Source organism: Rana temporaria, chromosome 8 (genome assembly GCF_905171775.1).
Source record: "Rana temporaria chromosome 8, aRanTem1.1, whole genome shotgun sequence".
NCBI lineage: Eukaryota > Metazoa > Chordata > Amphibia > Anura > Ranidae > Rana > Rana temporaria.
This window is the reverse complement of record NC_053496.1, coordinates 135,774,585-135,846,673: the sequence shown is the minus strand read 5'-3', so window position 1 is coordinate 135,846,673 and position 72,089 is coordinate 135,774,585. Positions and strand designations below refer to the sequence as shown.

At 43.4% G+C, this 72,089-nt stretch overlaps 1 protein-coding gene across 1 annotated transcript; it reads right to left on the bottom strand.

Annotated features, from left to right (window-relative positions):
* Window positions 1-25,413: 25,413 nt before the first annotated feature.
* On the bottom strand, window positions 25,414-71,194 carry C8H10orf53 (chromosome 8 C10orf53 homolog). Its single transcript, XM_040322453.1, has 3 exons — window positions 71,047-71,194; window positions 30,790-30,909; window positions 25,414-25,559 (listed from the first exon to the last, which is right to left on the bottom strand). The coding sequence occupies exons 1-3, from the start codon at window positions 71,141-71,143 to the stop codon at window positions 25,495-25,497; spliced, it is 282 nt and encodes a 93-aa protein (XP_040178387.1). The 5' UTR covers window positions 71,144-71,194; the 3' UTR covers window positions 25,414-25,494.
* Between the last annotated feature and the right edge of the window lie 895 nt (window positions 71,195-72,089).

Sequence of the window (72,089 nt, the reverse complement as noted above, 5' to 3'; positions counted from 1 at the left end):
ATGAGCAGATCGGGTGGATGGCAGTTAACTCTGCTCTTTAGAGCCGCTCTACTCTCAGCACACCAAACTCGTAGGTAATAACAGTCTATGGCTCTGTGCAGGTAAACCACAGGTGCACTTCTCTGCACCTGTGAATCAGTTTGAAAGCAGCCCAGTAACCACTGCAGAACAGATATGCCCATATATGCACTGTAATTTTAGTAATAAACCTACCTTACCAGGGCAGGAGGTAGCGGGCCAAAGAGTTCTCCGCGGGCCACTGGTTGGGCACCCCCTGGTCTAATGTAATTATGCACACATGCTGTGAATCAGCTGAACACACAAACTGTATCCTTGCAGTATTTACTATGTGCCTACAAAGTTCACAGGCTCCAGCGGATGCCTTAAATAAAAAATAAAATAAAAAATGTGATGTTCTGTAATGTGTATGGATGTATTGGACTTCTAATTTATGAAAAGGGGTATCACAGTGCGCATGCTCACTAGGGTTATTATGATTCCTTCTTAACAACAAGATGAACCCCTCAGTCTGTATTCATTCTATGAGTACCCAGCAGTGGAAAATTCTCAATTAGCAATGGCGGATTACAATGCTTGAGAGGATGGACATATGGGGCAAATAGCAAGCATTCCCCTGCAGTCTCCGATGAGACTCCAAGTACCTCTCAGATTGATAGTCGTTCCCCTGTTACATTGCAAAGTCTTAGGCCCCGTACACACGACCGAGTTTCTCGGCAGAATTCAGCCAGAAACTCGATGGGAGCCGTATTCTGCAGAGGAAACCAGTTGTGTGTACACTTTTGGCCGAGGAAACCGTCGAGCCAAATAGAGAACATGGTCTCTATTTCCTCGTTACTCAATGGGGAAACTTGGCTCACCGAGATCCTCGGCAGCTTCACAAGGAACTCGACGAGCAAAACTATGTGTTTTGCTCGTCGAGTTTCTCGGACGTGTGTACGGGGCCTGACACTGACACCACTCCATCCTCCTGACACAGACTCCCTCAGACACACAACATACAGCTTGTCTGACTAAACCAAAATTCTCTGCCACCATATGCAATCTATTCCAAAGGCTTTTGCCACTTATAAAAATGGTAGGTGCAAACAGCCAAACATGTTCCCCTGTTTGAATGCATTAGAACCTGAATTTCCTGGCTCACTTATATTTGCAGGAGACAAGGGGGACACTGGCATTTTAAAGGAGGCTGCTGAAGATTTTCCACCAACTAGCTTTTGTGAAGTTGATTTTTCAGCTTCTTGTCACATGCTGGCTACTGTGGACTCATTGTTTGATTCAGTGCAAACTAATCTCTGGCTAGATGGAATTTATATGTAAGCCTATTCCATTAGGCACAAGAAAAAGGCAATATCTTGAAAGCCTTTCCCTATTCTTTTTTTTTTTTAAAGGTTAACTTTTTTTTTTTTATTGTTTATAAAAACATAACAAACACTATGCAGGTGTATTATCCTAGCGAACATCGCTTCAGTCAAAGTGCAATACAATACTCAGGTATACAGGTAAACATTGTGAAACAGCATACAGAAAATATCATCACAAAGCAAAATCTACCCTAGTCAGGGTCTAGGCACTGGCAGTTCTGGAAGCATAGTATCCCTATTAAGAGCTGTACCCTAGGGGGCAGGTGGTATGGTACTCTCTGAGTTAACCCAGGAGTCCCATATTTTGGAGAACTTTTTGGGACATCCTCTCGCTTCGTATTTTAACTTATATAGTGGTATCGATTGGTTGACAATGGTAAGCCAAAGCTTTATATTTGGTGTGGACTGGGATTTCCAGTGCATGGTAATCGTTTATTTCCCTATTCTTGATCAAGCCAAATGGGCTTTTATATGATGACCAATAACCTTCTCTAATGCCGCGTACACACCATCACTATGTGATGAAAAAAAACGACATTTTCTGTGAAGTAAAAAACAACGTTTTTGAAACTTCAATTTTCAAAGACGAAGTTGCCTACACACCATTTTTTCACAATGCTCTAGCAAAGCGAGGTTCCGTTCACCACGTTTTTCCATTGAAGCTCGCTTTATAACTAGCTTCTGGGCATGCGCGGGTGTAAAAACGTTGTTTTAAACATAGTTTTTTGCTACACACGGTCAATTTCTGTGAAGTAAAAAACAACATTTTGAAAAACGACACATAAAATTGAAGCATGCTTCAATTTTTTTTTGTCGTTTTTCACAAGACATAAAACAACGTTTTCCCCCACACACGGTCCTTTAAAGTGACGTTTTTAAAAACAACGTTTTTTTTCATCACATAAAGTGATTGTGTGTACGCGGCATAAGAGGTTATTAACACCTCCTGGCATGTTTGCTGCCTTGTAGAAAAAACAATTGTAAGGACCCTGGAAGTGTTGTGGAAATTCACCTATATCCTATTAAATGAGGGGAGGTGCTTCCAAAATATACATGTAAAAAAAACAGGAACTGGGGAGATCAGAGTGGGGTGGATTGTGTTGGGTGGGGGGACAGAGGGGAGGGGTGTATGCGGGTAAGGGGTTCCCCATCTTTGCCCTTGGTTGCTTTTTACATGCATGTCCAATAAATACAATTTTGTATTGAAATCGATAGCCTTTGTAGGTGCGTTTTTCCTTTGGTGTTTTTTTTTGTTGGCATGTTTGCTGCCTTGTACCCTATGGAAGAGGAATTCCAAAGCAGATGGGCTACTCCTACTGTGTTCCGACCCATTCTTGCACTAAATAATCAACTCTGTCTTTCAGAGAGGCACACAAATAGTCTATTGCTGTCCTCTGTTGTTTTCTACTACTTGTTCCTACTTGCTGCTTCACAAAAAGCAGATATCTTCCCTACACCTCCTCGCAGCTTTTACAGTTACAAGGGAGGATCATCACCGTAGAAAGAACTGCAAGGCCATTCCAAATCCAATACATGTCCATCATGGTTCTAAAAACATTTGTCCTAATTGCTGCAATAACCAGCCCCCTGGCTGATCTCCTGTAGACCTTGCCACTAAAGGATTGATATACTAAAACTGGAGAGTGCAAAATCGGGTGCAGCTCTGCATAGAAACCAATCAGCTTCTTACTTTAGCTTGTTCAATTAAGCTTTGACAAAAAAAAAAAAAAATTCTAGCTGTTTGATTTCTTTGCAGAGCTGATTTTGCACTCTCCAGTTTTACTAAGAATTAACCCCTATGCCTCTAATATGATTTTTTTTTTCTAGCATTAAAGGGGTTGTAAAGGTAAAAGTTGCATCCTATGCATTAAGGTAAAAAAAAAATCTGATAGCACCGCCCCCCCCCCCCCCCCCCCCCCGAGCCCCCGTTTTACTTACCTCACCGTTCGAAAGTCCCGGGCGCGTGCTTGTCATCTTGTTCGGTTCCCAGCATGGCCGTTGATTGGCTAGGCTGGGCGGATTGATAGCAGCGCAGCCATTGGCTGGCGCTGCTGTCAATCACAGCGTATGACGCGGCGCGCCGGGGGGCGGGGCCGAGTGATACAGTCGGTGGCTATGGCCGCCGCTGTATCACGGGAGCGCGCTCGCAAAAGCTTTCCACCATGCGAGGGAGCTTGCATGGTGGAAAGCTTTTGCGAGGAGGAGCCGAGACAGCCGCCGAGGGACCCCAGAAGACTGGATTCGGGGCCACTCTGTGCACAGTGGAGGTAAGTATAACATGTTTGTTATTTAAAAAAAAAAATTCTGCCTTTAGTGTTCTTTTAATAGCAAATGCATTGTGATTCGTTATACTCTCTATTTACACATCAATGTGGTCACCACACTCTTATTTAATGTTTAGGGTGTAATATAGGTTCTAATAAGTCTCCTGAGCCTAATTGTTTGAATAATTTTCTAAAATGTTGAAGCTCACACTTCTCCCTTTTGGTTTATCCCTTTTAGAACGCCTCTCTTGACTTTGTACCATATGGTCTAATCCTGACATTATTTTTCACGTTCTGCCTTCCATCACAACATTTTTGTCTATGTCTGGTCCCATGTTTAGGAACATGCTCTCATTAGAACTGGTCCGTTCTAATGAGAAATGATCTCAGGTTCTGCTGGTGGCCACTTTCAAGGCAGCCTGTGCCTCTCTCACACTACTAGACGTTTTTAAATAATAATTGCCATAACACATACAGTATCTCACAAAAGTGAATACACCCCTCCCATTTTTGTAAATATTTTAACCACTTAAGCCCCGGACCATTTGGCTGGCCAAAGACCAGAGCACTTTTTTGCGATTTAGCACTGCGTCGCTTTAACTGACAATTGCACGGTCGAGCAACGTGGCTCCCAAACAAAATTGATGTCCTTTTTTTCCCCACAAATAGAGCTTTCTTTTGGTGGTATTTGATCACCGCTGTGGTTTTTATTTTTTGTGCTATAAACAAAAATAGAGCGACAATTTTGAAAAAAAAAAAGCAATATTTTGTACTTTTTGCTAAAATAAATACCCCCAATAAAAAAAAAAAATGCAATTTTTTTCCTTAGTTTAGGCAGATATTTATTCTTCTACATATTTTTGGTATAAAAAAAAAATCGCAATAAGTAATATTGATTTGGTTTGCACAAAAGTTATAGCGTGTATAAAATAGGGGATAGTTTTATGGCATTTTTATTATTAGTTTTTTACTAGTAATGGCGGCGATCTGCATTTTTTTTGTGACTGCGACTTTTTTGGCGAACACATTGGACACTTTTGACACATTTTTGTGACCATTGTAATTTTTACAGCGATCAGTGCTATAAAAATAAACTGATTACTGTGAAAATGACACTGGCAGTCATGAGGTTAACCACTAGGTGGTGCTGAAGGTGTTAAGTGTGTCCTAGGGAGTGATTCTACCTGTTAGGGGGAGGAGCTACCAGTGACACGTCACTGATCACTGTTTCCGATCACAAGGAACAGTAGATCACTGACGTGTCATTAGGCAGAACAGGGGAAGCCTTGTTTGCAGTCGGCAAAGGCAAAACAGGGGGATGCCTTTGTAATCGCAGGCCGCCCGGGAACATCGAGTTAAAAAATCGAGGCAAATTTAAAGGGATGTACAGGTACGCCTATTTGCCTGCCCATGCCATTGTGTCGACGTATATCATCATGCGCTGGTCGGCAAGCAGTTAATATATATGTTCATGTGACAACACTGAAGAAATGACACTTTGCTACAGTGTAAAGTAGGGAGTGTACAGCTTGTATAACAGTGTAAATTTGCTGTCCCCTCAAAATAACTCAACACACAGCCATTAATGTCTAAACCACTGGCTATTGCCGGCAATAGGCTCAGTTTTTACATCAAATTTATTATCAATGACTAAACCTAACAATCAAAGTAATGTTTTTTTTTTTTTGCATTTAAAAGTGTAATAAATGTTAAGGATTAAAATATCAGTTTATTAAACATGGTCAAGAAAACGTTCCCGATAGTAACAGATTTACCCAATTAGGCAATTTATCAATTGTTTCAGTGATCATGTTTCTTATGGGTTCGCTTGCCCTTGTGGACTACTATATATTGGCTGTAAACAGTTCCTGTAGCGCTCACACACAAATCCTTGGTGCAAAAATAAACATAAAAGGAATAAGTTACATGTATAACTATTCTAACACATGAATATGCTTTGGTCATTCCATTGTAGCTCAGGCTGTATGTTTAGGGTCGTTGTCCTGCTTGGAAGGTGAACTCTCGGCCCAGTCTCAAGTTTTTTGCAGACAGATTTTCTTCTAAGATTGCCCGGTTTTTGGCCCCATCCATCTTCCCACCAACTCTGACCAGCTTCCCTGTCCCTGCTGAAGAAAAGCATCCCCATAACATAATGCTGCCTCCACAATGTTTTACAGTGGGGATGGTGTGTTCGGGGTAACGTGCAGTGTTAAGCCTCGTACACACAATTGGATTTTGCGAAAGGGATTTTGTGATGACAGGCTGTTGGTGGAAAATCCGACCGTTTGTACGCTCCATCGAACAATTGTCTGCTTTTCCGGCGACAAATGTTGGGTGGCAGGCTTTAAAATTTTCCGTGGACAATGGTCTGTTTTCGGATTTCCCGAGTGTGTGTACACAAGTCCGTCGGACAAAAGTCCAAAGTAAAAACACGTATGCTCAAAATCAATGCTCACCAAACACGACATTAGCAGAAGGTGCCCAAAGGGTGGTGCTAAAGAGCTTAAAAATCACGTAGTAAAGAGCTTAAAAAACTACGTTTGTGTTTGTTGGCCGACAATTGTGTGCCATTTGTATGCAAGACAAGTTCATGGCCAATACCATTCGGACAAAAGTCTGAGGCTTTGTCCATGAAAAATCCGATTGTGTGTACGAGGTTTTAGTTTTCCGCCACACATGGCATTTACTTTTAGGCCAAAAAGTTACATTTTAGTCTCATCTGACCAGAGCACCTTCTTCCACATGTTTGCTGTGATTCCCACATGGCTTCTCGCAAGCTGCAAATGGGACTTCTTATGGCTTTCCTCTTGTCACTCTTCCATTAAGGCCAGATTTGTGGAGTGCACAACTAATAGTTGTCCTGTGGACAGATTCTCCTACCTGAGCTGTGGATATCTGCAGCTCCTCCAGAGTTACCATGGGCCTCTTGGCTGCTTCTCTGATTAATGCTCTCCTTGTCCGGCCTGTCAGTTTAGGTAGACAGCCATGTCTTGGTAGGTTTGCAGTTGTGTCATACTCTTCCCATTTTCGGATGATGGATTGAGCAGTGCCCTGTGAGATGTTCAAAGCTTGGCATAGTTTTTTTTAACCCTAACCCTGCTTTAAACTTCTCCACAACTTTTCCCCTGACCTGTCTGGTGTGTTCCTTGGCCCTCATGATGCTCTTTGTTTACTAAGGTTCTCTAACAAACCTTTGAGGGCTTCACAGAACAGCTGAGATTAAATTACACTCAGGTGGACTCTATTTACTAATTAGGTGACTTCTGAAGGCAATTGGTTCCACTAAATTTTAGTTAGGAGTATCAGAGTAAAGGGTGCTGACTACCAATGCATGCCACACTTTTCATATTTTTTTTTGTAAAAACATTTGAAAACAGTTTTGTGTTGGTCCATCACATAATATCCCAATAAAATACATTTAAGTTTTTGACTATAACATGACAAATTGTGGAACATTTCAAGGGGTATGAATACTTTTTCAAGGCACTGTAGTAGGAGGAATCGGGCCCATTCTTGTTGTCAGTGGAAGAAATCATGCTCCACTGTTGGTGGAAGTAATGGGGCCTCATCGTTGGTGTCATTGAGATGAATAGTGCCTCATATCGGTGAGATCAATAGTGCCACAAGGGCTTGGATAAAGGCAAGCAAAGGGTTGGAGTTTGGAGAACACTACTCAAGAGGCATAAAACCACAAAGATTTCCAGTGATACTGGATACTAGCAAATAATGAAACTCCTTTACCATAGAAGACAAACAAAGGGGGTTGTTTGAAGGGGGTAATTCTTTTCTATAGAAAACTGAAAATAGTCGAAGCTCACAAAGCTGGAGAAGGCTATAAGAAGATAGCAAAGCTGGAGAAGGCTATAAGAAGATAGCAAAGCTGGAGAAGGCTATAAGAAGATAGCAAAGCGTTTTCAGATGTCAATATCCTCTGTTCGGAATGTAATTAAGAAATGGCAGTCATCAGGAACAGTGGAAGTTAAAGCAAGGTCTGAAAGACCAAGAAAAATATCAGACAGAACAGCTCGCAGGATTGTGAGAAAAGCAATTCAAAACCCACGTTTGACTGCACGATCCCTCCAGAAAGATCTGGCAGACACTGGAGTTGTGGTACACTATTCCACTATAAAGAGATACTTGTACAAGTACAAATATGGTCTACATGGAAGAGTCATCAGAAGAAAACCTCTTCTACATCCTCACCACAAAAATCAGCGTTTGGACTTTGCAAATGAACATATAGACAAGCCTGATGCATTTTGGAAACAAGTTCAGTGGACCGATGAGGTTAAAATAAAATCTAACTTTTTTTGACATATAAGAATGTCTAATCTGTAATTTGATGCCTTTTGGAGATTTTTCCATCTTTCCTTGGCTTCGTTATGCACATTAATACAAATTTTTACCTGGGGTGCCCAAACTTTCGATCCCCACTGTATGTGATCACGTCCGATGTCGCACAACTTGAACAGAATAGTAAAAGCTAAACATTTTCTTCACTTCCCAGCATATGATGAGGATAGATCAGCTCTCTCCTTTTTTTACAAACTTATGCATCGTGTGGCAAAAAGTGACTCTCTTTGCACAAAGTTTAAGGGGTCATTTAGATGTGCAAAGAAATATGGGCGCCTATTAATGAACCTAATGCTTTAGAACGCATTAATGGTGCAATTTTGATGCGTTTGTGTCGCATCAAAAATGCTTGCCATATGCCCCTCCTGTGTTCTTTTTTTATTCTATGGATTTTTGTATTCTCATCTCATAGTAACACTTTCTAAACGCATCTCAAATTCGCTGTAAATGCATTTGCGATGCCTTTGCTGTGCATTGCAGCGTGTTTACTTTGACATAATAGAAGCATTTGAGGAGTGGCAAAATCAGGTAAATTTTGATGCAAGACATTGCTGATGAAACCATGTCAACAACACTAGGGCGCTGCAATGCACACAAGTGTAACCACTTCAGCCCCGGACCATTTGGCTGCCCAAAGCAATAACACATACAGTATCTCCCAAAAGTGGATTTTTGTAAATATTTTAACCACTTAAGCCCTGGACCATTTGGCTGGCCAAAGACCAGAGCACTTTTTGCGATTTGGCACTGTGTCGCTTTAACTGACAATTGCGCGGCCGTACAACGTGGCTCCCAAACAAAATTTACGCTCATTTTTTCCCCACAATTGGAGCTTTCTTTTGGTGGTGTTCAATCACCTGTGCGGTTTTAATTTTTTGCACTATAAACAAAAAAAGCGACTATTTTGAAAAAAAGCTATATTTTTTACTTTTTGCTATAATAAATATCCCCCAAAAATAAATAAAAAAACAATTTTTGTTTTCCTCAGTTTAGGCCGACACATATTTTACATATACGTAAACAACACAATAAGCGTTTGTTGATTGGTTTGAACAAAAGTTATAGCGTCTACAAAATAGGGGATTGTTTTATGGCATTTTTATAATTTTTTTTACTAGTAATGGCGGCGATCAGCGATTTCTATTGTGACTGCGACATTATGGCGGAGACATCAGATACTTTTGACGCCATTTTGGGACCATTGTCATTTATACAGGTATCGGTGCTATAAAAATGCACTGATTGCTGTTAAAATGACACTGGCAGTGAAGGGGCTAACAAGTAGGGGGCGCTGAAGGGGTTAAGTGTGTCCTAGGTATGTGTTCTAACTGTAGGGGGAATCGGGGTCACGTGTGACACGACACTGATCACCGCTCCCGATTACAGGGAGCTGTGATCAGTGTCCTGTCACTAGGCAGACCGGGGAAATGGTTGTTTACATTAGCATTTCCCCGTTCTTCCTCTCCGTGTTTACTCTCACGGAGCTTGCGGCCGGCACGTGCCCACAATGCTGCGTCTTAAAGGGCAACGTGTATATATATTCACGTTGATCTGCCCAGCCGTGTCATTTTGCTGACATATATCGGCGCAAGGCGATCGGAAAGTAGTTAGGAGGTGTTTATAGAGCTTCAAAAACTCATGAAATGTCTGCTTTTAAAGCTACTGTAAACCTAGTCTAAGACAAATGTTCCTCAGACGGTTCATATACAATTTGAGAACAGAAGTGTACGTTTTTAGTGGATGAATAAATGGATGCTGATTATTTTGTCCACTTTAGCCATTTTCTGACCACATGAAATTCTTAGGGACTATTTGATAATAAATGCATGCTGTCTATTACAGTGCACTGCTTGTTTATTCATATAGAGGAGTAAGCATAGCCACATTCAGACATGTAGTTGTACTATATTATTGATTTTTGGATGCCAAAAAAGTAGGTCTAGCAGATAGCGACCAGAATATTTTGAAGTACAGTATGTACTTCAGTATGTATGTATGTCCTTAGTAGTAATAATAAGGGAAGATTTACTGTCCAAACTGCAATTTACATTTAACATATACAGAAAATAAGAGCAAGTAAACTTGTTTTGTGTGTTGGAAATACGTCTGCCTAGTTCTTAAATTGATACTAAACAATATCCTTTTGCCGCGTACACACGATTAGTTTTCATGTCGGAAAAACCTTGGATGGTTTTTCCAACGGAATTCCGCTCAAGCTTGTCTTGCATACACACGGTCACACCAAATTCCTCCCGTCAAGAACGCAGTGACGTACGAAGAGCCGAGATCAATGAAGTTCAATAGGCAGTTTGGCTCTTCTGCTTGATTCTGAGCATGCATGTTTTTTTTGCGTGTGGGAATTTTATACAGACGAACGTTTTTTTTCCGCTAGGAATTTTTTCCGTCTGGAAAATAGAGAACATGCTTTCAAACTTTTGCTGGCAGAAATTTTCGACCGAAAAAGTCAGATCATACATACGGTCGGAATTCCCATCCAAAAGCTCACAACTGACTTTTTCCAACGGGAAAACCGATCGTGTGTACGCGGCATTATTCTCCAAACATCATCCTTACACATTGACTACTTGATGGCCCTGTTATCTGTTTTTCATGTCTTTTCTTTACTGTGATTTTACACCTCCTTGAGGGTGGGTATGTTCCTAAATGCAGTGGTTGTACACACCATCAGACCAAAATCCCTGCATGCCCGAGGACAAATGTAGCCACCCTAAGGCCCCGTACACACGACCAGGTCTGTCCGCTGGGATTTATCCGCGGATCAGTTCCAGCAGACAAATCCGGTCGTGTGTACGGCCTAGCGGACATTTTTCGGCGGACATTTGTCCAGCCGACCGTTTTTCCAGCGGATAAAAATTTCTTAGCATGCTAAGAAATCTATCCGCTGGAAACCTGTCCGTCAGACTTATCCGGTCGTCTGTACAGACTCACCGGATAAGTCTGACCGATCCCCATCCCTCACATGCGTTGAAGTGATTCGACGCATGCGTGGAAGTAGTTACCTTCCAGGGTCGCACACGTCGCCACGTCATCTTCGCGGCGACGGCCACGTCGCGACACATCACCGCGGATGTTTTCTGCAGGGATTTTGGTCTGATGGTGTGAACAACCATCAGACCAAAATCCGCCAGCGGACATATCCGATGGAAACGGTCCGGCGGACCGTTTCCATCGGATAATCCGGTCGTGTGTACGGGGCCTTAGAGTAACTTGAAATAAAAAAAAATAGGATTTGGAGATGATTGACAGCACTTTTTAAACTAAGAATGTATACTTTAACCTGCAAAGCTCCACCTGTTCTATGTATATTTTATTACTCCAGCAAAACAGAAGAAACAGTGATGATCAGCACCTCTACATAATATAAAATGTCCATCTTTATTTATAATCCACTAAAATGAGTGTCAGCCAGAAAGGATTAAACATCAATCTGAAAATAACAAGGGTATGGCACACAGGTAATTCATTCAGTTCTCAGTTTGAATACACATCAGAAATGTAGTAAACCTTGGTAGCAAAATAATCCTGGAATCCAAATTATGCACATAAGATAATATGATGGTATAGCAATGCTAAACATAAACACAGTATATAATAGAAGAATGGATGTATATCTGCAATGTTGGATATACCACTGTCGACAAAAAGCAAAACCTGTGCTACGGCTTAACAGCAACAATATTTGCCAACATGCTCAGTGTCTTTATTTCAAGATTGATGCAAATTAATCAAAATTGCTTTTACTGGGAGAGAGTTGAAGACAAAGTCCAGGAACAAGAAGAACTTGGTGGTTACTATAAACTGCAAGTAAACAGTAAAAATTTACACAACAAAGTCCTTAATGCACAGTTTGACAATTGTTTACCTTTCTCGACCCAATACTGCACTTAAAATAGCTATTCATTATGTTAAAGTAGTTCTAAAGGCAGCCGATTTTTCATCTTAATGCATTCTATGCATTAGGATTTAAAAGACTGTGGGCATCAGCACTCCCCCCCTTTAGCCCCCCAATACTTGCCTGAGCCCCATCTCAGTCCAGCAATATTGCACAACAGCCTTGGCTGTCCAGGACTCTCCCTCTTCATTGGCTGTGACAATTAACTGTCAATTAAAGTCAGTGAGCCAATGAGGAGAGATAGAGGGTGGGGCCGAGCCTATGGCTAAATGGACACAGAGCAGCGGCTCGGGTGTCTCATAGCAAGCTGTTTGCTGCGGGAGCACTTGGCATAAGGGAGGGGCCAGGAGCTCTGGTGAGAGACCCCAGAAGAGGAGGATCTGTGCAAAACCAGTACACAGAGCAGGTGTTGTGGGTATTGCAGCCAAATACTTACATTAACACAGATGGGCTGCATGTGCATAAACACAGATGATTGCATCTGCACAGGCTTTCCAGCCTGAAAGAGGGGAGAGCTGGCTGTCTCTGGAAATGTGGCCCTCATCCAGACACAGTTCCAGAGGTTGGTCTGTTGATCCTGCCACATCTCCAGAGGTCGGTGTGCTGATCCTGCCACGGTTCCAGGAGTCAGACAGCAACAGACATCCAGCCTGAGAGGGATCCCGACTATATCTCCAGCTGTTCCTGAGGGAGTGGGCCAATATGGTTACAAGGTTGCCAGTCAAGCCTTTCGGGGAACTGGTCGCTTTATCCTCTGGTCGCAAGATGGGAGAGCGGGCGTTTGCTCCTTTTTTAAAGACATGCTGCAGATAAGGACACTTTCTCTGTGTAAAAGCAGTGGTCTCTCAGCAGAGGTCTGACACACTCAATGCAAGTTAGAGAAATAGCTCTTCAATCATCAGAAAGTAACCTGTAATCTTTGCACATTTTTTGTTTTGGTGGACCGGTAATGTATTTAGACTATTTAAACTGACAGCTCAATTGGTTTTTAACCACCTCCTGCTCGACCCATAGTAAAAAAACGGCTAAGTGGGAGCAGTGTTATTCGCGGAGGATGTCAGGAGGAGGAGGATGACGTCCTCCCATTCACGAGCCTTGTGCATGCCTTAGGGGGTGCACAGTGGTGTGATCTGTGACCCGCTGTGTCCACCAGACACAGTGGAACGTGGATCGTTGTACCAGTCCTGCTACCCATGTGTTTGCAGCAATCACATGTCAGTTGTCAACAATGGCCTTCATTCTTTGCCATTGTGTGTACTATTGTGATTTCTGTAATTGGTAACAGTGATCACATGGCACAGGGGCCAATCACAGCGGACCTGTGCCATGCTACGCATTGACGTCACCACGCTCTCACGTGACCCCGAATGCACGGGCATTCGTAACTTTTTAAGCTTATGCCGGCTTTTTTAACTTTTTTCATGTTTTGTCTGTAATGCCATGTGAGCCTTTACGAATAAACCACCAATTTTAAGAGGTAAAGCACATTGTTGCCTTTTTTTTTACTAAATTTATGGTCCACGGATCTATACGCATTGGAGGAGGAGATCATATCCCCACTGCCGACTTCAGAGGAGGAGATCCTGAGGGATTTGGACGAGACAGTTTACCTTATAATTATTGCAGAGGTTTGTTTCTGCAGAAGCACTTTTGACCTTGACATCCGAGGTCCTACCCATCTGGTAAGGGTCCCCCCTTATTGTTTTGCGTGACACCGGAGAAAGTCTCAGTGTGGTGGTGGTGTACAGCAGCCTTGTTCTCTGTCCTTTCACTTATACCTGCCATTCGTGTGGAATTTGGACTATTCTTCCTCGATTCAGGAGTGTTTTGGTCTACTTACCTGTGTATACAACAACTTTTGTTTTTTCGTTTACTTCCTTATATCTCCTACATATAATATAATTTTTTCTTTTTGGACACTTCACGGTTTGTCCAATTTGGACACTAATTATATTTATATTTATTACATTTGGTCACTCACTTGTATTTTATCAAGCACTTTTTTTAATGTATTCATTTACTTCTTATTCATATGTATGCTGATATATATGGTGTTTTTATTGTGACAGAGAGATCTATCATTGGGGCTATATCCCTAAGCTTTTTTTCCTTTCAGAGGTATTCTATTATGATCATTCATATATGGTTATATATTGGTGTTTGATTCAACAGTACCTGTCATATGATTACCATCACTTCAGTTCACTTAGCGCAACTATAAATATTTTTTTTCCATTGTTATAACATGATTATTACATGTTTTTTGTGTTGCAGCTTGTTTTCACTATTTTTGAATTTATCAATTAGTTTTACTGTTAGCGCAGGATTACCCCTTTACTCCATGTGATAGCTGTGACCAATTGCACCATCACAGTAGTCAGCAAGGAAACCTGTGAACAATGTTAGAGATTGCTTATTACAGTGTTTACCCTCCCCCAGCTCAATTGGTTTTTAACCACCTCCTGCTCGACCCATATTAAAAAAAAAAAAACGGCTGAGTGGGAGCAGTGTTACTCCAGGAGAATCTCAGGAGGAGGAGGATGATGTCTTCCCATTCACGAACCTCTTGCATGCCTTAGGGGGTGCACAGTGGTGTGATCTGTGACCCGTTGTGTCCACTAAACACAGTGGAACATGGATCGTTGTACTAGTCCTGCTACCCATGTGTTCGCAGCAATCACATGTCAGTTGTCAACAATGGCCTTCATTCTTTGCCATTGTGTGTACTATTGTGATTTCTGTAATTGGTAACAGTGATCACATGGCACAGGGGCCAATCACAGCGGACCTGTGCCATGTGATTACTGTGTGATGCTGCGATTGGTCACAGCTGTCAGCAAGGAACACCTGTGAACAACGTTAGAGATCGTTATTACAGTGTTCACCCCCCCCCCCCCAAAAAGTGTCCAAAACTTGAAAGGGGTGGGAGTAGGCAGAGAATCAAAACTTCCTTTTATAGGGTGTGAAGTTCCACTTTAAATGCTGTATTATGATGATGAAAGTCAATGAGAGAAAACCAAAGGGTTTTAAGGAAATTATTTTACATACAACTTAAATATGAAATTTAATACAGCAAAAGGTGTCCATTTTAAATATATTAAAGTTCAAATTTGCAGAATTGTGTTGGTAAAAGTTCTACTCAAACTTCTACAGATTGCACAGCAATGCAAATCTATCAACAGACTTGGAAAGAGAACCTCTGTCACATCAACAACTTTTTTATAGGGTAATTACTTTTTGGAGGCTTTAAATAATTACCAGCAAGAAAAATTGCATGGGCTACAGTTACATTTTCCTTCTGGAAAAAGAAACTTGAAAAATATGTTTAATAATACTTTTTGTTGCTTGCTGACAAGTTGTAAATTACACTGAAGAAAATGTGCTTCATATTGTGTTGTGCTGTCGAGACAATGTTAATTATGCTTTTATACTGAAATTGGGACAATCTATGTTTGTGATACAAAACACGTAGACATCTTGCTTTGTTGAGATACATTTGCTACCACTGGCACATTATTAAAATCAATTGCTAGCTACAATGTTTTACTTATGTCTGCGTATGTTGTAATGAAATCCTATATCCTTTCTTTGTGTGTGAGTAATGTTATGGTAAAGAAGCTGCCAGGAGGAGTGAACTTTACTCTGTTACTAAAATGTTGAAAACACTGTTTGGACCAAAGTAGGAAAGCTTTAATGCAGGCAAATATATACAGTACATATACACAAATACATGGACATCACATGGCACAAGTTGATTAACCCGACTTCAAACACGAGAAATTTGAAAATCTATTAGGTGGATTCAGGTACGGCGGCGTATTAGTGAGTCGGCGTAGCGTATCGTATTTACGCTACGCCGCCGTAAGTCAGAGAGGCAAGTACTGTATTCACAAATCGCTTACCTCCTAAGTTACGGCGGTGTAGCATAAATGGGCCGGCCTAAGCGCGCCTAATTCAAATGTGGAACAGGGGGGCGTGTTTTATGTTAATAACTGGTGACCCGGGCCCGGACGGGCTAACAACTGAGTATTATAGGAAATTTAGCGATATCCTAGTTCCTAGGATGTGTGCTTATATGAACGGTATTGGCACAAATTGGGACATTCGTCGTGAGGCACTTGAAGCTGCAATTACGATTATCCCTAAAGAGGGTAAAGACCCTTCACAGTGTTCCAGTTATAGACCTATTTCCCTATTAAATGCGGATGTAAAGTTGTTCGCCAAAATCTTAGCTGGTAGAATGAGGAATATCATGAATAAATTGGTATATAATGATCAAGTGGGCTTTATCCCAGGTAGGGAAAGTAGGGATAACAGTATCAAGACACTGTTACTGATTCAGAGAATAAAAGAAGGTAAGTCCCCAGGTCTACTACTGTCGATAGACGCTGAAAAAGCTTTCGACAGAGTAGACTGGGGATACCTTCAGACTACTTTAGAGTTTTTTGGGGTAGGCCCCAAGATGTTGGGGTGGATAAAAGCTCTATATAACCACCCAACGGGAAGGGTTAAGGTAAATGGAACGGTATCCGGGCTTTTTGAGATGTTTAATGGGACCCGTCAAGGCTGTCCCTTGTCACCCTTATTGTTTACTTTGTCCTTAGAACCTTTACTTTCTACGATTAGAAATAATCCTGACATCGAGGGGATACAGACAGATGACAGAGAACATAAAATTGCGGCTTACGCCGATGATATCCTGTTATATATAGTGAACCCGATTACATCTCTCCCTAATCTTTTAAAAACTCTCAAAGTCTATGGTGAAGTTTCTAATTTCAAAATTAATCCCTTAAAGTCCGAAATCTTGAATATTACTGTGAAAGCACAGGATGTAACCAGATTTAAAAAAGACTTCCCATTTATTTGGAGAGACACGGTATTAAAATACCTAGGTGTCAATATAACAACATCTCCTGAGTCAATTTATCAGTATAATTTTATTCCATTACTGAACGATATTAAAATGGACTTAAATAAAATTGCTTCCAGACAGAGGTCCATATTAGGAAGAATAAATAGTTTTAAAATGTTAACTTTGCCCAAGATTCTATATAAATTACAAATGTTGCCGATTGCAATACCAGAAGTATATTTTAAAACATTAAAAAAATTATTACTTAGATTCATATGGCGGAAAAAGAAAGCGCGCATAGCCATGTCTATACTCACCAGAGACAAGGCGCAGGGCGGGTTGGGGTTACCTGACATCAAGGCATATTATATGGCCATTCACATGACACGGGTGGTTGAATGGGTTAGAGAAAATAAAGAAAAATTATGGGTTAAATTGGAAAGTAGTTTAAATAAAACTAGGTTAGGAAAGGAGATTTGGATTCCGGCACAATTTAGACAGCTTAAAGAGCACTTGTACACGATTACACGGACATCTATGTTAATATGGGATAGGGTTCACAAAAATGAAAAATGGGGGTACAATTCCTTATTAATACCACTATACGACACAAATTATTTTGCACCAGGGAAAGTAAGCTTGTCTGGGAGTTGGATAAAGAAAACTGACGTAAAATTAAGGGATATACTGAAAGATGGCAAAATCTATAATTATCAGGAACTAGGGAAACACAAAGAAATGTTTGAGTTGAATTGGCTGAGATACCAACAGCTGAAACATTTTGTGGACTCCCTTCCTCGTCCGATCAGGCTAGAGGGAGATTTGCTCCCACTAGAGCGTATGTGCCTGGCCTCGAGCGGACGAGGCGGGATCTCACGGATTTATAAAATATTGTCGGGACTAAAAAATAAGGGGCTACCTCCGTATATTAAAAAGTGGGATGAAGAGTTGGCAACAGGGGACACTGAGAGAGATTTTGGGAAAATATTGAAGATGACACATATCACTTCAACTAACTGCGGGTTGATAGAAATGAATTTTAAATGTTTATCAAGATGGTATATCACCCCAGATATTGCACATCGATTCCAAGGGGAGACTTCCGGATTCTGTTGGAGGGGTTGTATGGAACCCGGAACCATGTCACACCTTTGGTGGACGTGCCCCAAAATCAACAAATATTGGCATAACGTGGTATCAGTAATCAAGGAAATCACTGGAAATAAAATAGCAGTAGACCCGTGGGTGTGTTTGTTCCACGGGACAAATTTGACTAGTAAACAGTATATGAGAACCTTGCTCCCCCATATCCTGAATGCAGCAAAGAGCCTGATCCCTAAACAGTGGAAAGATCCCGAGAGCCCAACAATGAAGAATTGTCTTGATAAAATAAATGATATTTTTTATATTGAACAGCTTAAGTTTATGGGGGAGGAAGGTGAAAGGGGATTCAAACTTAAATGGCAGGACTGGGTTGACTATAAGTCATCACAGAGTTATCTAGTCCGGATGGTATAGGACAGGTTGTGAAGTAAAAGTTGACAAACTAAGAGACTGAGGTTCGGAGAGAAAGGGGTGGGTCAGGGTATGGGGGGGGGGGGGTTGGGTTAGTTGACTTGGGTAGGGGCACTTTGGTCTTATGATGTAATTTTTTTTCTTTTTGTACTTTGCCATACTGCCGTATGGCAATACTGTGCCCATGCTGGCTTAATATACACACATGACATAGCAAACAAGGCAGGACAAAAAAAATCTATATAATAAGAAATAACCACATATGATGCAAAGCCACAAATGAGACGCTATGGGCGGTTATACCGTGAGCAGGTCTCCCTGTCCTATGTCAGGGTAGTCTTTTGTTGGCGAAGTCTGAAGTGGAAAAAAAAAAAAAAAAAAAAAAAAAAAAAAAAAAAAAAAAAAAAAAAAAAATAACTGGTGACCCGACGTGATTGACGTTTTTAAGGAACGGCGCATGCGCCATCCGTGGACATATCCCATTGTGCATTGCTCCAAAGTACGCCGTTTCGTCGTGAAAGTAAATTACGTCCAGCCCTTTTCGCGTACGACTTGCGCAAACGACGTAAAAAGAGGCCTGTTCCGACGTCCATACCTTGCATGGGCTGCACCACCTAGGGAGCAGCTTTATCTTTACGCCGGCATATCTCTATCGTAAATGGCGTAACTAATTGCGACGGGCACACATACATTTCTGAATCGGCGTATCAAGTCATTTGCATATTCTACACTGAACTCAATGGAAGCGCCACTTAGCGGCCAGCGTAAATATGCACCCTAAGATACGACGGCGTAGGAGACTTACGCCGCTCGTATCTTAGCCTAATTTAAGCGTATATGGTTTCCAGAATACGCTTAAATTTGCGACAGCGTAGATTCAGAGTTACGACGGCGTATCTACTGATACGCCGGCGTAACTCTCTGTGAATCTAGCTATATATGTGAAGTGAAGAGGTGCAGGTCAATGTGGTAAGCAAGTTATTTACAAACAAGTCTAGGGAGTAATGTAGAGGTGTGGAATAAGCATGTTTCTTTCCTAGACTGGGGGAGAGGGTGTCTGGTGTTAGTTCACGTTCACATTTTTTCTGTAAAGTTCAACTAATCATAATGCCCTGTACACACGATTGGACCTTTGTCCAACCAAATTCACATTTTGACGGAATTCCATCGGAGGAAAAGAGAACATGTTCTCTATGTAAACCCAGATAGAATTACTCCGATGGGGTATAAACACGGTCAGAATTTCCAATGGAAATAGTCTGTCTGACTTTTTCCATCGGAAATTCCGATCGTGTGTACGGGGCATTAGTCTTATTTCAAATATTTACCTTGTTTTATTCCCCCAAAGGGACCAAGAGCTACATGCCCTCAGTTGCTAAGCATCATGGTCAAAAGTCTGTCTCTCCCCATCCAACCATTCTGCTAGGAAGAAGACAGATTTGTAAGAGACAGCTCTGGTGTCTGGCAATATGGATCACTCTGGAGACCAGCGCTGTCATTCAAAGATCACATGGATGCCTGTGGAGCTGTGTGACTATCTGCGGCTGCATCTAAACCTTCAAACCCCCAGCTGATGGATCACAGAGTGCTGCACAGTGATTTCAGTTTTATGAATGAATAATTGGTGCTGCCAGTGCTGTCATGCATGGCACTGGCCTTTGTACGTTTGCCCACTGACAAAGAAATGACCAGTCTATAATTTTATTTATAGGTTTATTTTAACAGTGAGAGACAGAATAACAAAAAAAAAAAAGGAATAACAAAAAAAAAAAAACAGGTATTTGCACCCACTTCCGGCCACACGATACGGGCAAAGGACGGGTTTTTTCCTGGCATCCCGTCCGTCCCCCTGTTGTATGCTGGGAACCAGCACACAGCGTTAGCCAATCGGCGGGCGCAGCGCGACTCGCGCATGCGCCGTAGGGAACCGGGCAGTGAAGCCGGAGCGCTTCACTTCCTGGTTCCCTCACCGTGGATGGAGGGGGGAGCAGCAGGGTGACGAGCGATTGCTCGTCATCTGCTGCGGACGGCGCTGGACTCCAGGACAGGTAAGTGTCCTTATATTAAAAGTCAGCAGCTGCAGTATTTGTAGCTGCTGGCTTTTAATATATTTTTTTAGTGGCACATCCGCTTTAAGGTTTCGAGGCTGACGTTTGGTAACTCGAACCTTCAGCCCCCTTCACAAATTTTCTATAGGATTAAGGTCTGGAGACTGGCTAGGCCACTCCAAGACCCTAATGACGGTGGGTATTGTGTCCTTGGGGTCAAAGGCAACATTCCTCCTCCTCTAAACACGGCAAGTTGATGCCAAAGAGCTCCATTGTGGTCTCATCAGACCAAAACACTTTCACCCAGTTCTCCACTGAATCATTCAGACGTTCATTAGCAAACTTCAGACAGGCCTGCACATGTGCTTTCATGAGCAAGGGGACCTTGCAGTTGCTGCAGGATTTCAGTCCTTCCTGGTGTAGTGTGTTACCAATTTGTTTCTTGGTGACTATAGTCCCAGCTGCCTTGAGATATTGACAAGATTATCCCATGTAATTCTGGGCTGGTTGTTACCATTCCCATGATCACTGAAACTCCACCAGGTAAGATCTTGCATGGAGCCTCAGACCGAGGGAGATTGAGAGTTATTTTGTGTTTCTTCCATTTGTGAATAATTGCACCAACTGTTGTCATACTCTCACCAAGCTGCTTTGCGATTATCTTGTAGCTCATTTCAGCCTTGTGTAGGTCTACAATCTTGTTTCTGACATTCTTGGACTGCTCTTTGGTCTTGGCCATGGTGGAGAGATTGGACTCTGATTCTGTGGACAGGTGTCTTTTATACAGGTAACAAACTGAGATTAGGAGAACACACTTTAAGGCTGGGTTCACACTTCTACACTACTTTCATCCTACTTTGCTCTGTGTTCAATGTTTCCCTATGAGAGCGTCTTGTAGCGTCCTACACAAGTCGGTCCGACTTTGAAAATGCTCCCTGTACTACTTTTGGTCCTACATTGATCCTACTTCAGGCCCATTGAATATCATTGAAGTCGGACCAAAGTAGTATCCTGTTCATGAAAGTATGATGGATGTAGGACCAATGTAGGATAAATGTAGGACCAATGTAGCAGAGCAAAGTAGGATGAAAGTAGTGTAGTAGTGTGAACCCAGCCTAAGAGAGTGCTCCTGATCTCAGCTCGTTGCCTGTATAAAAGACACCTTGAAGTCAGAAATCCTGCTGATAGCAGATCAAATATTAATTTCACTCATTAAAACACAACTGTGGGCTAGATTCAGGTAGGAGATACGACGGCGTATCTCCAGATACGCCGTTGTATCTCTGAGTTGCGGCGTCGTATCTATGTGCCTGATTCATAGGGAAATCTATGCGTAACTGATTCTAAGATCCGACTGGTGTAAGTGTCTTACACCGTCGTATCTTAGGCTGCATATTTACGCTGGCCGCTAGGTGGCGCTTCCGTCGATTTACGCGAGGAATATGCTGATTAGGTAGATATGCCGATTTACAAACGTATGTACGCCCGACGCTATTTACGGCGCTTTTTCGGCGTAAGGTTGCTCCTGCTATTATGAGGCGTACGCAATGTTAAGTATGGACGTCGTTCCTGCATCGAATTTTGAAATTTTTACGTTGTTTGCGTAAGTCGTTCGCAAATAGGGCTGGACGTAATTTACGTTCACGTCGAAAGCAATGACGATTTGCGGCGGAATTTCGAGCATGCGCACTGGGATTCTTTCACGAACGGTGCATGCGCAATTCGTAAAAAACGTAAAATACACGGGGTCAACAATAATTTAAATAAAACATGCCCACATCATCCCCATTTAAATTTGGCGGGCTTACGCCTGCCCACATACGTTACGCCGCCGTAACTTAGGGCGCAAGTTCTTTATGAATACGGAACTTGCGCCCTAATTTACGGCGGCATAACGTATCGGAGATGATAATTTATAACTTGTTTAAAATGCGTTTTTCTCGATATTTTTGTTACTCTGTCTCTCGCTGTTAAAATAAACCTACCATTAAATTTATAGACTGAGCATTTTAGTGGGTAAATGTACAAAATCAGCAGGGGATCAAATACTTTTTTCCCCTCACTGTATATGCACTTGGTCTCCTGGGGAATAAACTAAAATAAATTATTATTGTATGTATGGCTTCAAATCAGGGGCATAACTAAAGACAAAATCCCACAGAAATTGGGGCCCCCACATGGACCTTGATCTATGGCTCCTGGTCACAACAGGGAATTAAAGTGTAAAGACAATACCTTTTTTCATTTTTGCATAGAACAGGGAAGGATTAGAGACTCTGTGAATATTTTATTGCTGGGTCCCTGTTGTAAGATCCACCATTTTTATTTGTACTGCTAGTAGTAGCAGTAATAATAATAATAATTGAGTTGACTCTTGAATTTTTTTCAGTATTAGGAATATTGTGTTAGATATACAAGGTTAATTTATAGAGCTGGCTATTACCGGCATACCAGATTGGAAGGAGGTCTGGGCTGCACTGCTTAGACACACAGTAGCATTTACAGCAGCTACTTGCTGTACAGAGAAAGCAAGGGAGGGCTGTAATTAGCAACATTATTATTCCAAAGATTTCTCCTATGTGTCTGATGTTAGCTCTTCTTTACTGGAACCTTCACAAGGGTCAGAGTCAATTGCAAGCTCTAAAATCTCTAATGATACAGTCCTGGATCAGTGTTACGCATTGGGTGAGGCTTGTTGGTGTCACTTCCAAGTTCCTCCTTTACATTTTCGGCAGATGGAACACAAATGGTGTAGGAAGTAATTTGACCACTCTCGGCTTGTGTAATGTGAGCATTTATATTCTGTGAGTAGTTTCTTTAATGTGTTTTTACGGCATAAATAAAACTGAATTGTGCTATTTGAGGCTGCCTTGGTTTTTTATCCTCTAATATACACGTGTAAAAGAGGAAAATACTTCTAAACAGAGCGGGGTCACCGGGAGCAGAAAAGTAGACCGTACCCATATCCCAAAGAGCTTGTAGACCAAATTATAGAAGGGGTCACCATGTTCCTGTGAGTGTGGTGGAAGGAGCACAGAGTGGTTGCACAAATGAACACCGGAGGTTATGAAGTTTGAGCACTGGTGACTTTATTCTGCACATAGTGGACGCTATATTTGGAACTTTATTCAATGGAATTTTTATAATTTAGTTTTAACTCTAAGAAATTGCATATGTTTATGGCACTTTAAACTTTAGTATAATGGTACATATATGAAGGTAATTCACAAATTTATAATTTACAGAGATATACAATTGAGGTATTTATTTAGGAGATTCACATAGGAGGTGTTTTAGGTTTACTGCACTTTTTGCACTTTATATTTCAAAATAAGTTTGCTTGTTTTTTTATTTTATTTGTATTCTTTTATTAATTAGTACAGTAAGTGCCGCACTAATCTAAAACGTGTACTTGGATTATCCCCTTATCTTTGGGGTAATCCCAGCCACAGTATATAGTTATGGTAAATTTTTTTATATATTTATAGTTGTGTGTTTTATACCATTTGTAATGTAATTTGACTGAACAGTGTGAGAATGTTATAGGAGGGCTGGTGGATATGTCTTTTTTTTTTTTATTATTTATTGGGATTAGGGGTGCATGATATTTTTTATGTTTTTTTTTTTTTTTTTTTTTTTTTAAAGTGAATCTAAAGGTTGTGTTTTTTTTCAATAACATACATGTTTTACTTACCTGCTCTGTGCTAGCAATTGTTTTGCACAGAGCAGGCCCAATCTTCTTCTTTTTGGGACCCCTGCCAACTATCCTGGCTTTATTCCCCTGCCCTGCCTAGTTCCCCTAATAACAAGGCTCTTGCTATGGGGGCACTTGAGCAGGCTCCCTTGCAAAAAGCACTCCTGTGAATAAATATTGTCCATTCACACACAGAGCGTGGCTCGATCCTGCCCCTGCTCTCTCTCCTGTGAATGACAGCAGAAGGAGCCAATGGCTGTGTGAGCCAATAAGGAGAAAGAGACCCAGGAGAGCTGCTACTCTATGCACATTGCCGGATCAAGATGGGGCTCACGTAAGTATAGGGGAGCTGCAACCAGAAGTTTTTTTATTCCTGAACATAGTACCGCTTGTTGTGCTCTTTTGCATTTTTGTGCATTTCCAAAGGCCTAATGAAGGGGGTCCCCCTTAGAACTTCCAACTATTCAGATTCTTTTACTAAAAACAATGACAAACAAATTGCATCCAAAAAAATACAAAAGAAGATTTTTGAAGTTGCGCTATCTTTCTTATTCCTCTACCTGTGTAAATAAACAAATTATACAATATAGACTGCATGTTGTGATATTTTTGAATGTAAACCTCTGAGTTAATTTACTGTGAGGATGAAGCCATGAAAGTTGATATGCCAAGCTATTCCTCAAGTAGCATTTTGTAAAAAAGAGTGATGTGTTTTATACAAATTTATACTGGAAAATAGTGCAAAAACAATAAATAAAATAAAAATAAATAATGTTTAACAATTATAATAAATAATAATGTTTGCATGGGTGAGCTGACAGCGTTTCTTTAACACAAGACTTAGGCCTCATTCACACTTGGCGGACTCCGATGCTACGAAGTCCGCCTGCTTCCGTCGGCTCAGCGGGAGATCAGTCCGCAGATCTCCGCTGAGCCGACGGATGACAAGCTTCTCTCTGCTCACTGAACGGGGAGGGGCTTGTCGGGCACCGCTGTGTCCTATGGAGCGATCTGATGAAAACGGACAGCATGTCCGTTTTCATCAGATCTTACCCGATCCGATCCGCATGGACGGATGGGGACGTGGCACCCATACGTCTGTTTTCAGCGGATCGAGTCGGATGTCAGCGGACATGTCTCTGCTGACATCCGACGCTCCATAGGAATGCATGGAGCGGCCGTTCAGGTCCGTGACAGATGGACCCGAAAGGCCCGTAGTGTGAATGAGGCCTTATTGTAGGAGTTTTGAGCCCAATTTGGGTAATTCTCTGATGGCAGACATTGTGATGTTATATGTATGGTAAAGGGTTCTTTGGCATAACTTTTCAAAAAGTATCACTGCACTAGAAAAGTGTTATTAAAAGCTTACTTTTATTTCCAATTGTAAATTCAGCACATTTGTTTCTGTAAATAAATTAGTTATAGGGCTAGATGGAGAAGTTAAGGTTGCAGGGGGATACAATAGATTTGTTAGTAAGCCTTCATCACTGCTTGTCTTGCATCTTCACAAAGTGGGTCCAGTAGTCCATCTCCTCCTGTAAAAGGCAAATTGCAGCACAGAGAAATTAGTCACTGATTTCTTATTTCTTATTTATTTTGTGTAAAATGTATATAAGCTGTACATAAAGTACAAAAACGACCTTGGTCTTGCCATGAATAAAATAATTCCTCAGAACTCCCTTGTGTGATCCAAAGCTGGCCAAACACTGTCTGTTTTTTTTTTTCAGCCAACATGTTGAATTAAATTAAATAAAAAAAACTAACAGGTTCACCCATCCACACCAGGTATGGAAGGCTCAATAAAAAATGGCCTCCCTAGGACATTGTATTCTGACAGCAGTACCTAAACTCGGTGGTGGGGCTACTAAGAGGCCAATTTAAAAGCAGGGGTAAAGTCTTACTACAGCCATAAAAAAATAAAAAAATAAAAGGCAAAAAAAAATAAAAAAATTAATACAGCACAGCTTTTAAAACAAGTGAAGCACTGTTGATTGGGGAAAAAAGTTATGGAATGTTCCTGTTAAAGCCATGTGATTTCTTTCATGAGATATTCTCTGCATTATGATGGAACAGATCACCATAATGTGATCTGCATTCTATGAATGGCACTTAAATGCAGGCTCAGTGTGGTGTAAACACTGCAGTGTACTGTAAAGAGCAGATAGTGGCATCTGCTCGCCATTAAAAAATAGCCTTCTGTCTTCCGCAATAACTTGCACTGGTTTAGCTGTCTTCTGCAATAACTTGCACTGGGGGGAGGCGACAGTCTAGGGAGAGCCTAAGCCGGAGAAGCTGGGGACCGCTGGGCAGTCTGATGAAGGAGGTGTGGCGTGCCTCCAAAGCACATCCCTATTGGCTATCAGTCGTCGAGCTGACAGGTCCAATGTGTAAACACTTAGGCCCAGATTCAGAAAAATCTGCGTATCTTTCTGCGGGCGTAACGTTACTCAGATACGTTACGCCGCCGTAAATTAGGGCGCAAGTTCCGTATTTAGAAAGAACTTGCGCCCTAAGTTACAGCGGCGTAACGTATGTGGTCCAGCGTAAGCCCACATAATTCAAATGGGGATGATGTGGGCGTGTTTTATTTAAATTTAGTGTGACCCCACATATTTGAAGCTTTTTACGAACGGCGCATGCGCCGTTCGTGAAAGAATCCCAGTGCGCATGCTCGAAATTCTGCCGCAAATCGTCAATGCTTTCGACGTGAACGTAACTTACGTACAGCCCTATTCGCGAACGACTTACGCAAACAACATAAAATTTTCAAAATTCGATGCGGGATTGACGTCCATACTTAACATTGTGTACGCCTCATAGACCCAGGGGTAACTTTACGCGGAAAAAGCCTAACGTAAACGACGTAAAAAATTGCGCCGGGCGGACGTACTTTTATGAATCGGCGTAACTACCTAATTTGCATATTCCTCGCAGGAATAAACGGAAGCGCCACCTAGCGGCCAGCGTAAATATGCAGCCTAAGATACGATGGTGTAAGACACTTATGCCGGTCGGATCTTAGGGAAATCTATGCGTAACTGATTCTATGAATCAGTCGCATAGATACGACCCCGAAACTCAGAGTTACGACGGCGTATCCGGAGCTGTTAAATCTTCCCAAGTGTCTACCGTAGCTCTGGAATCATCTGCCCAGCAGACCGCTGGCTTCTCTGACCTCGGCTCACCCTGGACTGGTCCCTCAGACTGTCGACTCTCCCTGGACTGCCAGTGTTGGCAGCTGCTTCCCCTGGGCGATATTGGGTAGCTTATCCTCCACTGTCCTTCGTCTGTCACTCAAAAAGCTTTGTGAGTGCATTTTATTGTGTATTTATACATTTTTATATTAAACTGTGCTACACCATAGCCTGCTCGGCGCCTCTCTTTCCTTCTCCTCTTCTCTTGAAGCTGTTGGGTGCCCTGTTTATTATAAGAAGGCTGCCTTGCACGTGCTTACAGTGTCAGCCAGTGACTATTTTAGAATTTGCTATTTCCTAACCTCTGGAAATATATATATATATTTTAGTACACATGCTGGGAACATATTACTTGTTCCATTCGTTTAATACCTAGGGTACTGGTACAAGGGTAGCGCTGTATCAGGCTGGGTTCACACTACTACACTACTTTCATCCTACTTTGCTCTGCTACATTGGTCCTACACTGATCCTACATTGGTCCTACATTGATCCTACATTGGTCCTACATCCATCCTACTTTCATGAACAGGATACTACTTTGATCCGACTTTGTGATAGTCTGACTTGTTCTTTGACCAATCAAAACAATCCCAGAGTGAGATAAATTCCTTTTACTGCTGCTGTAATCACAAGTCGGATGTCAAAAGTCGGATGGTTAGGACAAGGCTCCTACTTTGGTCCGACTTCAATGATATTCAATGGGCTGAAGTAGGATCAATGTAGGACCAAAAGTAGTACAGGGAGCGTTTTCAAAGTCGGACCGACTTGTGTAGGACCAGTTAAGACAGCTCTCATAGGGAAACATTGATTTTCACACGTCATGCTACATGAGCTCCCAATGTAGGACCGTTTGTCGGACAAGTGTGAACCCAGCCTCAGAGTCCTTTTGTCTGTGTTTTCACTTTAATAGGTACACATGTTCAATTGCTTGGTAACACAAATTGCTAATCAGCCAATCACATGGCAGCAACTCATAGCATCTAAACGTGGTGAAATCGACTTGCTGAAGTTCAAACTGTGTATCAGAATGGGGAAGAAAGGGGATTTAAGTGACATTGAACGTGGCATGGTTGTCAGTGCCAGACAGGCTGGTCTGAGTATTTCAAAAACTGCTGATCTACTGGGATTTTCATGCACAACCATTTGTAGGATTTAGAGAAAATATCCAGGGAGTGGCAGCTGTGTGGATGAAAATACCTCGTTGATGTTAGAGGTCAGGGGATAATGGGCAGACTGGTCGAATCTGCAGAAACTGCGTGATGCTATCATGTCAATATGGACCAAAATCTCTGGGAAATGTTTCCAACACCTTGTTGAATATATGCCATGGAGAATTAAGGCAGTTCTGAAGGCAAACGTGGGTCCAACCCGGTACTAGCAAGGTGTACCTAATAAAGTGACCAGTAAGTGTATATTTCCTATTTCCACTGAAATGCAGATCTGAGCTGCACTGCAGTGATCTGTGATAAAATGTAGACATTTTATCGCAGTGCACTGGACAAGATTGCATGTCACTGTAAAGCAGTATGACACACCATGCAGCTGTACAGTGACATGAATGAAGTGTCACCTCAAATAAAGTTTGTTCAAAAAAAATTCTACACCACATCGCTCCCTACCACCAGCTCACTGCAGCTGGAATGGACACCTGCCGCACTTAAATCCATGTGGTTTTACTGTGAGGCAGCTGTCTGTTTAATGTGAATGGGCCCTTACAATCAAAATCTTCACATCTTCACTTCCTCTTTAAACACAGCCCACACAAAGCATTCTTCTTTGATAATTCTGTTCATAATGGTTTGTATTAGCACAGGGATTCTCAACCAGAGTTCCACTGGACATGAGGATTCCTGTAGAGGTTGCTAGGGGTTCATTGAGCAATGGAGAGTTTCTAATTCCCAGTAACCATTAATATCGGTTATATTTTTAGCTGAGTGTTTAGCTGGGTTGTTCCCACTGGTCAACAATGTAAGAGTGTCCTTCTTCCACTAACCTTTATTATAAGGGGTCCTTCTCCCTTAACCTCTTTCCCACCGGGCTTGTTTTTCAGATTCGGTGTTTACGAGACTAAAACAGTTTTTTTTGCTAGAAAATTACTTAAAACCCCCAAACATTATATATATATTTTTCTAACACCCTAGAGAATAAAATGGCAATCATTGCAATACTTTTTGTCACACCGTAAATAAATACATTTTGCCCAATTTTTTTATATAATGTAAAAGATAATGTTACGCCGAGTAAAATGATACCCAACATGTCATGCTTAAAAATTGCGCCCGCTCGTGGCATGACGTCAAACTTTTACCCTTAAAAATCTCGATTGGCGACGTTTAAAAAATTATACAGGTTGCATTTTTTGAGTTACAGAGGAGGTCTAGGGCTAGAATTATTGCTCTCACTCTAACGATCGCGGCGATACCTCACTTGTGTGGTTTGAACACCGTTTTCATATGCGGGCGCTACTCGTGTATGCGTTCGCTTCTGTGCACGAGCTTGTCGGGACGGGGCGCTTTAAAAAAATGTTTTTTGTTTTCTTATTTATTTTTATTTAGTTAATAATTTTTTACACTGAAATAAAAAAAAAATTATCACTTTTATTCCTATTACAAGGAATGTAAACATCCCTTGTAATAGAAAAAAAGCATGACAGGTCCTCTTAAATATAAGGTCTGGGGTCAAAAAGACCTCAGATCTTATATTTAGACTTAAATGCAAAAAAAATAAAAAATAAATTAAACTGTAATTTTTTCAAATGACAAAAAAAAAAATGTTTCTTTAAGACGCTGGGCAGGACTGACTTTTTGACGTCCCTTCCGCTCAGCAGAGCTATGGGGACGGGTGAAGGACATTTTTCCCTCACTCGCAACCCCAGTCAGCTGCCGAATGGACCCGATCGCCTCCGCCGCTACCGACGGCTCCGGTAAGCAGCGGAGGGCGTGGGAGAGCGGCGATCTTGCGGCGAATCCGACGTCTAGACCGCCGTTATCGTGTACAGGACCGCCCACTAAAGAGATGGATATGTCGGTTGTGGCAGCAGCTGCTGCCGTTACCGAGATATCCATCTTTAAAAAGAGGACGTCTTTTTGACATGGGGCGGTGGTCAAGAGGTTAATGTATTGGACCATTATACAGACTACAAATATAAAAAGGCACTTTTCCACTGGCCATCATAGTGAGGGGCACTGCATCTTTCACTGTTGTTTTTTTTTTCTGGCCATTATTATTTGTTCCATTGTTCCAAGGTTGATAAAGTCTGTATTAGCACAAATGCACATACTAGGCCTTTTTTTTTTAGCAAAGTAACTATCATAAAATTGTGCATATTACCATAGAGCAGGGGTAGGCAACCTCGGCACTACAGCTGTAGTGAAACTACAAATCCCATCATGCCTCTGCCTCTAGGAGTCATGTCTGTGATTGTCAGGGTCTTGCAATGTCTCATGGGACTTGTAGTTTTACCACAGCTGGAGGACCGAGGTTGCCTTCCCCTGCAACAATGGAATTTAAAGATTATTAAATGTACACAGATAAAAGATAATTTAATAAATATTACATTTTTTCTCACCAAAATCAAGATCTTTGATGTTGCACTGAAATACAGTCTCTCCATTTACCACAAGCTCCACAGCATTTCGATCTGGTATCTCTTCTAGAACAACACTATGTCCATCTGAGGCCAGCACAGCTGTCAATAAAATGGATATGTTCGATGTCAGTGTCATCATACATAAGTAGAATAGTTGGGCTGCTGGGGATATTGAAACAATGGTAAAATGTGGTATGTGTTAGCCATTGTCATATGCAGGTAAACATAGTGAGAAATGATACCTACAGAGTTTGATGATCTACTCTATTCAATAAAGTGTATAATTTAAATTAAGGTACTGAACTATTCATTCTGCTATTACTACTACTTTCTAGGGACAGGGATGACATTTACTTTTAATGAACAAACTGTGTAAGGAATGAAGCCATTTCTTAAGGGAAAATTAAACAATCCATCCTCAGGAATATTTTTCAATGTCAAAAGATCTCTAAAAGAAATAAAAGGCTTCTTGCATTCTCATTATTGCTAGTGTGTCAACAGCTACACCGCTGAAGTAGTGCTCTAATGCCCTGTACACAGGCCCGTCGCAACAGGACAAGCAAACCAAGCAATTGCCTGGGGCCCCGAGCTAGCAAGGGGCCCCCAAGCTGACTCGTCTGTCTGCCTGCTGCTATGTTCACAGGCTGCATTGCAGGCGTGCCGCACACGAGTCTGTCCCGGCCTTCGGTAAGATCACAGCACTGCCCCCACGTCTCATCTTGTGTAAATAAGACAGGCAGGGGGTGGGGGCCCCACCCCCTGCCTGTCTTATTCACACAAGATGAGAGCCTCGGCCGCTATGGACAAAGCACCAGACTGTTTAAGTTAAGAAGTGGGTGATTGGCTGCTACGCAGCAGGGCGGTCCCAGCAATCAATCACTCACTTTTACATTAAAAGTCCCACCCGTTGTCCAGGGCTGCCGTGCTTCTCATCGATTCGTGTGTGAATAAGGTAATGCTCCACGCCCCCTACCCGGCTAATTTGAATTAGGCGGGCTTGCGCCGGGTGATTTACGCTACGCCGCCGCAACTTTACAGGCAAGTTCTTTGTGAATAAAGCACTTGCCTGCAAAACTTGGGGTGGCGTAACGTAAATCAGATACGTTATGCCCACCGAGTTTTACAGCAATCTACGAGAATCTGGGCCTTAGTGTTTAGAACTACTTTAACCTGCCAGTCTACTGCTACAAAATTGGGATTAGGACCCATATTAGGCTGAATTTGTCCTTTATTTCCACATCCACAGCAATAAACTTTTTTCCACTTTAAATGGAACGAATATGTCTTGGTAAATCAACAATAAAAGATATGTCATCACCTCACAAATAAAAAACATTAAATAATTTCTAGAAGTGACCACTGTGCTGAAAACAGAATGGGTTCTTGTTTAGTAAAAACCTAACTTACAATAATCAAGCTTTTTACATTAGGAAACTGAGTCAATTAGGTATGAAAGCAATATAAAATCCATTTGTTTGAATTGTATCTTGGAATCAGATCAGGATAACAATTTTAAAAGGAATCCTTTTAGTCCTTAAAGCATAATACATGTGGTATATCATAGCTAGTATAAATATTAACTCCTTTTTAAATCATTGCCTCCACTGCTATAATATTATATTACTTATACATAATTTACAGAATCTATAAACCACATATACTCAAGGAAAAATTGAATGTATAGGAATGAAGTAGTCATTTTGCCAAACTTGATTCTGTGGTAAAGTTGATGATTTTGCATTTACAGAAGCTTCATAAAAAGTAGCCTCTGATTTCGTCATGTGGCACTGTGTGGTGGCATTTGCTTTGTAAAGGGTTCCCCTTAATGCTAAGAGCACACAGTACTCCTAGTTGTGAGACCCTGTGGTATGCGTCAACATAGAAAAATTCCACTGATATAATGATCAATTTAGAAAGCTTTAACACAAAGATAATGCTTTTAATTTTAACCTTGTGACTGTCATTATTAAATCTCACTGGACTGGCGTTCCACGCGTGATATTTTCCGAGATGGGTCCCTGCTTTCGTTTCGGGCTCTGGCGGACAAGTTTGGCTTTCCTGCGTGGATGGCGTTCAGGTATCATCAGCTGCGTCACGCAGCCAGGGCGCAGTTCCCGTCGCCCCCTAGTCTTACAGTGGACCCTATTGAGGAGTTGTTGGCACAGGAGTCTCTTACTAAGCCTCTGCCTGAATTGTATTTCGCTCTCCAGCAGAAGGACTTGCCAAAAATGGAAGCCTTGTGGGATAAATGGAGGGCGGACTTGCCCGATTTGGATGGGGAGACCTGGGAGGAGTGCTTCGAGGCTAGTTCTAAAATAGTTATTTCCTCCAGAGACAAGCTGATCCAAACAAAATTTCTGCATAGGGTGTATTATATGCCTCAGAGGCTGCACAGAATCTTTCCGCTTCGGTCCCCGAATTGCCCCCGTTTTCACTCACCTGATAGCACCTTCTTTCACATGTTCTGGACCTGCCCAAGGCTGGCGAGGTTTTGGGCTGCAGTGGGTGAGACTATTAATTTCCGTCTTCAGCTGGATATACCTTTGACGGCAGAATTGGCTCTGCTAGGAGTGCAGGATGATGAGCAGAGGCCGAGATATACTAAGACGCTAATCTCCTTGCTGTTCTTTTATGCTAAAAAGGAGACCCTGCTGAAATGGGTCTCTCCCCTGCCCCCCACAGTTGGCTCATGGGAAAACGCAGTTAACGCAGTGCTTCTATTGTACAAGTTGACTTATGTTAGTAGAAGATGTCCTCTGAAATATGAGAGGGTTTGGCGACCATGGATGGACCCCACATATGAAGCTAACCCTTGAATATTGATATGTGCAGGAAAGTTATCCTTGGGACATTGGGTGGGACATTGGGTGGGACATTGGGTGGGCCTCCCCCCCTCCCTTACGTTTCCCGTACTTAGTGACTGTTTGTTTATACTGAAGTGTAGCCTGCTGCTTTGGGGTTATCTGGATTGCATACTCTCCTTCTCTTTATGATGTGCCATGTACCGTATTTATCGGCGTATACCGCACACTTTTTTGCCCTTAAATATGTGGGTGCGCGATATACGCCGATACTCGCTTCCCGCGCTGTGTTTGAACCTGGCCACTGACATATACTGAGCGCAGTACACTCGGGTACACTCGGCCATGCTCGGCTCTCCTCGTGGTTATGCGAGAGAAGCCGAGTGTGGCCAAGTGTACTGCGCTCGGTATATGTCGTGGCGTTCAAACAGCGCGGGAAGCGGGAATTGGCTCAGAGACAGCGCGGGACAAGCGGGGAGGACACCGCGAAGGCCGCAGACGGACGCCGGACCGGACAAGGCCTCCGATGGACGCCGGGCAAGACACCAAAACTGTAAGTAATAAAAAAATAATTCAGGAATTTCACGTCCAGATCAGGGGTGCGCGCTATACGCCGGTGCGCGCAATAGGCCGATAAATTTAGATAAATAATAGGACGGTAATTTAGACCTTTTTTTTCTGTTTTGTTCTGCTCTTACCCAGAGTGATTTGTCATGTACCATCCTTGTGTTTTTCCAATAAAGACCAACCTTGTTGTTAAAAAAAGAGTTACAGAGGAGGTAATATATGTGGTTTGGACGGCGTTTACATACGTGTGCGTTCACTTCTGAGTGTGAGCTACCGGTGACAGGGGCATTTAAAAAAAAATGCTTCCCATCCCGCGCTGGACGATTCTTTCTTCGGACCCCCGATGGCACGGGAGAGCCCGGAGAAGCACCGGATGGTGGCGGCAGGGGGGGGGGGGGAGTCCCCTCCCGCCGCCTATAAGAACGATCAAGTGGCGGAACCGCTGCTATGACTGTTCTTATGGTGTGCAGAATCGCCGCCGGCAAATGATATCTGAATGATGCCCCTAGCTGCAGGCATCATTCAGATATCCCTCACAAAGCCCAGGACGTCATATGACATCCACCTGGGATAGGAGATCCCCTCTGTGGACGTCATATGATTATGGGCCGGTACTAAAGTGGTTAAAAAAATATTAAAGGCAATATAAAGTCCAATATAACAATAAATCATGAGTCCTTTAGTGAAAAATATTAGTGCACATATCCACTTGTGAATAATAAATCCACTGGTGCCCAAAACTTCTTATGCATTCACTGACCACCTCTTAACATGAACACCATCACAGCGTGCTTACCAGAGCATAAGATCCTGCATTACAGAGGTCAAATAACGCTTATAATTAAAAAGGAACTCCACTTTTGTTGAGAAAAAAACTTTCCCCTGTGTGATCAATGTACATTGCAAGATTTTTAACAAACTTTGCAGATTCCTATCTTTTGTTATTCTGAAGAAATCCATGTGTGTGTTTGTATCCATGTGGGAAAGTGAATCTAATGGGAGTAGTTTCATAATTATCAATCAGCTGCAGCACCTGCTGGGCACTAATGAGGAAAGCTGCTAGGCTTGCATACCTTTAGACTTGTTCCTATTGGGAATATCTCACCAAAAATTACATTTATGTTGCAGGGGATGCCTGAGATCTGATTTGTATCTTAGTGTAGACTTCTGGGAAAATCGCTGAGCCAATCACACATTCTGTTTTGGGCACCAGTTCTGAAAAAGGATATCGGGGGAACTGGAGAAAGTGCAGAGAAAGGCAACCAAACTGATAAGCGGCATGAAGGAACTCAGCTATGAGGAAAGATTAACCACTTAAGGACCTTGCCTGTTTTTCAGACTCAGTGTTTACAAGATTAAAACAGTTTTTTTTTGCTAGAAAATTACTTAGAAAAAAATATATATAATGTTTGGGGGTTCTAACACCCTAGAGAATAAAATGGCGGTCATTGCAATACTTTTTGTCACACCGTATTTGCGCAGCGGTCTTACAAGCGCATTTTTTTTGTAAAATATTCACTTTTTTTAATTAAAAAATAAGACAGTAAAGCTAGCCCAATTTTTGTTTTATATTGTGAAAGATAATGTTACGCCGAGTAAAATGATACCCAACATGTCACGCTTTAAAATTGTGCCCGCTCGTGGAATGGCGTCCAAATTTTACCCTTAAAAATCTCCACAGGCAACATTTAAAAAATATATAGGTTGCATCTTTTGAGTTACAGAGGAGGTCTAGGGCTAGAATTATTGCTCTCGCTCTAACGATCGTGGCGATATCTCACTTGTGCGGTTTGAACATCATTTTCATATGCGGCACTACTCACATATGCGTTTGCTTCTGTGAGTGAGCTCGTCGGGACGGGGCGCTTTAAAAAAAATTGTTTTTGTTTTCTTATTTATTTTAATTTATTTTATACATTTTTACACTGTTTTAAAAAAAAATGGGTTACTTTTATTCCTATTACAAGGAATGTAAACATTCATTGTAATAGAAAAAAGGGGTCAAAAAGACCTCAGATCTCATATTTAGACGAAAATGCAATAAAAAAAATTGTCATTTAAAAAAATGACAACAGGAAAATGTGCCTTTAAGAAGCATGGGCGGAAGTGACGTTTTGACGTCGCTTCCGCCCTGCTATGCCTTGGAGACAGGTGTGGGGCCATCTTGCCCTCACTCGTATGCCGGCCAAGCAGGAGGAAGGAACCGATCACCTTCGCCACTGCCGACGGCTCCGGTAAGTGGCGGAGGGTACGGGAGAGCCGATAATGGTGATCTTGCAGCGAATCCGCCGCGGAGACCACTGTTAACGTTTACAGGACCGCTCACAAAAAATATGGATATCTCAGTTGTGGCAGCAGCTGCTGCCGTTACCGAGATATCCATCTTTAAAGTGCCAACGTATATGTATGTGAGGGGGTCCTTAAAGGAACTGAATTTATTCACTCTTGAGAAGAGGAGATTAACTAGTAGCCGACCAGCCACCGTCATTATACGGCGGCAGGTCGGCTCTCCTGGGCGAGAGCCCGTAGCTATACGTCCTATCGTATAGCCGCCACTAGGGGGCGCGTGCGCGCCGCCGGAGGCGCGCGCGCGCGCTCCCCGCTCGCCCCCGACTCCCGTGCGTGTGCCCGGCGGGCGCGATCGCCGCCGGGCACACGCGATCGCTCGGTACAGAGCGGGGAACGGGAGCTGTGTGTGTAAACACACAGCTCTCGGTCCTGTCAGCAGGGGAAATGCTGATTTTCTGTTCATACAATGTATGAACAGAAAATCAGTGTTTCCCCTAGTGAGGCCACCCCCCCCCCCCCACAGTAAGAACACACCCAGGCATACTTAACCCCTTCCCCGCCCCCTAGTGTTAACCCCTTCACTGCCAGTGGTATTTTTATAGTAATCTAATGCATTTTTATAGCACTGATCGCTATAAAAATGCCAATGGTCCCAAAAATGTGTCAAAAATGTCCGAAGTGTCCGCCATAATGTCGCAATACCGAAAAAAAAATCGCTGATCGCCGCCATTACTAGTAAAAAAAATATTAATAAAAATGCCATAAAAATACCCCCTATTTTGTAAACGCTATAACTTTTGCGCAAACCAATCAATAAACGCTTATTGCGATTTTTTTTACGAAAAATATGTAGAAGAATACGTATCGGCCTAAACTGAGGAAAAAAAATGTTTTTTTATATATTTTTGGGGGATATTTATTACAGCAAAAAGTAAAAAATATTCATTTTTTTCAAAATTGTCGCTCTATTTTTGTTTATAGCGCAAAAAATAAAAAACGCAGAGGTGATCAAATACCACCAAAAGAAAGCTCTATTTGTGGGAAAAAAAGGACGCCAATTTTGTTTGGGAGCCACGTCGCACGACCGCGCAATTGTCTGTTAAAGCGACGCAGTCCCGAATCGCAAAAAGTACTCTGGTCTTTAGGCAGCAATATGTTCCGGGGGGTAAGTGGTTAAGGGGGGATATAATCAACATGTACAAATATATAAGAGGTCCATATAGTGAACTTGGTATTGAGTTATTCACTTTACAGTCAACACTGAGGACAAGGGGGCACTCTTTATTTCTAGAGGAAAAAAGATTTCACCTCCAAATACGGAAAGGTTTCTTCACAGTAAGAGCTGTGAAAATGTGCAATAGACTCCCTGCAGAGGTGGTTCTGGCCAGCTCAGTAGATTGCGTTAATAAGGTCTGGATACTTTCCTAAATGTACAGAATATAACTGGGTACTAAGATTTATAGGTAAAGTTGATCCGGGGAATATCTGATTGCCTCTCGGGGGATCAGGAAGGAATTTTTTCCCCTGCTGTAGCAAATTGGATCATGCTCTGCTGGGATTTTTCGCCTTCCTCTGGATTAACTGTGGGTATAGAATTGGGTATATGTGATTGTATGATATTTTTTATTTTTATGGTTGAACTAGATGGACTTGTGTCTTTTTTAAACCTAACTATGTAACATTCTTAGACAGATTCAGAGCGAGTTACGCCGGCGTATCAGTAGATACGCCGTCGTAACTCTGAATCTACGCCGGCGTTAATTTAAGCGTATTCTGGAAACGAGATACGCTTAAATTAGGCTAAGATACGAGCGGCGTAAGTCTCCTACGCCATCGTATCTTAAAAAGTGTAATTTTTAGGCTGCCCGCTAGGTGGCGCTTTCGTTGAGTTTGGCGTAGAATATGTAAATGACTCGATACGCCGATTCACGAACATACGTGCGCCCGTCGCAGTAAAGATATGCCGTCGAAATTTGAACATTTTACGTCGTTTGCGCAAGTCGTCTGTGAATGGGGCTGGACGTAATTTACGTTCACGTCGAAACCAATACGTCCTTGCAGCGTACTTTGGAGCAATGCACACTGGGATATGTACACGGACGGCGCATGCGCCGTTCGTAAAAAACATCAATCACGTCGGGTCACGAGTAATTAACTTAAAACACGCCCCTCCATCCTCATTTGAATTAGGCACGCTTACGCCGGACGCATTTACGCTACGCCGCCGTAAGCTAGGAGGCAAGTACTTTGTGAATACAGTACTTGCCTCTTTGACTTAAGGCGGCGTAGCGTAAATACGATACGCTATGCCACCTTAAAGTTGCGGCGGCGTCTATGAATCTAGGTATTTGTGTACAAAACACCTCCATGTAGCCATATTGTATAGCACTTCAGATTAAAAAGGGAAGGTAATTTTTAATAATATTCAATTACAATATGACTTGTGTTGCAATTGTAAATGCTATATTATTTTTTCTTTATTTGCCATGTTTTTTCCCCACGAAAAGTTGAGTTACCCTTTACATCCTCCCTGCTGGTAGCTCAAGGAATATCACAGCATGGAGTTAGCATTTTGGAAAACATTCACTCTAATACCGAGGAGGGCTACTATCATGGAGGGAATAACTCTTCTGTGCTTCCAGAACTTAATGCAATAAGCCCAAGACAAGATAAAGAAGAGGAGGAGGCCCCATAGCATACTAGGAGTTCTTTTATTTAAAACATGTAAAATAATATTCACACGCAGTGCAGCCACCATATCACACACCACAAGGCTGCTCAGCTGCACTGTATTAAGGCTGGCCATTCATGTTTAATCTTGTACAATTTTCCTTTAGATTTACCAAAAACAATATAATATGAGGTCAAAACTAAACAACTTTCAACTGTATCCAAATAGGCAGGCCCTTGCACTACATACACAGAAGGAGAAAATAGCGTTCTCTCAAGTGGGTATACCTTGCACTACATAGTTTAAGGTAAATCTAAAGAAAAATTGCACAAGAAAGTTGAACATGTATGACCAGCCTAAGGTATCGTTTTAGGTTCAGGTGTACTTTAAGATCCTGTTTGTAAAATATCTATTCTAACATATTCAAAATATTTTTAAAACTTGCTTTACCACAACCAGCTCTATTTCAGCTTGGCAAAACTGGGTTTAAACTATTTTATTTGGCATTTACGCTACGCCGCCGTAAGCTAGGAGGCAAGTACTTTGTGAATACATTATATATTTTTAGCTTTTACCCTTTCACCTACTGTGATAAATTTGTACCACTGTAACAAAAGTTGTTAGAAAAGGACATCTAAATTAGTCACAGTTTTATAAATTAATTCCTTAATCCGATACAGAAAAAAATTGTGAAAAACACTTGTTTATTATTGATGACAAAATAATGAAAAGAAATAAAAAAAACACATAAATATGTGTCTCTAATTAGCCTAATCACTTTGTGTCCTCTGTAACATTGGCATGTGTCCACTCCTCGTCATTTAATTAGCTCTTCAGAATGAAATCAAACTGTGAAAATATGATTACAGATTTAACACAACATTTGAGGTAAATTGTGCAGACCAAATCTCAGCAAGCCATCTCATTACCAAGACATGTTCCATAGGCTTCCAACACAAGTTTTTGACATAAGTTTTTTTGTATTAACTACTAGTGCAAACTATATCAAGTAGCCTTTAGAAACAATTTGCCATTGAGAAGCTTTGGTCGTCTTAATGAATAAGGCAGTGCAAAGAACAATGAAAAAAACCCCAATAACAAACAGATTGTTTTTCGTTTTTATCACGTTTCAATAATCAGAAAAATACAATATAATTGCTATAAGTCATTCTATTATGCCCTATTTTATTAAAACCTGAGTCAATTTATGTACCAGTTGTCACATTTATTTTATTTTATATAGCCTGCAAACATAACAATTCACATAGATACAGTATCTGACAAAAGTGAGTACACCCCTCAGATTTTCGTAAATATGTGACAACACTGAAGAATTTACACTTTGCTACAATGTAAAGTAGCAAGTATACAGCTTGTATAACAGTGTAAATTTGTTTTCTCCTCAAAATAACTCGACACACAGCCATTAATGTCTAAACCGCTGGCAACAACAGTGAGTACACCCCTAAGTGAAAATGGCCAAATTGGGCCCAAAGTGTTGATATTTTGTATGGCCACCATTATTTTTCAGCACTGCCTCAACCATCTTGGGCATGGAGTTCACCAGAGCTTCACAGGTTGCCACTGGAGTCCTCCTTTACTCCTCCATGACGACATCATGGACCTGGTGGATATTAGAGACCTTGCACTCCTCCACCTTCCATTTGAGGATGCCCCACAGATGCTCAATAGGGTTTAGGTCTGGAGTCATGCTTGGCCAGTCCATCGCCTTTACCCTCAGCTTCTTTAGCAAGGCAGTGGTCGTCTTGGAGGTGTGTTTGGGGTCGATGTTAGAATTCTGCCCTGCGGCCCAGTCTCCAAAGGGAGGGGATCATGCTCTGCTCTAGTATGTCACAGTACATGTTGGCATTCATGGTTCCCTCAATGAACTGTAGCTCCCCAGTGTAGGCAGCACTCAAGAAGCCTCAGACCATGACACTCCCACCACCATGCTTGACTGTAGGCAAGACACGCTTGTCTTTGTACTTCTCACCTGGTTGCTGCCAGACAGTGGAACCTGTCCTGTTAAACTGCTGTATGGTCTTGGCCACTGTGCTGCAGCTCAGTTTCAGGGTCTCGGCAATCTTCTTATAGCCTAGGCCATCTTTATGTAGAGCAACAATTCTTTCTTTCAGATCCTCAGAGAGTTATTTGCCATGAGGTGCCATTTTGAACTTCCAGTGACCAGTATGAAAGAGTGAGAGTGATAACATCAAATTTAACACACCTGCTCCCCATTCACACCTGAAACCTTGTAACACTAATGAGTCACATGACACCGGGGAGGGAAAATGGCTAATTGGGACATTTTCACTCAGGGGTGTACTCACTTTTGTTGCCAGCGGTTTAGGCAATAATGGCTGTGTGTTGAATTATTTTGAGGGGACAGCAAATTTACACTGTTATACAAATACAAATGGAAGTAGTCTGGGTGACTCTAGAATATCACGCACCTCAACAGTAATTGATACATAAATGCTTTAGGCCGGATTCGCACTAGTGCGGTGCGAATTTCAGCTCTCATCTCTGCAGAGAGATAAGAGAACTGTTCAGCAGATCCACTGCGTTTTAGCTGCGAATTTGGAGACCTGGGAGAGGGGAGGGGGAGTGGGGAAGTGTATTGAGCTGAATGAGACAAATCCTGAAGAGAAATTAACACATCTGCGAATCAGCTGCGTTCCCATAGAAGATAATGGGCCTGAATTCGCACCTGAGCCGCACTGCAATGCCTAAAATACGCACACGTTTTTTCGGCAATGCGCAGTGCGAATTCATCACACATATGTGAACCAGCCTCATTGAAAACAATGTATTTTTAAATGTTCTGCGTATTGGATGCGGTTTAAGCCGCACTCAATTCGCATAGGTGTGAACCCGGCCTCATATAAAAAGTAGATTATTTTATTGATATACAAAAGTGAACACAGGGTTCAATTAAAGCAATTTACAGAGTATGGCCTGGATTCACAAAGCACTTACGGCGTTGTATAACAAGTTACGCCGACGTAAGTGCAAATGTGCGCCGTCGTATCTGTGCGCAAGACCCACAAACAGAGATGCGCCTAAAACCAGGCTACACCCCGCCGACGTATCTTGCTTACGCCGACGTAGAGTGGGCGCACATTTAGGCTGGTAGCATTGATTAGTCATTCAAACATGCAAATGAGGCAGGCTACGAAAGGTGCGCGTAAGTTGTACGTCCGGCGTAAAGTTAAGCCCCATAAAGGAGGTGTAACCCAGCAGCAGACATGCAAAGGACTGCACCAGGGAACACAAGCCGGGGGAATTTTACGTTGGACGTGTGTCTGGCTGGGCGTAGGTTACGTTCATGGCGTACGCAGTGATCTTAGGCAGTTGTTCCGACGTGGTTGTAAGCATGTGCAGGGGGATGCGTCCACGTCACGGCGCATGCGCAGTTCGTTAAACGTACTTGTCTGGTGCTCGGACCATCATTTGCATGGGGTCACGCCTCATTTGCATGGGTTTGCATGGGTCAAGCCCACTTCCACCTACGCCAGCCTGCGCCTTCGAAACCTACGCCACGCCGACACAGCGTTGGGAGCACTGGCTTCCTGAATTCCATGCTTGCCTCTCTGCGCTCCGTCAGCGTGGCGTACATTGGTTTGCGCTACGGCGGCGTAATGTGCGCCCGCTCTCTGTGAATCTGGGCCTATATATATATATATATATATATATATAAATATATATAATTATATTTTTTTTGGGATAAAGTGAATTGCTGTTGTCCCAATAGACAAAAAGGAGGTCATGATGTATCCCATTGGATTGGATGTTGGGATGCAACATCCAATTTTGACCACTTTTTTGTCTATTGGGACACCAGCGATCCACTTTATCCAAAATATATATATTATATATATATATATATATATATATATATATATATATATATATATATATATATATATATATATATATATATGCTCTGTAAATTGTTTTAATAACCCTTTGTTCCCTTTTGTATATCAATAAAATAATCTACTTTTTATATAAAGCATTTATGTACCACTTATTTCAAGCACCGTTATAATCCCAGGTTATCCTTCGCAAATTCACACTGTTATACAAGCTGTACACTCACTACTTTACATTGTAGCAAAGTGTCATTTCTTCAGTGTTGTCACATGAAAAGATATAATAAAATATTTACTAAAATGTGAGGGGTGTACTCACTTTTGTGAGATACCGCATATGTGACAATAGGTCTACCGTGTGTCTGGATTTACCATGCAGATCAGTTTGACAAAGCTGAAATATATATTTGTTTTGCCTAGGCAAATCTCAGAAAGGCTTCATTACAAGGATTCTCCTAGAGTCAGGTCCAAAAGGGCTATATTTGCGTTACTCCCAACACATTTGTAGTTTTCCACCCCACTCTACTCATCTGTGTAGGCAGGGCCATTGCAAGGCATAAATTAACAAAACCTCAAAACAATAAGCTGCCCCATAGCCACTTAAAGTCCTACAAACTTGACAGAGCCAGAATAGGATCATGAATGTCTTAAATTTAGGGTTAATATTAGGCTATTTGTGCAATGTATGCATATAGCTTATTTTACTTTCTACAATAGCCACTTTTGCCCATTGACAGTAGTGTATTTAGGATTTGTGGTGCCCTAGGCCTGACTAAACTCATGCACCCCCTCATTTAAATATGACCCACCCCTTCCTGTCAAGGTCACACCCCTTTCTGTTTAAGAGCCGCCCTGAAATTTTCGAGTGGAGACACTAGTTCTGAGGGCCGGGGGGGGGGGCAATGGATTCCCTATATTTGCATCAATTTCCTCTCACTTCCTGTTTGGCTATGGGGCAGGAAGTGAAAGGAAATCTCTGCAATGGCACAGGGATGTGTAAAAAAACAAACTGATAGGGGTTATAACTAGGGTTGTCCCGATACCGATACTAGTATCGGTATTGGGACCGATTCCGAGTATTTGCGGGAGTACTCGTACTCCCGCAAATACCCCCGATACCGGAATAGAATACTCCACCCCCCCCCCCCGCCGCCGACGCATCCCGCCGCATCCCCGCTTGGATAATACGGGCGGGGAACATTACAGCATTCATTTGAATAGCTGTAGTCTTTCCCGCCCCGCCGCGTATAGACACTCCCCCTTGCTCGGGTGAACTGTCCAATCCCGAGCAAGGGGGAGTGTCTATACGCAGCGTGGCGCGAATCATTACAGCTATTCAAAGCTGTAATGTTCCCCGCCCGTATTAACCTGTCGGCGGTAGCGGGGATGCGGCGCGATGCAGGTAAGGGGGACATGACATGGCTGCATATGGGGAGACATTGCTGGATATTGGGACATTGCTGGATATTGGGACATTGTTGCATATGGGGGACATTGCTGCATATGGGGGACATTGCTGCATATGGGGGACATTGCTGGATATGGGGGACATTGCTGCATATGGTGGACATTGCTGCATATGGGGGACATTGCTGCATACGGGGAGACATTGCTGGATACGGGGGACATTGCTGGATATGGGGAGACATTGCTGGATATGGGGGACATTGCTGGATATGGGGGGACATGGCTGCATATGGGGGGACATGGCTGCATCTGTGGGGGGACATGGCTGCATTTGGGGACACATTTAAAAAAAAGTATCGGTATTCGGTATCGGCGAGTACTTGAAAAAAAGTATCGGTACTCGTACTCAGTCCTAAAAAAGTGGTATCGGGACAACCCTAGTTATAACCCTCCCTTACTCTATCCAAAATGAAAAGCAAGGGTTGCCTATAGTTCTTTAAGCACAAATTTCTGATAATTTTATGGAGGGAACTAAGAAGATATAACCATGCCAATGGTGCAGCAGAAAACATATAGCACAGTGAGGAAGGTTTGTGGTCCAGGATGATAGGACAGTCAAAATTAGAAGCAGCGCCCTTCCCTCACAGTTGTGGAATGCCGGCCGCCGGCATACCGGAAGCAATGCGGCCGCTTTATGAGGGCGCTAAACTAATTTGCCTCTCAGCCCAGTCAGCTCCATAAGACTGGCGCTACACTAACAGTGTAGTGCAAGCCAGCGGGGACTCTTTCAATGCTGCCCCCCTGCAAAGTGCTGCCCTAGGCCTGGGCCTTGTTGGCCTAGGCCAGGATACAACGTTGCCCATAGACATATAGCCATACGTGCATACATTTCTCTCATTTAGCCATGAAAGAACACTAATGTATTCCTTTATCCACACAAAACATCATGAGTGAAGGAAGGAGTCTCTTTAATCGGCTATTGTATTCAAGCAGCAGGAAAACACGTGACTTTTTAATGCCCAAACATTGACTGCATCTGATAGGATGTAGTCACTGTTTGGCCAATAGTTTTCCATCCAGCACCTCTGATTTGTCATTTAAAGTTTGTCATGCTGGGTCAGCCCCACCCACAGCTCCAGTTGCTGAATCAGATGAAACCTGAGCCATGAATGACCAGCTTTATTCCTTCTATAATAGGTATGGCTGCCTTGTAATGCCTTATTCAGGTGAAAATCTGCAGAAAAATTTAGCCAAGCACACACACTGTACAGTGTTTCAAATACATTTTTATAATAAAAGGTGTTTACATATAATTTATACAAATCACTCACTAACACATGAGCTCTAAATATATCACTATTAAAAGTAAAAATAAAAAATTACACACGCACACACACACACACACACACACACACACACATATATATATATATATATATATATATATATATATATATATATTGTGACAGGAAGTCAGGTAAATCTGTGGGTGTTGTCACAGACGGGACATACATACGGGACATACATTTCTTCCTTGTTAGACAATACACCAATTGTTATTAGGCGTCGGCTGCGAGAAATAGCCAGGAAAGGTTGGAGGGCGTTGGAAGACTTCAGCTGTTCAGAATGAGGCAATTAAGGCCTCTATAAGTAGTCCAGAGGATTACCACTAATTTGCTGCATGCTGAGGCTTTCTGAGTGAAAGAGAGCAGTACTGAAAGTCTTCTGAGGAGGTGAGGAGAGGATTGATTTTTCTGTGTGATAAAAATCAAAAGACTGTTGTTTTTCTGCTGTATGACCAGCACTGTCTGCCCAGCACTAGGCTGTGCCAGACTCCATAGATAGGTTCCTGTGTGGAAGGTAGACGCCCAGAGTTTATTTTATCTTTGATTTTGTTTATGCTGTTTGGATGCTTGCACTTGTTTCCAGCAAGATGGAAGAATAAACCAAAATCTTTGTTTTCAACCATCTTCGACTGCCTGTCTGTATAAATTCAGTGTGTGGTGAACCCATCCAAGGGGTCACACACCCCGCTACCGAGCTAACCCCTTACCATTATATATATATATATATATATATATATATATATATATATATATATATATATATATATATACACAGGGCTCAAAATTTTAAGTCCTGAGCTACTAGCCAGGCCTCAAGAGTTACTCGCCACCAGTTGCCCCACCTAATTCATACACTGCCCTGCGCCTAATTGCACCCGTAAACACGCCCTCGTAGATTATCTCATGGAATGACAATGTTTTATGCAGAATCAAGTTACAAAATTAAATATTACCAACAACAACTTTAACAAAATGGGACGGGGCACTGGGGGCAGACCAGAGGGACAGGGCGCAGACCAGAGGGACAGGGCAATGGGGGCAGACCAGAGGGACAGGGCACTAGAACTGGGTCTCTTCCCCATTCTCCTCTGCAACTCCCATCCATCCTCTCTCTCTCTCCCATTCATCTCATCATCAGGAGCCTGTGTGTGCGGCTCCACTCTTGCATGTCCCCACTTCCCCCTTTTATTCAGGCTGGCAGAGAGGAGAGGAGCTGCAGCACAGCGGGAGGAAGTACAATCCAGCGCTGAGATCCACACAACTGCACAGCCATTGACACCATAGCACAGCGCACACTGACAGCGCACAGCACACATTGAGACCAGTCTGTTCACAGTGCTCAGGCTAAACTGTTGGACACTTACATAGAGCACAAGGAGAAGAAAACTGTACAAACTGGAAGGCTGCCGCTGTCATGTCAGGGCAACTTTCAGTGAGCGCTGCACCGGAGTGGTAATTTTTGCAATCCTCCACCTCACTCATTACTTTCTGCTCTTCAGCTACATTGGTCGGGGCCGGGGGAGGGGGGCAGGCTCAGAGAGGTCATACTGTTGGGTCCCATGGCTTAATGAGAATTGTAAGTAGAGCACCTGTGTACTGCTCTGCCTGTGCGCGGCTCACCAGACTACTTTTCCTGAGCATGCGCCTTTCCTCTTCGGCCGCCAATCTCATCGGGACTCTAAGTGTAGGCACAGATTGGAGGGAGATTGGTCATGCAGACCTGTCATCACTCGCCCCCAGCTTAAATCCACTCGCCAAATGCTAGTAGGCGAGTGGAAATTTTGAGGGCTGTATATATATATATATTGCAATAAAGCAAATAATGTTGTTCCTGGATTGCTGAATTCCCTATTTAGTAATCGATCTCGGATGCCCCCATTAGGGATGTAAACCTTCCTTGTATGGTTGCAGTATAAATTCTAACAATAAGAAGTAAAGTCCATTTTAAAAGCAAATCTAGTATGCATATAACAATCTAGTATGGCTGTCCTTTAAACTAGGCCTAGTGACCTGCTATCAATAATAGATGATTGCTTCTTATTTATGCAAGACTAAATGACTGGTAGATTACTGAAACTGGATAAGAGTACTGGCTTTGGGTTAATGACTGGTAACAAGATAGTAAAAGGAAACTAATGTGTCTAGAACTGCTTATAACATTGCAAACTATACAGAGGCCACATGTGTCGCTGATCTATTTGTGTACATATAAAACGTTTATGAAAAATTCCATATTTTTTTTATAAATAGGCAATCTGTAAGTCTGGAGAGTCCTTTTTAGGAAGACATATCTGTCAGATTAGTGAAAATGATCTATTTTGACCAAACACTGAACTTTTATACATATTCCATAAGTCTTGCTGTAATTGAGTTGCCTTAATTTTATAAAAAGTAGTTACATGCATGTAAAATAAGATACCAATCAGTTAGACAGTGAACATGCCAGTAGTACAAGTTCCAGAATGCTAATAAAATATATTAGACCTCCTAGGGGACATATACATAACAGCTATAGGGCCTTGAAAAAGTATTCATATCCCTTGGAATTTTCCAAATTTTGTCATGTTACAACCAAAAACATAAATGTATTTTATTGGGATTGTATGTGATAGACCAACAAAAAGTGGCACATACAGTGCCTTGCAAAAGTATCCTCCCCCCTTGACGGTTTACCTTTTTTGTTACATTACAGCCTTTAGTTCAATGTTTTTTTTTATCTGAATTATACGTGATGGATCAGAAAACAATAGTCTAAGTTGGTGATGTAAAATTTAAAAAATATATACATAAAACTATTTTCCAGAAATACAAAAATTATAGATGGCATGTGCGTATGTATTCAACCCCTTTGTTATGAAGCCCATAAAAACCAATTGGTGCAACCAATTACCTTCAGAAGTCACATAATTAGTGAAATGATGTCCACCTGTGTGCAATCTAAGTGTCACATGATCTGTCAAAAGGTGGCTCTACAAAGTATTGAATTTTGGGGGGGTGAATAGTTAGGACAAAATAACAGAAAAAGTAATTGTGCATATTTGTTGTTTGTTTCACAAAAAATAAAAAAATGAAATCTTCAAAGTTGTGGGCATGTTCTGTAAATTAAATGATGCAAATCCTCAAACAATCCATGTTAATTCCAGATGTGAGACAACAAAACACGGAAAATGCCAAGGGGGGTGAATACTTTTGCAAGGCACTGTAATTGTGAAGTGGAAGGAAGAAAATACATGGTTTTCAAAATGTTTACAAATAAATATGTGAAAAGTGTGGGGTGCATTTGTATTCAGCACCCCTAAGTCTTTGTACTTTGTAGAATCACCTTTCCCTGCGATTACAGCTGCAAGCCTTTGTGAGTACGGCTCTACCACCTTTGCGTATCTAGAGAGTGAAATTTTTGCCCATTATTCTTTGCAGCATTTTTTAAGTCTTGCTACAGATTCTTAATTGAATTTAGGTCTGGACTTTGACTGAGCCTTTCTAACACATGAACATGATTTGATCTCAAACATTCCATTTTTAGCTCTGGCTGTATGTTTAGGGTTGTTGTCCTGCTGGAACGTGAACCTCTGCCCTAGTCTCAAATTTGCAGTCTCAAGTCTTTTGCAGACTAACAGGTTTTCTTCTAAGATTGCCCTGTATTTGGCTCCATCCATCTTTCCATCAACTCTAAACCAGGTTCCCTGTCCCTGCTAAAGAAAAGAAGCCCCACAACAGTGGTGATGGTGTGTTTAGGGTAATGTAAATAATATATCTGGGGTAATAAAATCTGGCCTGTTAGCGAGCCCTGAGGACAGGGTTGATGACCACTGATCTAAACCATTGTAGCTCTGGCTGTATGTTTAGGGTCGTTGTCCTGCCCCAGTCTTAAGTCTTTTTGCAGACTTTAACCACTTACCCCCCGGACCATATTGTTGCCCAAAGACCAGAGTACTTTTTGCGATTCGGGACTGCGTCGCTTTAACAGACAATTGCGCGGTCGTGCGACGTGGCTCCCAAACAAAATTGGCGTCCTTTTTTTCCCACAAATAGAGCTTACTTTTGGTGGTATTTGATCACCTCTGCGGTTTTTAGTTTTTGCGCTATAAACAAAAATAGAGAGCCAATTTTGAAAAAAAATTATATTTTTTACATTTTGCTATAATAAATATCCCCCAAAAATATATAAAAAAACATTTTTTTTCCTCAGTTTAGGCCGATACGTTTTCTTCTACATATTTTTCGTAAAAAAAAAATCGCAATAAGCGTTTATTGATTGGTTTGCGCAAAAGTTATAGCGTTTACAAAATAGGGGGTATTTTTATGTCATTTTTATTATATTTTTTTTACTAGTAATGGCGGCGATCAGCGATTTTTTTTTCGGTATTGCGACATTATGGCGGACACTTCGGACACTTTTGACACATTTTTGGGACCATTGGCATTTTTATAGCGATCAGTGCTATAAAAATGCATTGGATTACTATAAAAATGCCACTGGCAGTGAAGGGGTTAACACTAGGGGGCGGGGAAGGGGTTAAGTATGCCTGGGTGTGTTCTTACTGTGGGGGGGGGGTGGCCTCACTAGGGGAAACACTGATCCTCGGTTTATACATTGTATGAACCGAAGATCAGCATTTCCCCTGCTGACAGGACCGGGAGCTGTGTGTTTACACACACAGCTCCCGGTCCCCGCTCGATCGCGCCCGCCGGGCACACGCACGGGAGTCGGGGGCGAGCGGGGGGCACGCGCGCGCCCCTAGTGGCGGCTGGGAGAGAGGACGTCATATTACGTGCTCTCGCCCAGCAGAGCCACCTTGTGGACGTATAACGACGGTGCGCGGTCGGCAAGTGGTTAACACGTTTTCTTCTAAGATTGCCCTGTATTTGGCTCCATCCATTTTCCCCATCAACTCTGACCAGCTTCCCTGTCCCTGCTGAAGAAAAGCATCCCCACAACATGATACTGCCACCACCATGTTTCACAGTGGGGATGGTGTATTCAGGGTGATGTGCAGTGTTCGTTTTCCGCAAAACATATAGGCCCGGATTCAGATACAAGTGTGTATCTATTGGTGGGCGTAACGTATCTCAGATACGTTACGCCACCGTAACTTAGGGCGCAAGTTCCGTATTCATAAAGAACTTGCGCCCTAAGTTACGGCGGCGTAGCGTATGTGGTCCGGCGTAAGCCCGCCTAATTCAAATGTGGATGATGTGGGCGTGTTTTATTTAAATAAATTGTGACCCCACGTATTTGAAGTTTTTTACGAACGGTGCATGCGCCATCCGTGAAAGAATCCCAGTGTGCATGCTCGAAATTACGCCGCAAATCGCCAATGCTTTCGATGTGAACGTAAATTACGCACAGCCCTATTCGCGAACGACTTACGCAAATGACGTAATCAACGGAAAATTCAACGCTGGCCCGACGTAAGCCCGCCTAATTCAAAGTAGGCTGGTAGTGGGCGTGTTGTATTGAAATGAATCGTGACCCCATGTGAATGAAGCGCCGAACGAACGGCGCATGCGCGCATGCTCAGAATCACTTTGAATTTACGCCGTAGGATATGACAGCTCAATGGCAACGTGGAAGAAGAACAATAACTACAAGTAGATATTGATAGTCGGACTTTGAGGCCAAGGAAGTATGTTAAAAAAATATAAACGGCTGTCTAAGGGTCAGATATGTGTCCCAGGGTGTACACCTACGGTGTGTAACGTAGGTGTACACCCTGGGACACATATCTGACCCTTGGACAGCCGTTTGATACCACCTATATAGGCTCAAACCTTGATGTCCAGTACAGGAACCAGTATATTGGCGACCTGTTTTATGCGGATGGTATCTTATCCTGTCTTCTTTGAGAGAAGGTTGTTGTCCCAGTTGGCTGCAGGATTACTTATTTTAGATGATGTGTAACTACACCTGTGACGCCTAACCCAAGCTTGATACACGTTTTGTTTTGACTTCGAAGTCACTGCAAGATTCCTTGTCGGTTGTGTTATACCGCCTGCTATACGTGCCCCTTGGATGCATCCATCGAGAGACCATCTGCTATATAACCACTTGTTCTCTGTTACATACTTTTCTACGAAATCCTTGTCATCATCCTGAAGAAGCCCCACAGCGAAACGTGCGTCGGCGACTTCTAAGGATTTTGTATACAGTGGTCATTCTTGCATTTGTATTTTATAACTATGTGCTTTTGTGTATTATATTGATGATATTAAACTTTATATTTTTTTAACATACTTCCTTGGCCTCAAAGTCCGACCATCAATATCTACTTGTAGTTATTGTTCTTCTTCCACTATATATACGGATGCGGCCTATGTGAGTGCAATCCCTTTGTATCCCAACCCGTCCCTTCCCCTCCCCTTTTTTTTCGCTCCCTCCTTCTTTCCTTGGCCCCCCCTTCTTTTCCCTCTCTTTCTATCTCCAACCTTTTTTGTTGAAGCTCAATGGCAACGACGTGAACGTAACCTACGCCCAGCCCCATTCACGTACGACTTACGTAAACAACGTAAAATCCGACGACTGTTCTGTCGTCCATACCTTAGCATTGGCTGCGCCTCATATAGCAGGGGTAACTTTACGCCGGACTTACGCCTTACGTAAATGGCGTAGCTTACTGCGACGGGCGCAAGTACGTTCGCGAATCGGCATATCTAGCTCATTTACATATTCAATGCGTAAATCAACGGAAGCGCCCCTAGCGGCCAGCGTAAATATGCACCCAAGATACGACGGCGTAGGAGACTTAAGTCGGTCGTATCTTGGCAAACTTCAGGCGTATCTTGTTCCCTGAATACGGCGCATAGATACGACGGCGCATCACAGAACTTACGCGGCGTATCAACAGATACGTCGGCGTAAGCTGACTGTGAATCTGGCCCTTTACGTCTAGAGGAAAAAAGATTTCATCTTCAAATACCGAAAAGGTTTCTTCACAGTAAGAGCTGTGAAAATGTGGAACAGACTTCCTCCAGAGGTGGTTCTGGCCAGCTCAGTAGATTGCTTTAAGAAAGGCCTGGATTATTTCCCAAATGTACATAATATAACTGGGTACTAAGATTTGTAGGTAAAGTTGATCCGGGGAAAATCCGATTGCCTCTCGGGGGATCAGGAAGGATTTTTTTTCCCCTGCTGTAGCAAACTGGATCATGCTCTGCTGGGGTTTTTTGCCTTCCTCTGGATCAACTGTGGGTACAGAATTGGGTATATGGGATTGTATGATAATATATATATATATATTTTTTTTTTTTTATGGTTGAACTGGATGGACTTGTGTATTTTTTCAAACTGACTAACTATGTAACCTGACTATGTTACTATGTATCCTCTTGTTAAAGGGGGCTTCCTATAAGCCCCCTCCCGCCCGCAGACCCCCATAACCACAGCCCAGGTTACATTGAAAGTGTAATTTTTGCTGCAGCATAATTTATGCATATCCATTTTTTTCTTTATTTTTTTTACCAGGACTTTTTTTTTTATTGTTCAGCTGTCAGCGGGGAAACCTCTTGACAGCTGATAACTCATCGGTTGTTAAGGAAGCCACGGCCGGCTTCCCGGCCCTGCTCCTTAACAACCAACTTACACTGCACCCTGATTGGGCAAAGCTTTGTGCATTCATGTTTGGGCTGAACCGTTCGCCCATCCCTAGCCCTAATATCGCTCCTCCGTCCACTTTCAGTAAACACATTTTTAACTTCTGCCTGGAATTTAGTTTTAAGTATTTGTGGAGGAGGTCAAGAGTTAAGCTGTATCTAACCCAAAAAACAGAATGTTGCATATACCAGTCCATAGATGTGGTGGCAGCATTACTTTTCTTTTTCAGGCGCGTTTCCTTTATTTTTCCCTGGTGATAACACACTTCCTATAAAGGTTTGCCGGCTGGACTTCATGTATCGCATGTCTACTTTTGTTCACGTCCATTACAGAACGGGCATAGGGGGATTGATGGAATTAGGATTATGTTGTTTTTATGCTTCCAGGTCATCTCCAAGGAAGTTACAATGAAGCCTCGTACACACGTCTGTTTTTCCCGGCAGGAAAACTGGCAGGAGAGCTTTTGGCCGGGAGTGCTCGCTGGAGTGCTGGACTGTGGAGGGGGTGGGAGGGGCTGGCTTAAGCTCTCAGCGTATTGCTGAGAGGCTGGGCCTGACACCTGTCCAGGAATTTGGGTGGATCCCGACCATAGTTTTAGGATCTTTCTCGAGCCTGGACTGGCTGAGTGACATCACAGGAGTGGAGAACGAACTGCACTAACATGAAGTTTGACGTATGCCAAACTTCGCCTTTCAGTTTTTTTTTCTTCTAGGGCAGTGGGCTCCAAACTGTGGCTCTGGGGCCAGATGCGGACCCTTGCACGCTTTTAACTGGCCCTTGGGGCACTATCCCTTTCACTGATACAAGACACTATTATGCCATCTGACACCAACAATGGGGCACCATTTCTTCCACTGACACCAACAATGAGGGACAATTTCTCCCACTGAGGACATTGGGACATTATTACTCCTCTTAATACCAAATGTTTTGATGTTTACTCCCACTGGCCCTCCTAAAGTCTGAAAGATAATAAACCGGCCCTTTGTTTATAAAGCTTGGAGACCCCTGTTCTAGGGTATTGAGTGCAGATCAATGAGAAAAAAATAATATTTAAATAAATTTAGTACCAGGCTGCAACATAACAACATTGAAAAAAAGAGAAAGGGGTCTGAATACTTTATGAATAGACTGTACATTTTCACATGGATACAAATAATACAAAAATGGATCTAGCAGCAAAATGGTTAAGGCATTTATGGGGGAGGCGGGGGGGGGGGGGGGATGGAAGAGTACTAAGTGGATGCTTTAGGGCACAAGGTACATTTTTTTTTTTTTAAATAGTCTTAAACTATCTGAATATTTATTGGATAATTTTGGTGTATTCTTCGAAATCATTAAACATTCCATATAGTACTTGAACTTGACAAATATTGAAAACCACTTACACACGATCTGGCTTTTGCCCGGCCAAAAGCACATCGGAATTCCATCGGAGTAAAATAGAACATGTTCTATATTTAAACTCCCATGGAATTCATCTGAATTTCTGATGGAATTTCTCCGTTGGGCATACACACGGTCGGAATTTCCGATGGAAAAAGTCAGTCGGACTGACTTCCGATCATGTGTACGGGGCTTTCGTTTTCAGCACTGGAAGCACAGAGATTTAAAAGAATTGATTTGAAGCTCAAGAAACCTACATTTCAACCTGATGTGGTTATACCAGCTGTAATGTATGTTTTGAAGAGATCAGATTTGAAGTTTTGAATTGCATGTCAAAATTAAATGCTTTTACATTATATGTATTATTTTCCCCCTCATTGCATTAAGGTTGACATTAATATCCTCCCTTCGTGGACAGACCACAGAATCTTTATCTTGTTGTAATGAAATCTTTGGAGTGTATTGCTTCTGTTTAAACCATTAGTGAAATCTGATGCACAATATACAAATATAATTATACTGTCACCTAGGGTGCATACATGTTAGGCCCCATACACACGAGAGGATTTATCCGCGAATACGTTCCAGCGGAACGTTTCCGCGGATAAATCCTCTCGAGGATTTCAGCAGATTTCTCTGCGATGGAGTGTACTCACCATCGCATTGAAATCTGCGCTGAAATCCTCTGGCGATGACGTGTCGCGCCGTCGCCGCGATTATGACGCGGCGACGTGCGCGACGCTGTTATATAAGGAATTCCACGCATGCGTCGAATCATTACGACGCATGCGGGGGATCCCTTCGGACGGATGGATCCGGTGAGTCTATACAGACCAGCGGATCAATCCGTTGGGATGGATTCCAGCAGATGGATTTGTTTAGCATGTCAGCGAATATTCGATCTGCTGGAATCCATCCCAGGGGATAAATATCCGCGGAAACAGATCCGCTGGAGTGTACACACCATAGGATCTATCCGCTGAAACCCATTCGCTGGGATTTTTCAGCGGATGGATTCTATCGTGTGTATGGGGCCTTACAGTTATAAATGCAAAACTTTATGCAAAAAAATTGTGAAAAAAAACACATAAGAAAATGTTTTTTTTTTTTTTTTTTTTTTTTTAGTATATTGCTGAAATAAATAAGGTGTGGATGTTTTACTGAATTTATTATGGAGCATATTAAAAGTGCTAATTTCCTTCTTTCACCTTTCAGCAATAAGAAGTATTGTCTGCCACAAAACTAACTTAATTTGTTAGCATATCAGCCTTTTCTATTCTCCATAATTGGAGGGAGACTATTAATCCTATACAGTCCCAAGAAAATGACCCCCCACATCCTTTGCAATATCACCTTTTGTGGATAGTGTGCTGAATTGCGCCTGGTTCACACTGCTCCAACATGGAAGTCTGACAACTTCTGATCTGAGTTTGCCTATGACTTCATGTTCGAATTCACTGAACGGGATCCGACTTCAATCTGACCATGCCAGGCTCTTTGAGTCTAGTATGAATCTTGAAGGGGAAACCCCCATGCCAAAATTCAAACAGCATGCCCCCCAAGACCATACCAGACTCTTCGGTCATAGATTCTGAGGGGAAACCCCACGCCATAAAATAGACGGCATGGGGCCCCCCAAAATCCACACCAGACCCTTATCCAAGCACGCAGCCCAAAAGGTCGAGAAAGGGGGGGGGTGGCGAGCAGAGCTCCCAGATCCCAGCCCCCCCTATGTGAATGAGTATGGGGTATATTGTACCCATTAACTCCAAAAAAAGCTGTGTAATGTAAATAAAAACAAGAGACGTTTTTGACAAGTCCTTTATTAAAAGTGAGAATGTCTCCCATCGTAGCTCTTCTTCTTCCTCTGGTCTTCTCCCTCCAGTGATATGTTCTTTCTCCGGTCTTCTCCCTTCGCTGCTGTCTTCCCCACGGCCTGCTGTCTTCTCCTCCAACTGCTGTATTTTCTGCCACTGACCCGGGCCTTCTTCGACGCTGGCCCTCACAGTTGTGTCATCTCCGATGTCTGCCAGTTCTTATATAGCCATGGGGAATGACGATCTGGTGACATCACTGTGAGACTCTGCCCATTGTGCTGTCACATGTCATCATAAGGGTGGAGTCTCACATTGATGTCACCGGATGGCCACACCCCATAGCTATATAAGAACTGACAGGCATCGGAGATGACACAACTGACCAGGTCGGCGGCAGAGAAGACAGCAGGCGGTGGTGGAAAAGACAGCAGGCAGAGGGGAAGACAGCGGTGTAGGGAGAAGACCAGAGGAAGAACACATCACTGGAGGGAGAAGACTGGATGAAGAACACATCACCCGAGGGAGAAGACCAGAGGAAGAAGACACTTTGGAGCTACAGCAGGGACATTCTTCACTTTTAATAAAGGACTTGTCAAAAACCATCTCTTTTTTTTATTAACACTACACTACTTTTTTGGGATGAATGGGTAGGGGTACACTGTACCCCATACTGATTCGCATAGGAGGGGCCGGGATTTGGAGGCCTCCAGATTCCTATAAGCTGTCCGCAGACCCCCACAACAACAGCCCAGGGTTGTCGGGAAGAGGCTCCCTCCCTTCCATCAACATGGGAACACAGTGCTTTGGGGTGGGGGGCACAGAGCCACCCCCCCCCATGTTGAGGGCCTGACCTGCCTGGGCTGCATGCTCAGATAAGGGTCTGGTATGGATATTGGGGGGGACCACACACCGTTTTTTTTGGGGGGGCGTGGGGTTTCCCCTCAAAATCCATACCAGACCCAAGGGTCTGATTTGGTCTTGGGGAGGAACCCCACTCCATTTTATTTTTTTATTTTGGCATGGGGCTCCCTTTCAAGATCCTCAGATTACAAGTCGCATGCCACAAGTTGGACTTGTCAAAAACCATCTCTTGTTTTTATTAACACTACACTACTTTTTTGGGGTGAATGGGTAGGAGTACGCTGTACCCCATACTTATTCACATAGGAGGGGCCTGGATTTGGAGGACTCCAGATTCCTATAAGCTGTCCACAGACCCCCACAACCACAGCCCAGGGTTGTCGGGAAGAGGCTCCCTCGCTTCCATCAACATGGGGACACAGTGCTTTGGGGTAGGGGGCCAGGGACACCCCCCCCATGTTGAGGGCCTGACCTGCCTGGGCTGCATGCTCAGATAACGGTCTGGTATGGATCTTGGGGGGACCACACACCGTTTTTTTTGGGGGGGGCATGGACTTTCCCCTCAAAATCCATACCAGACCCAAGGGTCTGATTTGGTCTTGGGGAGGAACCCCACGCCATTTTATTTTGGCATGGGGCTCCCTTTCAAGATCCTCAGATTACAAGTCGCATGCCACAAGTTACTTACATTCAAATCAATGGGCTGAAATTGTGCCCAAGTCAGACCAAAGTAGTGCAGGCAGCATTTTCAAAGTTGGACCGACACAAGTCGGACTAGTTAAGACAGCTCTCATAGGGAAACATTCATTTTGACGTCATGCAACTTGTGCTCTTGAAGTTGGAGCGTATGTCAGACCAGTGTAAACCGACCCTTATGCCGCATTCACACGATCGGAATTTCTGATGGAAAAAGTCAGACGTACTTTTTCCATCGGATATTCTATCGTGTGTAGCCCCATCAGAGTATTTTCATCGGAAATTCAGATGAATTCCATCGGAGTTTAGATATAGAACATGTTCAATTTTTCTCCGATTGAATTCTATCGGAATTACGATGTGATTTGGCCAGGCAAAAGCCTGATCGTGTGTACAAGGCATAAGAGAAAAACGCAACATTCCTTTAACCACTTCCGTACCGTACATAGTCATACGACGTCCACAGAGGGGATCTCCCATCCCGAGTGGACGTCATATGACGTCCTGGACTTTGTGCGGTGATATTTGAATGATGCCTGCAGCTAGAGGCATCATTCAGATATCATTGTTTGCCGGCGGCGATCCTGCGCACCATAAGAATGATCATAGCGGCGATTCCGCCGCTTGATCGTTCTTATAGGCGGCGGGAGGGGACATCCCCTCCTCCCGCCACCATCTGGTGCTTCTCTGGGCTCTCCCGTGCCATCGGGGGCCCAGAGAAAGAATCGTCCAGAGCCGGATGGGAAGCATAGAGATGACTGGTGAACAGAAGGTCACCAGTCATCTCTATGACCGTCGGAGGCCCGGGCGCGATGTGATGACGTCACGCCCCGGTAACCGGAAGTAAACAAAGCCGCGTTTGCGGCTAGTAAGCAAAGCATGATATCGGTGAAAACTGCGATGGAGTATACACACGGCCGGGATTCCCAGCCAAAAGCTCTCATGCCAGTTTTCCTGCCAGGGAAACCAGTCGTGTGGACGAGGCATTAGAGAGATTTTGGAGATATTTATTCTTGCTTTCTGCTGTGTCTCCAGGACAGGAAGTGAAGAGAAATCCCTACAAGCAGAAAAAAAACAAAACAAAGGTTTGACTAGAGATAGGCTATAGGACATCATGGGGTCATGGTAAGTTGCACCTTTTTCACCTGCTGAAGTTAGACCCTAGTATAAGCATTGATTAAGAAATTCACATTGGGTGGTACATTGTAAGCACTCTGCTGCAAAATGCTATATAACATTCTAACAAAATGTACCGGTATGTCGTTTTGGACACAAGAGGAAATGTGTCTTTTGTGCTCTCCTATCATGGTGAAACAGGTAAGCTAATGTTTAGCGCTCGTCTGCAAATCACCAATGCCAGGTCGGCTTCTGCCAAAATAATATGCAGTTTTATGACAAAAGGATTATAGCACTGCTACACTGCAGGGAAATAGATGAGGAAAGTAATCAGTGCCAACAAAAAAGAAACTGGATGTGGAAGTCAAGTGCCTCATCCAGTGTTACCAAAATTTTCTATAGCAGCTGGGAATGGTGAGATAAATTGGTAAGATGCAGAAAAAAAGCAAAAGCTGACGCCACGCTTGAGAAAAGGGAATGAAATACAGCTGCCAGCACTCTAAGGCCTTGTACAGACGAGCAAACATGTACGATGAAACCGGTCCGCCGGACCGTTTTCACCGTACATGTCTCCCGGGGGATTTCTGTATGATGGCTGTACTCACCATCATACAGAAATCCGCGGATAAACAATACGCGGGGCGTGTCCGCGCCGTCGCCGTGACGATGGTGCGGCGACGTGCGCGGCCCTGCCAGTTCAATGCTTCCACGCATGCGTCGAAGTCATTTGACGCATGCGAGGGATGGCGGCCGCTCGGACATGTACGGTAGACGACCGAACATGTCCGACGGACAGGATTCCAGCGGGCATGTTTTAAAACAAGTCCAGAAATATTTGCCCGCTGGAAAAAGGCCCGGTGGGCAAATGTACGCTGGAATCCTGTCCGCTCGGGCCTACACACGACCGAACATGTCTGCTGAAACTGGTCCGCGGACCAGTTTCAGCAGACATGTTCGGTCGTGTGTACGGGGCCTAAAAGTCAAGATACAGACTCCACAGAATATTGTAAACAGAGTGCAGCACTAAAACAACAACAATAAAATCCTTATCCGAACAAACCATGAATAAATGGTTGTGGAACGAATCATTTGAGTTTCCATTATTTTTTATGGGAAAATTTGCTTTGATATACAAGTGCTTTGGATTACAAGCATGTTTCCGGAACAAATTATGCTCGCAACCCAAGGTTTTACTGTATGAGATGTAGAAACTAAAATATAAATCCCATATGAAGAGTCCATATAATGAGTGATGAATATAGAGAATCTTAATCTGTGCTCCGTGTAGTAAACCACACTTCGAGTGAAGAAAGGATGATAGTCCCTAAAGTGGTTGTAAACACTTACAGACCACTTTAATCTACAGGCAAGCCTAGATTAAGGCTTACCTGTAGGTGCAACAAAAATAATTGCAGAAAAGACTGCACCAATGTCAACGGCGCAGGCGCACTGAGCGTGCCGTTAGTGAAGGAGATCGCCTCCCCCGGCCAATCACAGCGCCAGAGCCGCGATACCCGGAAATCACTCAGGTATCATGGCGGCGGCGGAGGAGAGGAATGAGAGTCGCTTCGGGGGCTTCGATCTCAGGTAAGTAATTCATAATGTGCTAGTATCCTATGCATACTAGCTCATTATGCCTTTCTCTTGCAGTATTTTTTTTTTTTAGAGGGTTAACTTCCTCTTTAAACATCAACATGGGGACAAGGTGCTGTGGCCCCAAAGCATCCCCCCCATGTTGCTCGCCCCCCCCCCTTTCCTGACCTGCCAGGCTGCATGCTCGGATGAGGGTCAGGTATGGATTTTTTATGGCGTGGGGTTTCCCCTCAAAATCTATACTAGACTGAAGGGTCTGGTATGGTCTTGGGAGGAACCCTGTGCTGTTTTTGGCGTGAGGTTTCCTTCATACCAGAAGCAATGGAATTGTTTTGATTGGTCATAGGACAAGTTGCAATCATCTCAAAGTTAGATCCTGTTTATTGAAGTTGCATTGGAAATCAGACATGAAGTCGCAGGGCAAAGAAAGTCGGATCGGAAGTCGTGCGACTTCCTTGTCGGAGCAGTGTGACAGAGCATGCACGCTGCAGCTCAAAAACACGTGTTTTTTTCTCTGCCTCCAATTGCCCCTCCATGGTAGCCTCCAAGTGCTAGGCGCATTTAGCGCTTGAGTGTTTTTTTTTTCAATGGCCACAATTAATTAATATTCTAGCCAATTAATTGAATAAACGCCCAAGCGCTTGACATACCTACACGGGCACTCCTGCTAGGAGAAAAGCTTTTACAAGAGCCCCAGTGTGCATGTACCCTAACAGAACAAGCTGCCCAGACAAACCAGCAGTCAGAGGTTAGGTCCAAACCACTTAACACTCACAGGGGTATTTACAATGTTCAGCTTTTATTAATTTACGCAAAACCTTCATCCCAAAAGGAAAAAAAAACTGTTTACTGTAACTAGGGCTGGAGCAAGGATATTTGACACTCTAGGCCAGAGGTCTCCAAACTGCGGCCCGAGGGCCAGATTTGGCCCTTTGTTAGCCTTTATCCGGCCCTTGGGGCACAATTCCTCCCACTGATATGAGGCACTATTCTTCCCATTAACACCGACAATGGAACACTATATTATCCACTGACACCAATAATGGGATACTATTCCTCCTACTAATAGGGGGAATACTCCTCTTCGTATTGATCACCAACCCTGAGGCCATATTTGTTCTCACTGATGCCGGACCCGTGACTTTTTCTTTCCTTGCTGGCCCCAATCCGGCCCTCCTAAAGTCTGTTTGAAAAGTTTGGAGACCCCTGCTCTAGGCGAAACCTCATTTTGCCAACCCACTGGCTCCACCCGTGATCCCACCCCCTTTTCCCTGCCCATGTATACCCCACCTTTTAAATAAAGCCCTCAAATGCAGCCCACCAGCACCCATCAAATGCAGCCACCCCAGAGACCATCGATGCAGCCTCACCAGCGCCCATCAATGCAGCCTCACCAACGGCCATCAATGCAGCCTCGCCAGCGCCCATCAACTGCAGCCTCACCAGCACCCATCAATGCAGCCTCACCAGCGCCCATCAACTGCAGCCTCACCAGCGCCCATCAACTGCAGCCTCACCAGCGCCCATCAAATGCAACCTCACCAGCGCCCATCAAATGCAACCTCACCAGTGCCCATGAACTGCAGTCTTACCAGCGCCCATCAACAGCGGCCTTACCAGCACCCATCAAATGTAGCCTCACAAGCGTCCATCAAATGCAGCCTCATCAGCACCCATTAAATGTAGCCTCATCAGCGTCCATCAAATGCAGCCTCATCAGCACCCATTAAATGTAGCCTCATCAGCGTCCATCAAATGTAGCCTCACAGGGCCCATCAATGCAGCCTCACTAGTGCCCATCAAATGCAGCCTCACCAGCACCCATTAAATGTAGCCTCATCAGCGTCCATCAATGCAGCCTCACCAGCGCCCATCAACTGCAGCCTCACCAGTGCCCATCAACTGCAGCCTCACCAGCGCCCATCAATGCAGCCTACCAGTACCCATCAATGCAGCCTCACCAGCGCCCATCAACTGCAGCCTCACCAGCGCCCATCAAATGTAGCCTCACAAGTGCCTATCAAATGCCGCTTCACCAGCACCCATTAAATGTAGCCTCACTAGCGTCCATCAAATGTAGCCTCACAGCGCCCATCAATGCAGCCTCACTAGTTCCCATCAAATGCAGCCTCACCAGCCCATCAATGAATGTTTGCTTGCTTCCAGTCATTCAGGAGTCGAGACATAGACACAGTCCTCCGCCACTGCTACGCCTCTGACACTATGTGAGAATGGAGTGGCTGCTGCCTGCTAATGCTGAGACTTGCTGCAGAGAGTAGAATGTAGAAACACCAGTGGCCGGGCGCCCTAGGCAGCTGCCTAGTTTGCCTAGTGGTAGCACCAGCCCTGACTGTAACTGTTTATAAAGCATTAGCTGGAGTTCAGCTTCACCCCAGACCAAGGGTGTCTGCTTTACTACTACATCGAGAATTCAGACAGCCTATTGGCCCATCCACACTACTAGGATCACCATTCATTTTCCATAACTTTATTCCACTAAAAGTTTTCACACCATTCTTTTTATGTTTAATCATATAAATGCTGGTCACATTTGAATGGACTGACATAAACACTGCTATGGCATGTGGATGTAACAATAGTTTACTGGACTTTTAAATGCTATTTTCTATTTATTTTTAACCCTTTTTTTTAGCAGCTGTTAATGTGCATAACGTTTATAATCTGTATCGAGTGACTATAATACAGATCTGTTCAGATGACTATTATAGCGGTTGTATACCCTCTTGTCATACTTGCACCTACAGGTAAGCCTACATTAAGGCTTACCTGTAGGTGCTTGCAATATCTCCTTAAAGCGGAGTTCCACCTAAAAATGGAACTTCCGCTTAACCCACTCCTCGCCCCCTTACATGCCACATTTGGCATGTCATTTTTTTGGGGGGGGAGTGGGGGCTTCAGGAGAAGGGGACTTCCTGTCCCACTTCCTCCTTCCGCCGAGGGGCTGGTTAGGCGATTAGCTTAATCGCCTTATTGCAGCCCCTCCCTGTAGGCAAGCGCCTGTCCAATCGGACGGCGCCGCGCCACTTGCGCATGCGCAGTGGATGCCCGGCCATGAAGCCGAAAGCTGTCACTGCTGGGTGCCCACACTAGGAATGAAGAGGGGGGGGGGGGGGGCGAGGAGCGGAGCCCCGGCCGGCACGTCGCTGGAGCCGTGGAGCAGGTAAGTGTCTGTTTATTAAAAGCCAGCAGCTACACTTTTTGTAGCTGCTGACTTTTAATAAACTTAAAAAAAGGCTGGAACTCCCTTTTAACCTACATGGTTAAGGAGATATTTGCAGGAAAGCGGGCACCGATGTCTACGGTGCATGCGCACCATAGACAACGGCGCAGGTGCACTCTGGGTATTATGGCGGCGACGGAGGACGTGTCAGAGGACCACTGTGGTGGCTTCGATCTAAAGTAAGTAATTGATAATGAGCTAGTATGCTAGTCATACTAGCTCATTATGCCTTTGCCTTGCAGGTTTTTAAAAAAGAAATAAAACATTTTGGGGTATACAACCGCTTTAATTTATTGCTTTACGTTGTAAGTAACTTAGCGCTGAGTGGTGTTTATAGGCGTTATTCTGGACTTAGTTTAATAATATTGTTTGGACAAATTGCAGTGTTTTTGATTTAATTACATTATTAAATAAAATGTATTATTATTTGTTATAATTATTTATTATATTATAATTTATGATTTCATGTTTCAAACTTTATCATACCCGGGATTTCTACTAGACTCTTGTTTGGACAGATTTACGTGAGTTATTTATAAGAATTACAGGCCTGCAATGTAAAATGCCACATTTCCATGCAAAACAATGTACCGCTTTGACATTCAAAAATCAGACATAATTATACCGCCAGGGAGGTTAAACAAAGATTTTGGACAAATCATAAACATTATATAACATAGGTCACACTTTCGCAAAAGCCCCCCTGTATGTACCTCAAGATCGTGTTTTTTATTTCGTTTTTTTTTGTGGTTGAACTGGATGGACTTTTTCAACCTGACTAACTATGTAACTACTATGTAACTACTATGTAACTATCGCCATCTTCCACCTCCCTATTTAGTTGGTTTAACAGTCCATCACTTAAAACATTCAGTGTTGGAAGTATTGTAACAAGCAGGGCTGGTGCAAGGATTTTTGACACCCTAGGCGAAACCTCACTTTGGCTCCACCCCTGACCCAACCCCCTTTGCCCTGCCCATGTATATTCCACCTTTCTAATGAAGCGCCCATCAAATGCTGCCTTACCAGCGCCCATCAAATGCAGCCTACCAGCGCCCATCAAATGCAGCCCACCAGCGCCCATCAAATGCAGCCCACCAGCGCCCATCAAATACAGCCCACCAGCGCCCATCAAATACAGCCCACCAGCACCCATCAAATGCAGCCTCACCAGCGCCCATCAAATGCAGCCTCACCAGCGCCCATCAAATGCAGCCCACCAGCGCCCATAAAATACAGCCCACCAGCGCCCATCAAATGCAGCCCACCAGCGCCCATCAAATGCAGCCCGCCAGCGCCCATCAAATGCAGCCCACCAGCGCCCATCAAATGCAGCCTCACCAGCGCCCATCAAATGCAGCCTCACCAGCGCCCATCAAATGCAGCCTCACCAGCGCCCATCAAATGCAGCCTCACCAGCACCCATCAAATGCAGCCCACTAGCGCCCATCAAATGCTGCCTCGCCAGCGCCCATCAAATGCAGCCCACCAGCGCCCATCAAATGCAGCCCAACAGCACCCATCAAATGCAGCCTCACCAGCGCCCATCAAATGCAGCCTCACCAGCGCCCATCAAATGCAGCCTCACCAGCGCCCATCAAATGCAGCCTCACCAGCGCCCATCAAATGCAGCCTCACCAGTGCCTATCAATGAATGTTTTCTTGCTTCCATTCTTTCAGAAGTCGGGACAATCTACAATCTCATTAACTCAGAGAGAAAGCAACAGTTTACTCACCACATCAGTGTCACCAGGTGACCAGCAAACTCTCAAAAACGTGAACGGTGTACCTGCCTGCTGCTTCTGTGTCGGTACCTCTTCCAGGCTCCACCTGTCCCCAAGCCCGGAGAGCCGCCGCCAGGCACCACCACCGCTTGACACATGTCTGAGTGGCCGCTGCCTGGTGGATAATTTAAATCTCTGTGGACAGTGCGGGATTGGAGTAGAATAACCAGCAGCCGGGCGCCCTAGGCAGCAGTGCGCACTAGGCGGTTGCCTAGTCCGCCTAGTGGTAGCGCCGGCCCTGGTAACAAGAATAAGGCCTCGTTCACATAGGGTATATTAAGGCTTCATGTACATGGGATGTTTTTACAACCTCTCCTGAAGGATTTAACTTGACAGATAGTAACCCACATTCTAAACTTCCGTTTTGCAAGATTACATGCCACGCTTAGCGGCGTTTGCGTTTAGACGTGTTTTAAAATATATATATATTTTGCCAAAAATTAAAAACGTCTGTAAACGAAACACGGCTAAACGCGAGTTAGCCGTGTTTAGATGTGGTTGGTGCTTGAAATGCCTCTGAACTCAACTGCGTTCCAAAAAAGCCTCTAAGCTCAACTGCCTAGAAACGACTATAAACGACTTTGTGTACATGTACTGATAAGGTAACATAGAAGAGAGTTCAGGAGCAGTTGAAAAAAATGCCCAACTGCTCCTAAACATCCATTTACCAGCAGCAGTGTACATGCGGCCTAATGAGTATACCTGTGGTGGGCCGCGTTTACCCACACTGGGAAGTACAGGTATTCTGGGCATCCCTGTGCAGGCAGTCCCATTAAAGTCAATTGGGACACGGACAGCTGCACAGACACAGCCACTGCTCCCAATCTGACATCCATTTAGTTGTATGGTCCTGGATGCAGGCAGTGCACGTTCAGGGTCATGTACCCACACAGATGTCAAATTGAAAATGAAAATTGATTAAAAACCACTGGTTTCTGTTTAAATCATTCAGTTAGCTCCAGTGTGCTTCTGTGGATTTCCGATCTTAATAGGAATGCTGTCTGTAGCTTTAAGGCTGCATTCACACCTGAGCGTTTTGTCGCCTGAAGCATGAAGCTCCAAAACGCTAGAGGGGAAAAAATACATTATTCTCAATGGAGATGGTTCACATCTCCACTCCAAAACGCCTGACGCCGAACGCCCTAACCACTTGGGATCTGCGCTATGGACGAAAGACGTCCACAGCGCGGCTCTCAAGTGCCGAGTGGACGTCTTTGGACGTCCTGTTGTTGTCATTCCCCGGGCGCGCAGCGGGGAAACAACGTGCCCGGCGCATCGCTCGGGAGCCGATGCGTGTGCCTGGCGGCCGCGATGTCCGCCACGTACCCACGATCAGCGGTGACAGCAGGGACGTGGAGCTCTGTGTGTAAACACAAAGCTCCACGTCCTGTCAGGGAGAGAGGAGACCGATCTGTGTCCCTTGTACATAGGGACACAGCATCGGTCACCTCCCCCAGTCACCCCCCTCCCCCCACACAGTTAGAACACACCCAGGATACACATTTAGCCCCTTCCTCCCCCCCTAGTGTTAACCCCTTCACTGCCAGTCACATTTATACAGTAATTAGTGCATTTTTATAGCACTGATCGCTGTATAAATGTGAATGGTCCCAAAATGGTGTCAAAAGTGTCCGATACGTCCGCCGCAATATCGCAGGCTTGACAAAAAAAAAATTAAAAATCGCAGATCGCCGCCATTACTAGTAAAAAAAAAAAAAAAAATCATAAATCTATCCCCTATTTTGTAGGCACTATAACTTTTGCGCAAACCAATCAATATACGCTTATTGCGATTTTTTTTTAAACAAAAATATGTAGAAGAATACGTATCGGCCTAAACCGAGGGAAATGTTTTTTTTGTTTTTTTTTTAAATTGGGATAATATTAAAACAAAATGTAAAAAATATTGTTTTTTTTTTTAATGTTCTGTCTTTTTATGTTTATAGCGCAAAAAAATTAAAAATCGCAGAGATGATCAAATACCACCAAAAGCTGAAAGCTGAAAATTGGTCTGGGCACGAAGGGGGTTTAAGTGCCCAGTAATGAAGTGGTTAAGCTCAACCAAGTTCTGGACCCTTTTTTGTCGCTCGAATTGAGCGTATTTGGGCGTTTTTCTGTTTTTAACATTGGTGACCCTAGACCTGTCCAAAATCGCGGTAAAAAACTATGCGGCAAATCGCTGTAAAAAAACGCTGCAAAACGCTACGCTCAGGTGTGAATGCAGCCTAAAGCAGAGTTCCACCCTAAAAATTAACGTTCAATTAACAGCTTGCCTTGGCTGTTACTAGGCAGATTTCGTAATCTGCCTAGTTCCTGGTCCTAGGTGGTTCAACTTCCTGTCCTAAGACTTTATTGCCTCCTGGGAAATGATGACACTCATTTCCCAGGAGTCTCTGGGCATTACTGTGCCTAAAAATCACCCAGCATGCACCTCTCCCTGAAAACCAGGAAGAAAAAGGAACTGGGCTTCACATGCCCACACATATGATGGATACGGCCACAACATGAGCTGGAGGATAAGTGTTTACAATGATTTCTGGAACGATTGGGGAGCTATTAATATGTTTTAGGGACTATTTAATGTGATTAATTTTAGCTTGTAAAAAAAAAAACATTATGCCCGGAACCCCGCTTTAAGTAAGCTTTTATGAAGCTTCAAGCTGTGTGTGTAGCATGCCTAGATAAGAAAAATATGTTCACAACCTAAGACTTTTTCCCCCCACTACAGTAATAACCTCATTGCTTCCTTGTAGTAAAAAAAAAAAAAAAAACGCAAGCTGGAAAAAAAGTGAAATAGTGCTACAGTTAATCCATTTTTATTTCCCCTAAAAATGAACAAGGACGCCTCATTGATTTCCAGGGTAAACCATTTCATCTGTACTCCAAATTTCATAAACCAGTCTCAATAGATCATATGGCTTGAAACGTGATAAACTGATAAAAAGGAAATTACAGCGCTCAAAATAACACATACAAATCAAATGAATGAGTGAAAAAAACATCCATATAAATTGTGCAGACTGTGCTCCAATCAATTAAAGAGCAATGGTGCTTCAAACTTTGGGTGCAACTCCTCCTTCCTCCACCGCAAAGTCAAGTAGAAAGTGCGGCGCTCTTCGCAAATGCGCATTGGAGAACTGTCAGTGAAGCCTATTCCCTTAGTGGAGATGGTGGCGACAGCCGATCCGAAAATCGCGGGCTCCCTGGACAGGTAAGAGTCCATACATTAAAAGTCAGCAGCTGCAGTATTTGTAGCTCCCAGTGGCGGCCCGTCCATAGGGGGCGCCCGTGCGCCGCCCCCCTCCCTCCTGTAGTCATAAAAAAAAAATGGGCCCTTTAAGGCTTTTAAAAATTCGTTCTGCAGCGCCGCGCAAATAACATACACTCATGCATTGCATGTTATTGTGGCCAGCCTATTCAGATAACCGGACATTGGGCGCCGATTATCTGAATAAGGACAGCTGGTTGGCTGTGCGGAAGTGCCTATCAGAGCCAACGGCTCTGATAGGCTTTCCCAGTACAGCCCTTCAGCTCCCGGATGTCTTATCCTCGGAACGTAGTGGGCTACGTCCCTTGGATAAGACTGATGGCCGTCTCAGCCAATCAGGTTCACTGATTCTGGTTATCAGTAACCTGATTGGCTGAAGCATCATCGAGGGCGGCAGAAGACATCGAGGGACCATGGAAGGAGGATGGCGAACCCCAAAAAGGTAAGTGCCGGGCGGGGAGGGGGGGAAATCTGACTGGCAGCATTTTACAGGGCACAGTGGGGACAATTGATGTGGGGACAATTGATGTGGGCACAGTGGGGACAATTGATGTGGGCACAGTGGGGACAATTGATGTGGGCACAGTGGCGACAATTGATCTGGGCACAGTGGTAACAATTGATGGCATGGCACAGTGGCTGGGTTTAATGGCACAGTGGCTGCGTTTGGCATGGCACAGTGGTGAAAATTGATGGGCACAGTGGTGACAATTGATGGCACAGTGGCGACAATTGATGGCATGGCACAGTGGCTGCCTTTGATGGGCACAGTGGTTGCCTTTGATGGGCACAGTGAGGCTGCAATTGTCTTTTTTTTTTTTCATTTGTTTGCGCCCCCCTAAAAATTTTAAGCACTAGCCGCCACTGGCAGCTCCCGACTTTTCATTTTTTTTTCCCCAGGCGGAACTCTTTAAGACCCTTTTCACACTGGGGCCGCATGCCGCGTTAGCGCTAAAGCGCCACTTTTTGGCTGCTAGAGGGACGCTTTTAATCTCAAAGAAGCAGTTAAAAACTCCTGTTTTGCTGCGCTTTCAAAGCTATTTGAAAGCACCGCCCATTCATTTCCGCCCCAAAGATGCTGCTTGCAGGGCTTTTTTTCCCCATCCTGCAAGCCCACCGCCCCCAGTGTGAAAGTCACACTGGAATGGATGAGAGGTGGTCTTGGGGCGCGTAGCAGAGGCTATTCCTAGTGCTAGAGCTCCTGAAAACCGCCCCAGTGTGAAAGGGGCTCCAAGTAAGGGAAACTGGCTGTGACGCCGCACTGCGCATGTGCATGCTGTGCTGCGCTTCGCAAATGGTCCCGGAGTCTTCTGGGACCACTGCGGGAGAAGACGGGGGGGGATCCCCTAAGATCAACGCAGCAATCTGATCAGAAGCGGGGGCGGGTACCTGTCATGACCAGAAACCGCTCCCCCAAACCCTCCAAAAAGTGCCAATAAATAAATAGAAGGGGGGGGGGGGGACACAAAGAAGTGGAACTTCCCATTTTGGATGTGTTATTATTATTATTATACAGGATTTATATAGCGCCAACAGTTTGCGCAGCGCTGTTACTGTCAGGATCACCAGGTGAAAACAGGGAATAAAGTCTAAAAAAAAAACGAATGCAGCCACAACGTCTAACGATCGGTAATCTGCGATATCTTACATTTTTAGGGGGTTTAATACCAATTTATGAAAACACACCTAAACAGAATCTTCTCTTTTTTAATCCATGTTTAGTGTCACTTTAAGAGTTGTGTAATATGTGGCTACTGTATGGACTTAGAAAGAAAATATCCAATCTATTGCCATTTGGTTTACATGTAAGAGCGATCGATATCCAGGAATCGCCCGATCAGAGCGATGTGTAATAATGAATAGCAGGGCGGGGTATGAGGAGGACTCTGGTGGGCAGAGATGTGCCCGAATCGGGCTTCCTTCTTACCTCTCAGCCCCTCCAGCCGGGACAGTGAGTGCCGCAGCACCCCGGAGCAGTTGCTGTACGGTCCGTACCGTACGGTGATCAGAGCTTTTTCCGGCATGTTGTGTCAGGCTCGGTGCGGTCACGTGTGACAACAACTCCCATCACTATGGTAACCAGTCTGGGCCGTGATTTGTGAGCCGTGTGCGGCGCCCTAGGCCGGAGAGGAGTATGTCCGCTCATTCTGCCCGCGCCTCTCCTCAATTGTCGGGGCACTTTATTGTCCCACGAAATGTTAACCCCATTCATGCCCATGCCCTTTTCTGACACTTATTGCTTATGCTTACAATTAAAATCTGTATTAAAATCAGTATCAGTTTTTGCTAGAAAATTACTTAGAAGTTGAACCCCCAAACATTATAGAATATGTTATTTTTTTTTATTTTATTTTTTTTAGCATAGACCCCCTAGAGAATAAAATATTGATCATTGCAATATTTTTATGTCACACTGTATTTGCACAGCTGCCTTTCAAATGCAATTTTTTTTTTTTTTAAGAAATACACTTTAATTAAAAAAAAAAAAAAAAAAAACAGTAACGTTAGCAAGATTTTTTTTCCCATAATGTGAAAAATGATGTTACACAGAAAAAGATACCTAATATGTCACGCTTTAAAATTGCGCACACTTGTAGAATGGTTACAAACGATGGTACTTAAAAATCTCTGTTTAAAAATGTATCCAGGTTACCTGTTTAGAGTTACAGAGGAGTTCTTGCTCTAGAACAGGGGTCTCCAAACTGCGGCCCTGGGGCCAGATGTGGCCCTTTGCTTGCCTTAATGCGGCCCTTGGGGCATTATTCCATCCAATTTAAATGGGGCATAATTCTTGTTGCTGACACCAATGGGGCACTATTCCTCCAACTGACACAATCAATTCTTTCCATTAACACCAACGATGGTGCACTAGTCCTCCCACTGTCACCAAAGATATGGTATAATTAACTCCCACTGGGCACCTGGACGTTTTTTTACTCCCAATGACGCTAGCCTGGCCCCCCTAAAGTC

Excerpts from the sequence above, each read along its gene's own strand:
- C8H10orf53 (XM_040322453.1), bottom strand. The coding sequence starts at position 71,143 with ATGCCGGAAAAAGCTCTGATCACCGTACGGTACGGACCGTACAGCAAC. Across the intron at positions 30,910-71,046 it reads CCGGCTGGAGGGGCTGAGAG|CTGTGCTGGCCTCAGATGGA; the intron begins GTAAGAAGGAAG and ends TTTTATTGACAG. Across the intron at positions 25,560-30,789 it reads CATCAAAGATCTTGATTTTG|GAGGAGATGGACTACTGGAC; the intron begins GTGAGAAAAAAT and ends TGCCTTTTACAG.